The sequence below is a fragment of the Lissotriton vulgaris genome, chromosome 4_1 (assembly GCF_964263255.1).
Source record: "Lissotriton vulgaris chromosome 4_1, aLisVul1.2, whole genome shotgun sequence".
In the NCBI taxonomy this organism is placed as follows: domain Eukaryota; kingdom Metazoa; phylum Chordata; class Amphibia; order Caudata; family Salamandridae; genus Lissotriton; species Lissotriton vulgaris.
This window is the reverse complement of record NC_141691.1, coordinates 283015275-283087363: the sequence shown is the minus strand read 5'-3', so window position 1 is coordinate 283087363 and position 72089 is coordinate 283015275.

The window sequence follows — 72089 nt, the reverse complement described above, 5'->3', positions numbered from 1 at the left end:
CTGCCGAAATACACCCGGACAATGGAACTTGGACTCTTTCAGGGTGGTTCTGATCGATGCTCACCACTTGGGGTTGGAAACTGCTAACGATTCTGTGTATCATTGTTGGAATATTGTTTTATGTATGTTTATGTATACAATGCGGCCCAGCCTTATGTTCCATGTGCTTATCAGCTTGCATACCATCAAGACGAGCTCTTGCTCAGAATAACATGATGCTTCACAAAGAAGTAGCTCAAATAATGCTAATTGATATCGAAGATGAACACCCTGATTATGTTCACTATGAGGTAGCTTCAGCTAAACGCTAAAAGGGTCGTCTGTCGTAATTTGACAATGGCCGGGTTAGCGCTTAGCTGTGCTACACGTTTTCCCGCTTAACTTGGCTATACTTGGAAACGCCATTTTGTGTGTTACGGCGGCCATCTTAGATCATGAGCGGCCTCGTGGCCCGCGTGCCCTTTAGTCCGTTGTTCGTGCCACTGACCACTCGAGTTTGCCCAGCAACAGGCTATTTTTAGTAACGGTCAAGCCTGTACATGCGCAGTTCCAACTGACCAGTCGTCCCTCAGGAATGTGCCGCCAAACTGACCAGCGGGGTTGTAACCCCTCCAATGAGCTGGCTGTGTTCCAAAAATGACCATATATGTACATAACGCTCTGTAACTTTGTACCGCCTATCTTTTTATTACCTGCAAATTGTATAAAAGAACGGGTCACACCGATGTTCGGTGTGATACTTCTTGCATTACCGAAGGGTGCTGTAGGAATGTACCACCACCCCATGGGGTCTTAATAAACTTGTTCTTTGAATTTTTCATCTTCCGGGCCAACAGTTCTTTCAATGTAAGTGGGTTATCTTTGGAGCATGTAGGCCTTGGGAACCCGATACAACACCTTGCCCGGGGCCAGACCCGCCGAGTGGCAGCTGGACTGCGAGACTGGATGTCCCATTGGGGATTGCAGGATGTTTGGAGGATCCACCATGGGAACTCATGACAATATTCCTTTTATTCCCCAATACACCAACTCCACACACGGTTGGACGCTTTTTGGTGTTCCCCGTCCCATGGTGACTCTATCGAACAAACAGAGTACCTTGGACGGACTCTGTCTGACCATATCCCGCTGCTGCTGACTTATCGGCTACATGGAGCAAGACCCCCAATACCTACGTGGCACCTTGACCCGATGTCCCTTGAAGACGAACCATTTGCAGACGGCCTGCATTCCCTTGTCAGCGATTATTTTGCTGTTAATGACCGCTCTGCATCCTCTGTTCTGATTGAGTGGGAAGCATTTAAGGTGATGGTGCAGGGGAATTGTATCGGGCGTAGTGTAGGGGTGCGTAGGGGTCTCCATCATGAGCTGCTGGCTACAGAGGGAGTAATACGAGTGCTGGATATTCTTCGCGGACTAGACACGCAGGCTCATCTAAGCCTTCTGGAAAAATGCACACAACACATTGACATCTTAGGGCGATTTAAGTCCTTTGACTATAGGACATACATGGACAGGGTTCTGGGGGAGTTGGGACAGGCTGGTCATCTCCTAGCCTGGTTGATTCATCCGGAAACGCATGGAGCTCTGATCATGCACGTACAGACGACTGCCGGATTAACTCTGCAATGGCTGGCAAATGGCTGGAGGGGGCGCACACTGATGGGACCTTCTTAAGGAGAAGTGTGGCTCACTGGTTAGAGGAGGCATACCCTGAAGCAGAGGTCAGACCCGGGACCAGGGTTCGATTCCCGACGCAGCAGGATCCGGAGCCCAATTGTCCACGGACTCGATAATTCTCGCTTCGGTGCCCACTCTAAGCACGAGTTCACACTATGCAGCTCTGGGTAACAAGCTTGCTTAATCTCCACAACGGCCCCCCGCGACGGGTTGCCTGGCTTTCACCTTGGGGATGCCCAGTACGGGTTATCTCACAGGGAAAAGCCAGGACGGGTTCCCAATGCAAGCGCCGAGATGCCTAAGGGTAAGTCGAGCGCTATATAAGAAAACACATACATACATACATACATTAATGGAACTGGATCAGAGCCCCTATTTGTTGCTGGCAAAGATCCTGGTACACGCAACCAAGGTTCCTTACACCTCAGTAATGCAGACCACATAATTGCAGTGTTGGTGGAATAGAATCAAGAAAATACCTGATACTCCCAAATACTCACTAGAGTTACCACTGGTGGCACTGCCCCATGGCAACCAACAACAGCTCTTCACTGCGGAACAATTGGCTCCTTAGATGGCAGTGGGCCTTGAAAACGTGAGGGACTGCTACCATGGGATACAATTGCTTCCCTTCTCAGAATTGGCAGGGAGCTGTAAGTTGCCCCCGGGCCAGATCCTAATCTTTGAGACATTGCGGAGTTCGTTTGCGCAGCTCTGGTGCCAGAATAGAGCGGAGCCGGAGACACATGGTGTGTTACACTAGCTAATAACCCTGGGCACAGCAAGACTCCAAATTAAATGGTTTTATTTATGCCGACGCGAGGCCACCCTTACTCCTCTGCTACAATTGTGCAAGAAATGGGACAGAAACTTGGGACAGGCTCTCACGGATGCATAGTGCGGCAGAATCTTGAAATCCCCTAAGAAAGTATCACAAGTCTGATGCTGAACTGCGGACCTTGCTACCCTTTACCACTGACAGGATATTTACGAACATCATGTCGCCCTCTATGCAGGCAGGTCTGGAGCCCTTTAAGGGGAAACACCAGGAAGAATACTTGGGGGCGTGGCCCATGACGGCGCCAGAAGCTGGCCTATTGGAGGAGCAGGTGAGTGAGACAAGAGGTCTGGGTCTCTGGATGAAGAAGGAAGCTGGAATCCCCAGAGGAGGAGAGTTTGTGGCGTGGACCGTGAACGAAGACGGAAGCGGGATACCTGACGAGACCGGAGGAGCTGCCGTAGAGGAAGGCGCAGAGTCGAGAGGCGTTGCTGCAGATGAGAATATCAAGGAGGAGGGTGGTTTGCCAAGGTGCGGGCGAGAGTCCAAGGGTTCACGGGGCACGGGAGAGGGAGGGCTGCAGTATAGAGGGAGGTCATGATGGGATCCACTAGGTGTTGGCTTAGCAGTGACTACTTCCCTCACTCCTTTTCCATGAGTCAGGAAGCATAGACTTCCTAATCACTGATTCCACTATTGTTTCTTTTCTTCCCATATCTGGAGCATTCCCCAAACTATAAAGATTCCTGGGAAGAAGACGGAACCAAGACCGAACCCCCACGCCTGAGAAAAAAACCTGGTGAAGACAGAATCAACCCAACCAGGTAATCTGTTGTGTGAACAGTGTGAGATAGGCATAGAGTAAATAAAAGTTTGGAACCCTATCACTCTTCATTTTGTTTATTTCCTCTGCCTTCCAAACCGGTACTGATCCCAATGCCCGACACACGGAGCAAGCAATTGAAATACATTCAATTCAACTATGTGCACATGGTTTACTTGACGCCCCATAGGGTCTTTGTCACCTTTGGGGGAGAGCTGAGGCGATGCCTGAGATGCAACCTAGAAGATGTAGATTTCTTGCATATGACTTGGAAGTTTAGGGTTACACAAATATTTTGGCAGGAAGTCCTCTCCAAACTTAATAATACACTGGGCAAACGCTTAACCACGTCACAGACGTCTACTTACTTAGAACTGGCGCTTGTGCTGGCTAGGAGGCATGTAGCAATCACATGGAAGGCACCCTGGGACCGCAAGCGCATACCTGGCAGAGGGAGGTGACTACCTGGACTGGCGCAGGAGAAAGAGCGCTGCGTAGAGAGGAGTTGACTATGCCAACGCCCTGTGACGAAACAATAGAGGGACATTCTACACGCTTGGGAATACCCGCCATCTTCAAGTAGCATGGATGGAGAAAACAAACACCCATCACCCTAACATGGTGTACTGAAGTGCCCACGCACCAGACCACTTGACCATACGACCAAGACTTTTGGAACCCCCCCCCCCCCCTCCCTATTTTACAGGACGGGAATCTGAAGATCGACTGGCAAAGGGATCTATTGCTGAGACAAGGCTATGCACTAACGGAGCCCTGTAATGATCTGATATGAAGAGTTGCCGTTTTCTTTTTTTACATATTTTTCCTGCCCTCCTCTGCTCCCATTGGTCCACTTACCCTCTTTGGCCCTTTTCTGGGTGCTCCAAGACACACACAACAGCCTAGCCATAGAAAGAGCTTCACCAAGCCGAGACAGGCAGTTTGTTACCCTGTGCTATTACCCTGTTGGACAGCATTTCTGTAAATAAGATCTTGATGTGGCATAGACACCACTACCCAGATATAGCTAACCTAAGTGGCAGACATGTCAAGATATTCCCTGAGGTCGCACGGAAGTGGGAGATATTACCATGAAAATACAATATTGTAATGGTCGATCTGTGTACTGTTAATTAGTGTGGAATTCGACTGTTGTGCCTCACCCTGAAGACCCACTTAGGACATTGAGCTCTTAGTAATTGTACTAAACTCTGTAATAGGCCAATTGAAAGAGACTGTAAAAGATTCATGTCGGAACATAAATGTGTATTGCTAACTATATAACGAAATGGCAATAAAAAAAATTTGAAAAAAAAAATCTTATATGTGGAGGTGTAATGTTGGATTATTGGGTTTGTGAAGTGTAATGTTTTAGATGCTGTGCTAAGAACCTAGAGCAGCTGCCACCTTGATAGCTGTGTCTAAGGTGGAATTTGGAACGTGTGGATGAAATGTCAGTTCCTGGCTGTTTGCGTGCCCTGTCGGTCGCATCTAACTTACTCTCCAATAAATACCTCTGTTTCTTGAACAAACCTGCCTACGAGAACATTTCAATAAGTCTATTAAATATAAGTTTCCCACAATGTACAATGAAGATTTCCTACCTAGTATTCCATTCTCTCTATTAGGTTGTGATATAACTCTGCCATTTGCTTCACATTTTAGTTGTCTCTCTTCTTCTCTTTCCCTACAAAGTGGTTGCATTTGTAGTTCATCTGCAGTCACCTGCCTACCATGATCAGCAGTCACTCCTGATAGCAGGCCAGGCCAGATCTGCACGTGCCTTGCAGTAGAACATCTTTGATGTTGATCTTGATCATATTAAGAACATTCATGTTCAGGGACAGTTACTTTCTTAGTTCTCCTTAATAATTTGGCAAATTTCAACCCCCTACCCCGATCATTAGACTAATGGTTTATGGTGCAAGAGGCCAGAGTTGAGCTGGCTAAATTATACACTTGTTATAAAGAATACTGTGGCCCACCCTCTCTTTTGTTTCACATTCCATGATCTGCACTGTGAAGTCCCACAGGGCTCATCACCAAACCCTACTCACTTAACGATTTTCATAAATATTTTCACCAACATGGTGCCATAACATAATGGTGTATGCCAGTGACTTGAAAATCAGAAAAGAAAAAATGGATGGGTGTTTCTCGTCTTTGGTGATGCATCTTCCCCCTCTTTTCTTTCCTGGTGGCCTAGATACAAGGAAGTCCTCCCAACTTTGATAAATCAAGTCACAAAGCTTGGTATAATTTTTCTTTTTTTTTACACAATGTGTAAAACCGGAGATATTGAATTTTAGTATTAAATCATTTTTATTAGAGCATAGCAAACAAATGAGCATACATGAATCGTACCCAATTGTGCTTACAATGACATAGTAAAGGCAATGAACAAGAGTCAAAGCCCGATCCAGATATTGAATTTTAAAGAAATTTGTGAAAATGATACCAAAGAGCACAAAGCGCAAACAAGCTGTGCTGGACCGGACAAAGTTAAACGTTTAATCTGACTGTAGGGGTGAGTAAAGGCCAGCTACAGGGACCAGATTTGACCTGCTGACCATGCGGGCAGAGAGAAGACAATTCACCAGTGTTGCTCCAGGCGGCGGTAGTGATGTGCCAGTCCTGGTTGTTCAGCAGCTCCAATTGGCAGTTTGCTGTGATGCAGAGTTTCGGCGCCATAGTCTAGGATCCCATCAATGGTGATACAAGAACTTTACTCTAGTAGAGCACCAAGCTGAGGTGTTTCTAAAGGCAGAATTTCACAAAAGCAGCGCTGTGCCGGTTCTTGTCCACGCAACAGGGGCAATGCGTTAGTGCTGACCCATACAGTGATGATGGAGCGCTGGTTTTCTTCTCCATAGTGGTGGTGCTACATTGGTTCTGCTGAGCAAGCGCCTTAGGCCTACTTCCAAGGGTCCAGGACTGGGGTGGCACCACTTGGCAGGGTAGACTCACAGATGGCAGAGTCCATGTGCAGAAGCAGGAGACTTGGAAGTCTTTTATGTCCCTGAGACATCAGATCAGGAGGCCAGCCAACTACCTCTTAGAGTCACTATGGGTTAGCACAGCAAGAACTCATCTCTTCAAGAGTAGCAGTCCAGGACATTGGCAGTCCTTTCACACAGCAGTCCTACTTCCTGGTAGACTATTCATGAGGACAGAAATGTACTGAAGTAGTATAAGGTCTGGTTCTTATACCCAGTGGAGCCTTTGAAGTGGGGAAACCTCAAAGAAGAGTCTTTGAAGTGCACAGAGGTCCTCCCTCCCTGACCTGCTCCAGACTTGACTTACGATAGGGGATATGGATAAAGCCTATTCAGGTAGAAGTGTGAAGCTGTTCCCATCCTCCCTCCCATCCTCCCAGGATGGGCCATCAAGTCCCGCCTAAACCCCCATTGTGTGCGGCTGCCTAGGGGAATACATAAAGCCAGTTGTCACACTCCCAGATGTGAATCAAAGACAGGCTGCAGACAGACAAGGCTAAAAGCAGGAACATCACAGCTTTCTAAAAGTGGCATTTTCAAAACTAATAATAAATCTAAATTTGCCATTAAAGAGTATTTGCCAATACAAGTACATAGGTACCAGACTCCCTCTCAATCAGGAATTATAGCTTACTAAAAGCTATAAGGAATCTCTAATGTTATTCGATGAGAGGAGTAGGCCTCACAGTAGTGAAAAACAACTTTGAGTGTTTTTCACTACCATGATATGCAAAACATAAAACTACATGTCCAACATTTTACTAAAACAGCACCCTGCCCTTTGGGCTACAAAGGGCCTACCTTAGGGGTGACTGATATGTAATAAAAGGGAAGTTAAAGGCTTGGAAAGGAGTTTTAAATGCCAGGTCAACATGACAGTGTGACATTGCGTTCAGGCTGCAATGGCAGGTCTGGGACACGTTTTAGAGAGCTCCTTAGGTGGGTGGCACAACATGCGCTGCAGGTCCACTAGTAGCATTCAATTTACAGGCCCTGGGTATATGGTATATCACTCAACATGGGACGTACTGGTAAATTAAGCATGTCAATTAGGTATATGCCAGAAACCATTGTTGTAACGTATCTAGGGCCCTAGTGTAATTTTCCAGATTCATATCCTTATATAGGCATAAGAATTATAACCATATTAGGCACAGCCAATGCAGTCCAAATACTGCATGGCTACTTCCACTAAGCTCCTAGAGTACAACGAGTTCTTGAAGACAATCAGTCTTCAGCAGTACTGGAATTCCCCATGCTTCAGTATTGATTTGTCCCAGAACTCCTGGAGTGTGTAAAGAACTTCGAGTTCTTAGTGACATTATTATGTCCACCCTTACGTCAAACTCGGCACCTTCCAGGTATAAATATGCCCACAAACACACAGTGGTTTTGGAGCAGATCGACTAACTGGTTACTGGGAGATCGAGTCCTGAGAGAGAGATACAAGACCTCCTTCATTCTATAACCAAGGTACGGAGCTGATTAGACCCTTCGAGAATTCTTGGATAGATTCTTGGCAGAAACTATTTAACTCAAGCTACACCTCACTTACTTCTTCCCTTGTACTAGACTTAGGTTTGGTACACTGGGGTAGGCGTATTTTAGATGCACCAGTTGAGTACTTTTAGTAATTATTTATCATTGTATGTATTTTATCTATTTTATGTATCTTATGGCTTAGAAACCATATAAATGCTTTTACAGTATTATTTCATAATACTCCTGTTACTGTACGCACTTTACTTCATAGCAAGTATTACCATTGTAGCAATTCACTTCTCTTGCATGAAAAAGACTGCTCAATAAATAACCTTTTTTATTGAAAAAGCCCGTCTCTCTATTTCTCTGCACTTCTGGTGAAACGAAGCATGCACGATTGACTGAGTGAAATAGACATCTATTGTTTCCGCGACTCTGGAGATATATTCCTTATTCTTGGGGAACAAAGTTGTCATGTTATATGGTTGTCAGAAACTAATCCCTTTGTGTATTTGAGAAAGTTTCTAGTGACCTCTGAGCTAGCTGGAATTCACAATTAAGTCTAACATATTCAATAGAGACCTAGTCGACTTCAGTCCTACGTCTAAACTATTGTTTATGGTATTCCAATGCGCATAGCCTATTGGGAATAAAGGAACTACACTACACCATGTTTAGTGGAGTGAGCACAAACACTTTAGCAATTGTGAGGCAAGCAGGCAAAAGGACTGGGGGAAGACTACCTTAAACCTGAAAAATCTAATAGCCCTGTACTTTAAAAAAAATATTTATTGAGTATTGTTAGAAATTGGATTTCTGGATGGCTAGGGCCTGCCCCTCAGCCAGGAATAAACCATCACTCTAGTCAGGGCACGGGAGTTACACGCTGAAGATAACCCCTGCTCAACCCCTTGGTAGCTTGACACGAGCAGTCAGGCTTATCCCAAAGGCAATGTATAAAGTGGTTGTGCAACACACACACAAACAGCAGCAACACACTAGGCACACCACAAAAGGAACTCCACACAAGGTTATATATAAAAATAGCATTTGTATTATCCACAACACATTATAATAGTAATCACACAATATACACTGTGCCAACTGGCAGTAGGCAAAATTTACAGGGGATTATACACACCCGGCAGGGCCAATTGGGCCACTCTCAGAACCATCACAAAGGAACAATAGTAAATGTAGAACCAAACCAGTAACTACTGGCAAAATAGTGTATTCAGCATTATATCCTGCAACATAAATCAGTCAGTCAATCATAAAAACTTTTATTCGGTTACAAGTAGACATAACCATAAAAAGTACATACACTGATTAAAAGACTACTTTCTGAATACAGCTTAATTAATAAAAACACAATTCATTATAAACATTTGTTTTTAAAAAGATTTAAAAAGAAGTTCGTTTAACAGATAGGTACATTTGAGACAGTAAACTATGCCATGAGTTATACTACACCATATTTTTGGGCATAATTCTGTTGTATCCAATACAACATAAATCATATTATGCAATCAGTATCACATCAGGCGTAAAATACATTATGCGCCAACTTCATAAGCCTAAACATATTAGACAATAACCTCACAAGCATAAATCACATTAGAGGCATACATCACAGAATGCAATAACCTCATAATCATAAATCACATTAGGCAATAACCTCATAAGCCTAAACCTCAGATTAGGGAATAACCTCCTAAACATAAACACAGTATGCAATAATCTCATAATCAAAAATCACATTAGAGGCATAAATCAGGGTGCATAAATCGCATTTCCACGGCACCACATAAATCACATTGTATTTGTATGTGGATTTATTAAGCGCGATTGATGCCCGGGGCCGTCCAAGCGCTGAGGGACCGATAGATGTATAGGCAGAGGTGGGGGTAATTACCAGAATTATTGTGGAGAGTTGAAAAGGAGAGTCTTGAGCTGTTTCCGGAATGAGGTAAGATTGGAATTGGCTCTCAGCTGAAGGGGAAGGGCGTTCCATAGCTTGGAAGCGTTATGAGTGAAGGTCCTACCGCCTGCTCTGGCTCTTTTTATTCTGGGTTCGGTGGCCAAAAAAGTCTGGTTTGACCGCAGGTTTCTGCTTGGATGGTAGTGAGAGATTAGGTCGCGGGTGATGATTGGGCCTTTGTCCCAGAAAGCCAAGTGGGCAATACACAAGGCTTTGAAGTGGATTCTTTGGCGGACTGGCAGCCAGTGTAGACTGGTCAGACTAGCTCTGACGGATTGTCGGCGTGGGAGCTGGAGCAGTGTCCGAGCTGCACAGTTCTGAACTGTTTGAAGTCTCCGCAATGTGTAGTCTGGTGCAGCGAGGTATAGGACGTTATTGAAGTCCAGGCGGGACTGATTCAGACCCTGGATGGCCACTTGTTTTGCCTCCATAGGTAAAAGATGAAGAATTTTTTTGAGCATTTTAAGAAGGCCAAAACAGGTGGCAGACAGTTTGGTGGCTTGTGTGTCGAATGACAGGGATTTATCGAGCCACACCCCAAGACTCTTGATGTTGTCCTTGGGTGTTGGGGGGGTGCCCAGACAGGGTGGCCACAGGGAATTGAAGGAGCTAGGATTCGCGGGACCTAGAAGCATCAGCTCCGTCTTGTCCCCGTTTAGCTTGAGTGATGAGGAAGACATCCAGCTTTTTACTTCCTCAAGGCATTTACAGAGTCCCCCGCTCATGGGGATGATGGCCTCATGCGCCAGTGAGACCACCAGCTGGGTGTCGTCCGCATAGGAGATGATCTTAACTCCATACGGACGAACAACCTCAGCCAGTGGCCTCATATAAATGTTAAATAGCGCCGGGCTTAAAGCGGAGCCTTGTGGGACTCCGCACCTTAAAGGTCTGCTGGTAGATACTGATTCACCGTCGAAAACCTGAAAGAATCTGTCTTTCAGGAAGGACTCGAACCATAGCCAAGCCTGGTGCTTGACGCCTACATTAGACAGACGGTTAAGCAGGATGTCGTGGCTGACCGTGTCAAAGGCCGCGCTGAGGTCAAGGAGGATCACTGCCACTGATCCTCCTTGGTCCAAGATTTTTCTGGATTTTTCGGTGACCTTGAGGAGGGCGGTCTCGGTTCCGTGCTTGTGTCGGAAGCCTGTCTGGGTGGGGTCTAGCAGTTGGTTGGTTTCTAGGAAGGTGACCAGAAGGCTGTTGATGTATTTCTCCAACACCTTGCTCAACCAGGGAAGCAGGGAGATTGGCCGATAGTTGCTGAAGTCTGATGGGTCCAGACTGGGTTTCTTCAGCAGTGCTTTAACCATGGCCCTTTCCATCCAGGCGGGACCGTGCCGGAGGAGATAGAGGCATTCAGGAGGTCCATTATGATGGGCAGGGTGGCCTGAGATGCCGACATTATAATGTCTGGTGGGGCTGAGTCATTGGGGGAGCCAGATTTGACTTTCCGGGCTACAGTTTCCAGAGATGCCAGATCTAGAAGGGGGAAGTGAGCTAGAGTAGTGGGGGTCTGTGGGGTAGGGTTTGCCAAGGCTGAGTTAGTCGAGGCTGGGGCGGAGGTTGCCAGGGGGGAAAGGAGGCGTAGATTTTGTCAATTTTTTGATGGAAAAATGCTGCCACATTGTTGCAGTGCTCTGTGGATGTGGTAACAGGTAAGCTGGATGGTAGCTTGGTGAGATTTTTTACTATTAGGAAAATCTCCCTAGGTTTTGATTTGGCTGACATGATTTTGTTAGAAAAATATGCCGCTTGAGTGGCTTTGATGTCTTCTTTGTACTCTTTAAGTATCGTTCGATATTGGGTTTTTTCTATTGGAGAGAAGTCCATTCGCCATTTCCTTTCAGCTTTCCTGCATAGGCGTTTCTTTGCCCTAAGGGCCTCTGAGTACCATGGTGCCGATTTATGGGAACGTTTTAGAGTGGTTTTTCTTTTGGGGAGAGTGTTGTCAAGGGATTGGGTGATCCAGTCTTCATAGGTCTGGTTAGCTAGGCATGGATCCTTGTTATGGAGAGGAGGGTTGCTAGCGAGTCTGCTCATCCATTTGTCGACTGGAAGGCGTGACCAGGCTCTGGCTATACGTACTGTGGGTTTAGTGGTTGGGGGTTTGAGTGTGGTCCAGGTGAAGGGGACTAGTAAATGGTCAGTCCATGGAAGGGGGATTGGTGGGCTAGATGTAAGATCTGCACAATTGATGAACACAGTGGGGGACCTAACGATTTGAGTTAGCTGCAGCGCTGCTAGGTCATTTATCATCATGGTAGCTATGTGATCGGTTGTGGAGTCAAAGTGGCAGTTAAGATCCCCTAACAGGGTGAAGTTCGAGGAAGTGCTGACACGTTCCGCCACAATCGAGGCGAGAAGGTTGTGGAATTGTTTGGGAGGGCCTGGAGGGCGGTAAATTGGGGCCTAGCGCCCTATCAACCTAACCCTGTCCCCCTGGCCAACTGGCCTTCTCAGAGGGCTCAAATGCCCTATGTCCATAATGTCAGGGCATGCTGGCAATGCAGCAGAATCCAAAAGTGCGCTATTGCGCTGGCCTAATCGTTGCAGCTGCCATTAATTGCTGTGCAGCTGGGAAGATACTGGGGGGACTGGCACTCACTGTGCCCTCTGGGTTCTCTATACAAATGTGCCCAATCATTGCAGCTGCCTGCGCTGGTGTGGTGCAGCTGGGAAAAAGAGATCTAAGAGAAGGCACGGGCACCACTGTACCCATTGGACCCCCACCTGGGTCCTGAAAATGATGTGCCCATCGTTGGAGCAGCCCGCTCTCCGGTCGGTCCGCTCAGGCACCGACAATGTGCCTCGAGCCTGGTGGCATAAAATAGAGCCCCAACTCACCGGGCTTTGCAGGATCCTCTGGTGGTGCTTAGGGATTCTCCTCCTTGCGTGCTAAAGGCGGGCAGGCACACATCTCGGACAGGCCCCTATCCCGTGACCTCTTCTGGCACCTGCAGAGCACTCTCCAACTTACGGGAGCCCTTCTCACTTCGCCCGGTCCTCTTTCCTGGGACCGGGACTTCAGCCTGGAGCCCGCAAGGCTCCGGATGTGCGTAAGGGGTGTAGGCCCGCCCCCAACCAGGCAAGGCTGCCTGGCTTCCGAGTCATGTTTAGCAGCGGCCCAGCAAGGATTTCTTTTGGAAGCTCCTTTATCGGCCGCAATGCGGGGTGGGCACCCACCTTAAAAAAATACTCACATAAGTGGGGTGTATGTTATGTTATTTAATGTTATTTAATCTCTTCTATAGCGCACGGCTACTCCAAAGAGCATCCCGGCGCTTTAGCGAAGAGTGCTAAGGACAGAGTGAAAACACAACAACTAAAAACAAAAGGAACCAGAAGAACTCTATTGAGTAAAGAGCCAGGTTTTCAGCTCTTTCCTAAAGACAAGCAGACTGTTGGCTTTTCTTAAGGAGAGAGGCAGCTCATTCCAACCCCGAGAAGCCAGGTATCGAAACGAACGGCCTCCTGTTGTAGTACGCTTGATAGAGGGGACAACGGCTTTGGCCAGGGAAGCTGACCGAAGAGTCCTGCTGGGTAGATAGAAAGACAGACATTTCCTAATGTACTTAGGACCCACGCGATGAAGGGCTTTAAAAGCTAGGGTCAAAATTTTAAATAAAATCCTCTTGGAGATAGGCAGCCAATGCAGCACTTTGAGCAACTCTGAGGCAGAATTCTGCACAACTTGCAGACGGGCCAGAAGATATTTGGGCAGACCCATATAGAGGGCGTTCGCGTAATCCAAACGCGAACCTATCAGGGGCTGCACGATCGTTTTTTTGTGATGTAGTGACAGCAAAGGCAGAAACTTCCTAAGCATCCTCAGGATGCCAAAACATTTCCCTGATAACCCTATAATCTGGGGTCTGAATGATAGATCACAATCAATCAAAACTCCAAGGTTTTTCGCCTTGAAAGAGACGTCGTCCGGGGGAAACATATCCTGCGGCCACCAAGCCTTCCAGCTGGGATCTGGCATACAACCAAAAAAAAGCAACTCCGATTTATCGGAGTTGCATTTTAGACCGTGCCGCTGAAACCATTCGAAGACTGCACCCAGGCAATCCCTGATCCGCATGCCGTCGAACGCCCCACCCCTGCCACAAGTGAACAGAAGCTGGGTATCGTCAGCATAGGATATGATCTGGGCACCAAAGGATTCAGCCACCGCCGCCAGAGGGGCCATATAGATGTTAAAAAGGGTGGGGCTGAGGATAGAACCCTGAGGAACCCCAACCTCTAGCGGCAAACTCTAGCAGTACACCCACCAACAATGCCAAACGCGGGGGGAGCACCCACGAAAAGCTGCAAACTGGGGGTTGGGCACCCACTCCTTCCCACAGCAATGTGGGGTAATTCCTGTGTCGGGATTCCCTCTCCAGACCTCTTTTTCGGGGTCATTATAGAATAGCGCTCATGCGGCATTAGAAACAAAAGTCCAAGGCAAAGTTCTAGGACATGGGGCAAAGCTGGGCCCAGGGAGGCCAGCACACAGGGTCCTCCAGCAGGGAGGCAAGCCCTCATTGCGGTTCCTTCTTGACCCCCAGAAGCAGCAAGCCCCCAGAAAGTCCAGGAACAGCACACCTTTCATGGAGTCACAGCCACTACATTTATAGGTCGCATTCCTTTGCCTGCAGTACAGGGCTTGGGGGAACCAGCAAAACCTGGTTCAGGGGGGAATTGGAGCACTTTGTTTACAAGGCTCCTCTTCCCCTTTGTCAGGTGGGGGCTCGATGATCAGTCACTCCAGAGGGAGTGGAGCCTGCATTGTACAGGCTAGGCACAGACCAATTCAGGGTATTACTCCTCCCACTACTCCCAATGCAAATGTCCCATTCAGCCTAGTACTGACTCACTCTGCCCCTCCTGGAGTCCCACACACCTCCCAGCCCCTGTCACTCAACAGCCATACATGCAATTCACATCAGGCAGGCAGACTCATAGTGTGGAAAGTAAAACGATAAACATGAACATTGCCTGCGCCATCTTGCCTAGCGAGAGCTTCTGCATGCGCATAAGCTGCAACCATTTTAGACATCGCGCCAATTTTGTGCTCTGCTGGTAACCAATGTGTCACCCCGACCTCGCTATCATCCCCCAGCGCTCTGACTAAGCCTGAACAAATGTACTGGGGTTGTAAAACCTTGTCATCATGACAAAGCCCCGGAGTCACTTCTCGCGCCAAACCCGTTTGTCCTTTCATCCTCCACGCACGGGCAAGCCCTTTTGATAACCTCCTTCACTGCACCTGGCTACTCAATCCGGTCCCAGGCACTAACCGACCCCTGTGGACATAGTTTATTACCCACACACAGCAGGGCGTGTTTTACTGACAAAGGGGCCTTGTTTAATCAATGACACAAACCCTTAGATCTGACCGATCCCACGTGTTTTTACATCCTGTTGGAATGTCCGGCTGCGAGATAACAGCCATCTGTTAGACCTGGGTGGGGGGATGATTGTTGCTGGGTTTGTGTGAGAACCTGCCTGAGGCGGGGATTCCAAGGATGTTTTACCATGCTAATAAACTGGTGCAGTGTGTATAAAAGACCGAACCACGGAGATGCAGTTAGAGCACCTCCTGACGACATCCCGGTGTCTGAAGTGATGTGTTCTCCTCTGGAGTAATAAACCTGTTTCTTGCCTTCCAGTTTCCAGCGCTTGCCTCGTTATTTTGATAGATAATCGTAAGTTAAATTTAAGGTGTTTTGCGCCGGGCAGCATTGATGGTCTTAGGAGATTCGCTGCTTTTTATCAATTGGCGCCCAACATTGGGTCATCAGTGACACGTGGGTCTGGTGAAAGAGGTCCTAACGACAGAGTGAACATCTAACAATTGGAGTTAACCTGCCCAGAAAAGACCCTCGTCTGGCTGCCGATCAACTAAACTTCACTGGTTCAGAGCGGACCTCTCTCGCGTGACCTGCAGTCCTGACTGGGACCTTAGAGGAGTGCCTCATTGAGATTGGAGTGAGAAGACAAACAGGCGCTCGAAGGGGAAGATGAAGAACTGTACATATGGTCCGGGTAAGGTCGCGAAAAGCGACAAACTGATTGATTGATTGATTGATTGATTGATTGAATAGTTTGATTGAATATTAGTATTCCCCTTTTTTGAAGTTATTTGAGACATTCCCTGCTTGCAAACAACAGATAATAGGAATATTCTCTCTCTTTGCAGACAGCGAAGGACAGGTAGTGCAGGCTTTTTGCCTAAATTGTTTGATTGAGATATTCATATTGACCGTTAATACGTCATGCCTGTCTTCTCTAGATTGTTTTGTAGTTGTTTTGGACCGGACCGTTTTGTTAGAGGTCAGTCATCTGGCACTGCCGGAAGGCATCCCTAATAAAGACATGTACGTTAAAAATGAATTAGCCTCGTGAATATTGATTGATTGATTGTTTGAACAGAAGTTAATATTTGCAAATAGTAAAGGGCAGGTAATGCAGACTTCTCGTCTGAATTTAGGATTAATTGAGAGATTTAATTTTACCGATATCCATCATGCCTGTCTTTTTAAAGTTGTTGGAAAATGGTTGTTTAAGCTCGAATCGTTTGTTATATATAACGTACTTTATTTGTCCGTTTCTGTATGGATCATTGTGGAACAAATACGCAAAGAAGAAACTCAATTTTCAATGGCCAATAGAAGGAGTAATGCAATTCTAAAAAAAATAATTAAAAAGATGCTGTATGCAGAAACAACGCTAAAAGAATAATCAAGATATGTTTTATTCTACAACATAAGCACTTTCTAAGATCCTGCCGTTTAGATATGTCAATGAAGAGGATCGTAAATTCAGCCTCTTTTACTTCGCAGCTCATTCGACGGAGCAAAAGCACACATTTTTTTCGTTGAACATTTTTGTACTACTATCATATGGTTCCCAAAGGGAGTACTTTAGCCAGATATTGGTTGACTGTGAGCCCCAGGTGCATTCTGGTTCTTGGGGTCCTAGACAACATAATTTTTATTTTGCACACCATGTGTTTCACCTACCTTCCCACCTACGTTCCACTCTAATAATCTTGCTGACTTGCAGTGGGGTTTTTCAAACGCTCCTGAGCCTTACCAGGGGTATGCCATCCAGTCAAACATTAGACAGAAGTAAGATGTAAATCTATTAAATGAAAAGAGAGAAAATATCTTCCCTAATTGCTTGCAATGCCAAAACCAGGGCTTGGAGAATAATCACAAGAAAAGATTACTTTAAGTGTTAGCATTTGAAGTCCATGCACAAGTGACATGACCTGAATGAGCATTTAAGGAAAGTCTTGCTCTGTTTTAACAACCCACACCTCCTAAAAAAAAAAGGTTATCTGTTTAGAAGTATTTAAGGCATGTCCTAGTCAAGTGGTTGCGGACCCCATGGGTAAGTCAGCCAGCCCTGGCAGTTACAAATCTGTAGTTTCCTAGCACGGCTGTGCCCACACGTTTTTATGAACTGAAGCTGCACTGTTTTCCCCATCCGCCCGCAAACTGACCTCCATGCAAACATTAAATGAGTTTGTTAGTGGTCTTGCCACTGTAACAAAGACTTGTTTTTCCCTTAAAAACAAGGATACACCCGATGAAACTTGCCACCTCCTATAGTTTCCCTATTTTGTGAATGGGGACAGCCCCAGACCACTGTAGATTGTTTTTTTTCTTTTTTTAAATGAAAGCATTAATACATCCCCCCCTACTCTATACAGAATACATCTGGCATCAGACCTTTTCTTACACAAGGTCTGTAATGCTGCACTTGAACAATCCATGTAGTGAACGTTCTGCCATTAGTTAACCTTGCCGCTCTGAATCTTTCTGGGCTTCAATACCAAGGTGCCAAAGACTGCATCTCAGAGATGAGTCTGATTCATGGTGTGTTAAAAATCTTCGTCATCACGCGTATTGATGTGCTTTAGATGCTGCCCCCTCACCCCTTTTTCTTTAGGTTATAGCAGTGTTTCAACTGAAGGTTGGAAAAGCTGTCCTTTATGCGAAAATAGGCTAATGTTATGAAATTGTGCTTTGTATGAAGGAACTATCTCTGAGTACGAGAAATGTTTGTATAGTATTCATGTGTATGTGTCATGTGCGTATGGGTCCAGATGAGAACGCTTTTGTCTGGTTGGGTTGCTAACAAGGTCACCAACGAGATGCGAAAAACAGACCCGAACCTGGTGCCCACATGTGAAAGACAAATAGCATTTTTTTTTAAATGTGACACATTTCTTGCTAAAAATGTGTCTCCTGGAAGCCAGTGAATGGGAGGGCAGTTTACATCAGGAGCCTGAAGGTTTATTGCAGTACAAAGAGCCTGGTTCCAGCAGGTATCACAAGTGTACAACGTTTCACTTTTATTCTATTTAGACCAACGTGACGCACATTAGTGAGAATGATGAATTTGATTTATGAACTGACCAAATGAAGAAGTGAAGGGCCCCCTGGGCTTGGGTTCATGCTATCTCCCTTCAACTAGAAGTTAAATACATTGTCATGTTTGAGATGTACCTCTTCTTCTTCCATCCACGTAGAAACATAAGAGCTGTGCCATTGCACATCTGACTTGCATCCCTACTTTGCGCATATACATCAACTCGGATTATCGCTGCTAGATATTGGGGGACCCCACTGTAGGTATAAGTGCAACTGTACTTGTGTCTAGCCATCAGAAAAAAAGTAAGTAGTCATCTGCTTAGATCTTCTACTGTCAAAAGGGGAAGGAAGGAGCCTGGCCCCTGGGTAAATTTAAATGAACTATGAGATGCGCGACGTGCATGAAAAAGTCCTTTTGTGTAACTAACACTGCGTTTTTCTTTGTGCTCGGTACATGTATTGTCACGTCCTATTCTGTATTGTGTATATACAAAGACTGTGCATTTTGTGATTTTCTTTGGTTTATGTGCTTAGTATGCGAATTGTCCTGTACTGTTCTACGTGGTAAGTGCACTGGATAACTTGTTGTAGTGCACTCTCTCTCTCTCTCTCTCTCTCTCTCTCTCTCTCTCTCTCTCTCTCTCTCTCTTTCTCTCTCTCTCTCTCTCTCTTTGAGCCTACCTACGCTGTCCAGGAATGACCATGTTGGGATCAATTCCATATGACAACTCGGTGGACTCACTCTTAGCCTTTCACTTCACAGAATGCTGTGAATTCGCTTTTAAATAAACGATGAGACTGTGCCTCACAAGTACACGTCTAAATGGCTTTAACACAACAGTGTTTGAACAAATTGACAGAAACAAAATACCATATTGTGCCATGTTACTACCCCTCCTTTCTGTAAAATGATGGAATTTAATTGGCTGGAAATGAAAGGACGGGTAAGACGACTGATGTCCCCTAATCTGACCCTTAAATGGGAGCTATATGTCGGTGGCTTTAGTTTTTAATGCTTTAGTGGCACCACCATCATCGTTCATGTTACCACACACATTGTATATAAGTAGTGTGTCCAGACGTCCCCGTTTTGCCAGGACGGTCCCAGTTTTTAACCAGCTGTCCTAGCAAATTTCAAGAAATGTAGCTTATGTCCTGGTTTTTAAAGAGAGTCGACTAAAAATGGAGGGAGTTGTTTTTCTAGAAAACAATTGAATTAACAGGCAAGCTACTGGGTTTAAAAATTGCAATTTATTAATGTTCTTACTGACTGTTCTGTAATTCTCAGCTGAGGAGCGCGATCATCGCTTGAAGTAAAATCGTAGTCCTTCTTCTGTTTTTGTGAATTGACCTGGTTTTTGGCTTTACAATTCTGGTCACCCTACATATAAGTTGTAGGGACATCGCAAGTCCTTCATTAACTAATGAAGTAGCCAGGTCGTAAAGGATGCTGTAGAAATAAGAATAATGTTTTTTTTTTTTTATTATTTAAACTAAAGTGAAAGGAATGGTGTAGTAGGCCCTGCTGAATGGGTACTGAGGTCAAGATGTTTAGTTAAAAGTAAGAAACATTGACAGGATGGGACAACGCTCAGCCTTTGTACTATTCTGATGCACAATACTAGGAAGGGTAGCTGTAGGCCCATGATAATAACGCATCACACTTTTTATTGTGGTTAGCAGATCTTGAAGAAAATTTAGCCCTGCAGGAATTTGTTTTGTAACAACAGGTTTTTGCTGGAAACGTCAGTTTGAATTTGACAGGATATATGATTAATAATTTTAGATTTCCTACCACAGCCATAATTGTGAAAGGAATGGGCACAAAAGTTAATATGTATTCTGGAAATTCCTATAGGTGTTTGTAGAACTGCACAACAGTGAAAGTTCATGAATGAATGATATACACAGAAGTAAAGATTCAGAGTATCCACATTATCTTCCTTTTTAGTAAACAATACATTTTTCCTCAGCTGTTTGGGGTTGGGAGAGAAAACTAAATTGTGTAACGTCTTCCCCTGCAAGGCGTGGAACACCTATGACGACGACCAAGGTAGAGCCGCAGAGCAAAGATATGCTGGACGAGGCACTAACACCGATAAGAAGAATGAAAGAAAGAAGGTCTGTCCAGAAGCCCTGAGCCTGTTGGTCTACTTGTGCCTGAAGTCTCAGCCCATTGGCCCTAATTGGTGGGCTCACTTGTGCGGAGTCTCTGTCCCCCTTGGTAAATCTCTAGTTTGACCCCACTCCACCCTCTCTTCCTTTGGCTCCCCCATACTCCCCCCTTTTCAGATGGGGTTTTTTATCAGCTTGATGAAGGAACAATGATCAGACATAGGATAGGGTTAGTAGGGATGGACTTCACGGATAAATAATAAGGTGCGGGTACCCTGTCTAAGGTACCAGCGATAGATTAGTTAGTAAACAGGGAAAAGAGATTGTGATCCCAGAGAAAGAACAACCTCACCCTGCAACTTTGGAATCTGGATCCGAGCTGGACGCATAGCTCCATCGCCGGTGCTCAACAGTGCCAAAAGCTAAAATGAACAATGGGAGCCTACCAGTGATGGCTCACTGTAAAAGGACACTCCAAAGAAGAGCTCTAACAACACTAATGCCCTGACCATCTATTATATTAGGTTAAATTTCTCTCCCAATCACCTTGGATTCATTATGCCCCAAATGGCCAAGAAAAAGTTTTTTCTGTGAAATTCTACTTCAATTGCATTCACAGTGTCATTGTATTAATAATGGTCCCTTACAAGCAAAAGAATAAAATTAAATAAATATAGACAGTTGTTTCTATATTGGTGTGACATTTCCAGCCAGACAGAGGTCAAATATTTAGTTTAGAGTAGTAGTGACACATTCATCAACAATTTACAAAGTGGGGCACAAGCCTGTACCCTACTAAAACAAACACAAAAAGTGAAACTGAGAATTTCAGATACCTTTACATGTTAAATGACACATGGTACATGTAAAGGGGTCTGAAATTCTCTGTTCTACTATTGAAATTGTGATATTTACAGAACCGTAAGCTTTTGCCTAAAAGCCCTGTGTGTTTCACTTTTTGTGTTTGTTTTAGTAGGGTACAGGCGTGTGCCCCACTGTTCCTATTTTCCCAATAGGCTCTGCGCATTGGAATAACATAAACAATAGTTTAGACGTAGGACTGAGGTCGACTAGGTCTCTATTGAATATGTTAGACTTAATTTAGGTTTGCCAGCTAGCTCAGAGGTCACTAGAAACTTTCTCAAATGAACAGGGAGGAGTGAACTTCCCTGTTTAGACAAGAAGGGATTTAGCTTCTGACAACCGCATAAACATGACAACTTTGCTTCCCCAGAATAAGGAGTATATCTCCAGAGTCGTGTGAAAACAATAGATAGCTATTTCACTCAGTCAATTGTGCATATAAAGTTTCACCAGAGTGCAGAGAAATAGAGAGACGGGCGTTTTCAATAAAAGGTGTTATTTATTGAGCAGTCTTCTTCCTCATGCAAGAGAAATGAATTGCCACAATTGCAATACTTGTTATAAAGTAAAGGGCGTACAGTAAACGGAGTATTATGAAATAATGCTGTAAAAGCATTGATATGGTTTCTGAGCCATATGATACTTAAAAGGTATAAAATATATACAGTTACATACAATGATAATAGTTTGACTAAACGTACTCAATTGGTGCTTCTAAATACGCCTACCCCGGTGTACCTAACCTAAGCCTAGTATGTGGGAGGGAGTAAATGAGCTGCAGTTTAAGTTAAGTTAGTTTTAGCCAAAAATCTGACTCAAGAATTCTCTAAGGGTCTAATCAGCTCCGTACCTTGGTTTTAGAATGGAGGAGGTCTTGTATCTCGCTCTCAGGACTCGATCTCCCAGTAACCCGCAAGGGTGACTGGAAACACTGGAGCTGGATTTTCTCGGCAGGAGAAAAAGACTGCATCTTTCTCGGTGCGTCACATGGGAGGGGTGGCTTCCTTCGGCAGTCGCATCAGCTGGGCTTCGGATAAGTAGATAGCCGCTCTGCTCCACACCACCGTGTGATGCTTAAGGCAAACGCTGGTATATTTATACCTGGAAGGTGCTGTGTTTGACGTAAGGTTCGACATAAGACGTCAATAAAAGATGTCACTAAGAACTGGCCATTCTTTCAGTGCTCACAGGAGTTTTAGGACAAATCAAAACAAAAGCATGGGGAATTCCCAGGTTGCTGGAGGTTTGGTTTGTTGAAAGAACTTGTTGTGCTCTCTAGGAGTCTAAGGAAGTAGCCTTGCCGTATTTGGTTTGCATTGGCTATTACTAAATATGGATTTGATTCTTATGCCTTTATAAGGGTATGATTTGTTATAACCACATAAGGACATAAATCGGGAATATTTAATTAGGGTCCTAGATAAGATCACAACACCACTTTGTGAATTGTTGATGAATTTGTCGCTACTACTCTAAACTAAATATTTGACCTCTGTCCGGCTGGACATTTCACACCAATATAGAAACGACTGTGTCTATATTTATTTAATTTTATTCTTTTGCTTGTAAGGGACCACTGTTGTTTAAAAAGAGTCTACTCCCAAGGTCCCTTGCTGACTTGTTTGGTTGCCCTTGTTGCTTTCAAATATATTTAGTGCAATCGCAGAATTGCAAGGGCTTTACGCCTTCCACTTTTACAAGTGGGTCAACCCTTTTACCACTCTTACATTCACCTTTCCTATCCCTCCACTAACACAGACACTTTGGTATTTCAGATCAGACACCACTATACTCGGATGAGTACATCAAGAAGATTTGTGAGGGCCCTTCACTATTCACAGGCTCAGAAGACACGCCACTAGTCAGTAGCACTAATCTCTCAGAAGATTTAGAAAAACAGAAGAAAAAATGTGCACGTCTTGAATTAATGCTACTCATGCTAACAGAGTATCTTAAATCCAAACCATAGCTTTGGGTCTACAAGTGAGAAACATACCTGGGGTTTTCACAGATAACCCTAAATATATCTCTAGTTTCAGCTATATAGGGACAACATGCTCCAGGCACTGGCTAGTCCTAGGAATTGAAACATCTACAGAAGAACTTAAGAAACTGGGGGAGATCATTAAGGATATGGAGAAACAAATCCATGATACAAATAGCGTACCTGAGGCCAAAAAAACTAGAAAAAGTTGAAAAAACTGTACAAGAATTTCACTGCATTGAACAGAACAAAAAATCAAAGAAAGTCAAGAAAGACATCAAGTAATTTACCCAGGAGAGGGCATACCCATACCTCCACAAAGACTTTTACACTAATCGTAACTACAATAACAATCCACAGAATCCGAAACCTTGGGGCCGTTGTAACAGACGGAACACACTTGTGGGCTTTTCAGATACATCAGCGGAGTCATCTGATAACTCTGACGCTGGTGAAGGCTCTAGCCCACCTACACGCTGGACATGTCACACCAATATAGAAACGACTGTGTCTATATTTATTTAATTTTATTCTTCTGCTTGTAAGGGACCACTGTTGTTTAAAAAGAGTCTACTCCCAAGGTCCCTTGCTGACTTGATTGGGTGCCCCTGTTGCTTTCAAATATATTGTATTAATAATAGCATAGGGATGTCATACCATATGGAAGAAAGAGTAAACTGTGTATCACAAGGATTATATAACGCCAGTTGCCATCATGAATATACTTATTAGTTTTGCCCCCTCCCCCCCCCCCACAGTCCAGTTTTCAAAAGTGCACGTAATGGTCCCTATCCTACAAAACAATTAGTATGATAAACTAGTTTTTGTGTTACAAAGAATTTATTGCCTCATCTAGGAATTGTGCTCATCACCAAGTTTAAACTGTGGTACAGCAAATACCTTTTTGTATACACCATCTCCCAGTTTGTTACACTCACTGCATAAGTTATTGACAATGCTGTTTGTACTGATAGTGATCTTCTTCTCCTACTGTCTGTGTATCTGCATGTACAACCTGTATGCCACCAAAGACTACAATGATCAGCCCAACTACACGTTTAGCTATGAGGCATCTTGAAGGACTGGGGTTGGAAAATATCAATGTTTCTCTTGGTCCCAGTACTGACAATATATGGTTGTTGTTTGGCTGTACACTGTATGCCACCTTAGTGTTCCCTTTACATAAGTACCTTGGGGCCTAAGACTATGGACACTCAGCTAACGAAAATGAGAGTGGTGTATGAACAAGAGATACAGGACATTATGGACATTGAAATAGACTAGCAAGCTGGCTAAGTTATGTTCAAAGGGAGGACTGTGGAAAGTAAAACGACAAACATGTACATTGCCTGCGCCATCTTGCCTAACGAGAGCCTCTGCGTGCGCGTAAGCTGCAACCATTTTAGACAACGCGGCCATTTCGTGCTCTGCTGGTCACCTATGTGTCACCCCGACCTCGCTATCATCCCCCAGCACTCTGACTAAGCCTGAACAAATGTACTGGGGTTGTGAAACCTTGTCATCATAACAAATCAGTTTGTCCTTTCATCCTCCACGCACGGGCAAGCCCTTTTGATAACCTCCGTCACTGCACCTGGTCACTCAATCCGGTCCCAGGCACTAACCGACCCCTGTGGACATGGTTTATTACCCACACACGGCAGGGCTTGTTTCACTGACAAAGGGGCCTGATTTAATCAATGACACAAACCCTTAGATCTGACTGATCCCACGTGTTTTTAGATCCTGTTGGAATGTCCAGCTGCGAGATAACAGCCATCTGTTGGACCTGGGTGAGGGGATGATTGCTGCTGGGTTTGTGTGAGAACCTGCCTGAGGCGGGGATTCCAAGGATGTTTTACCATGCTAATACACTGGTGCAATGTGTATAAAAGACCGAACCAGAGAGATGCAATTAGAGCATCTCCTGACGACATCCCGGTGTCTGAAGTGATGTGTTCTCCTCTGGAGTAATAAACCTGTTTCTTGCCTTCTAGTGCCAGCGCCTGCCTCGTTATTTTGATAGATAATCGTAAGGTGAAATAAAGGTGTTTTGCGCCGGCAGCATTGATGGTCTTAGGAGATTCGCTGCTTTTAATCAATAGCACACAGAAATGCTAACTTCTAAAAGTGATATTTCTAAAATAGTTATAATAAACCTGCGCACACCATTGTGCAGCATATATTATTACAATTCCAAATATACTAAACTTGACCACGATGCTTCTCTCATATCAGGAATTACCACTGAAACAATTATCAGGGAAGCCCCAATGCATTCCTAAGGGATGGCAGCCCCACAGTAGGGAGACACCAAAATGGCTGTTTGGCACTACCAGGACATGTTCCACACTTAAGGTACATGTCCTATCTTTTACCTACAATGCACACTGCTCATAGGCCCCACTTAGGAGTGACTGACATGTAGTAAAAGGGTGGTCACAGACATGGCTCGCACTTAGGTGCCGCGTCACAGCAGCACTAATGCTGAGCGCACAGGCCCTGCAATGGCAGAGGCCTGAGATAGGTTTGAAAGGCTACTTTGTTGTGTGGCACAATCAACTGTTATTGCAAAGGTGCTCTATCAGTGCTTCCTTCATGCAGTTCAGCATCAGTACTCTCCTGCTTGCAGCTGTCCCTAAGATCCACTATGATTAAACTGGAGATGGGCCTTACACATATGACATGGCTGAACAATCGAACTAACTTCCTTCCTTTTGCCTTCCATAAAACCTGGCACCTCACATCTATTTTTCACTTCTACATTCTCATTTGCACTACCATTCAAATCCAGGATTATTATAATTTCTTTTGACATCGCTGTTTGCTGAATAGGTCCGTTTCATTCTTTCATTCCATTTCATTCAATTTGGGGTGGAGCAGAAAAAAGTTTTTGTTCAGATACGATTTTCTGTCTCTGTATGCAGTAAAACACACGTTACATTTCCATGCGCTATGTAGTTAAACATTTGAGTTGTCTTGTGAAGCTGTGACAGTTGCAGTTTCCGGGAGTAGTTCTGACGTTCTTTGCGAATTCCAGAAAAACGGTACTTGTGTTCAATACACCGATGTAAGCTAAAGTCCACGCGCGACTCTTCCAAGGTGAAGTTTGTCTGTCGAATCTTTTAAGATTTTTTTTAAGGATTTGTCCAGCGGAACTGAGCAGATTGTAGAGAACGAATATGCACAGCCACACATGTATGCAAATCGCGCAAAAAGTGTTGATGTCTGATTAATAACGAAGAAATGTATACTGTAGTAGATCAAGCAGGACATGATGGCGGTGCACTGAAGGGGACAGATGCTTGCGGCCCTTTGCACATTAATTGGTCAGGCTGTTTCCTGCTTGAGGCAGCAGGATTGTATCGATTGGTGCCCTAGCACTGCAGCCAGTTGACTGGCCTTAGGAGGCTCGCATTCAACCTTCGCGCTTTGGGGGGAAATGCAATATTCGTGTTATGAAAAAATGAACAAATAGTAACAATTAGCCGCACTTGCACTGAACATGCGCCTGGCCCGTCTCCGGGCTGCAGTCAGCGTTTCCTCGTCTTGACAGCAACATAAGACAGGCGCACGTGCACAGGGCCCACGGTTCTGACGTCTCATGCATCAACTAGATTGCATTTTGTAGATGTGCTGAATGCGTGCACATTGCACCCAGGAGACACACTGAAAGCAATAGAGCTTTCCTTTAATAAACAACTATAGACAACTTAATAAATCCCATGCAATGTGAAAGCTAACATAATAATAATTCATGAGCCGGTCTGAATATGGAATATAATTTAATTGTGGAAAGGTAAAGGGACGGGGAGTATTTGACTACTTTCAAAGAATCTGTTGATACAGAGATATAATGAAATGTAATGTTCTAGGTGATGGCAAACCGCCTTAGCACAGATGACCCCTTATTACCTGACTTGGCATACCATATTAGACTATAAGAAAAAAACACCTTACATCCATATATGGATTTCATCTATTTATTCTATTAGGTCAACTGCCTTATAAAGTAGGTCCACTGGAACTGCAAACTCTGGTACAGAGTTATTCTACTAAATATCATTTACTTGTTACGGATGAATACAAAATATGTTTGTATTCAACATTTTTAATTGTTTTAAATCACGAAAATGTTTTCTACTCAATTAAACACTTTAAAAAAGTAAGGGGCTTATTTACAAGGCACTTGCGCCACTTTTGCGTCATTTTTAACATGGGAAAAATGACGCAAAAGTGGCGCAAGGGCCTTGTAAATCTGCCCCTAAGTATCTTGCCTCAATTTCAACACGATAATCCAAATTCTATTCATTTTAATGAAAAATGTTCCCTGTTGAAAAGGTTTTATTGAATATCTCAATGGCATATAGAAATTAAATGAGCATCAGACTTTCATCTTACTCGGTTTGCGATAATTTGCCTTCACCTTCAAAGCCCCAGAGCTACGGGACGGCTTTGATGTCTCTTCTAACCATAACTCAAGCCCATATCACATTGAGTGAGAGCAGCTACAGGCTGGGTTCAATATTTCTTTTAAGAAGTGATAGCCAATAATAATTATAGTAACATTTAATGTAGGTTTGAAAATCAAAAACGGAATACAAAGTGAGATTCATTAAAATGTCAATTTTAGTCTGGAGGTTAAATATATAACCATCATTGACATTACACATTGAGGCATAAAATAATGATTGAGGAGCTGAAGGGCAAACGTACACAAATAGTTTAAGATATTGCTAGCCACGCTAATCAAACTTTAACTAAATCTTTGTGAATCACTAGTTTTGTTTCACTGACAGCATCCAATGAGCTGAGGGTCTAGTTTACTAAGATGTAAAAGACAAACCTAAGCCAGGAAACATGGGTCCAAGGTACAAAGTTTACTATTCGATTAAGTTAAACTTAACACTGTCTTAACCAATCAATCAGTTAATCAATCAGGATTTAAACATTACGGCTAATCACTCGATAAGGTATCTAGGTGTTTGCAGGCCCTGGAAGTGTATTCAAACAGCCAAGCCTTGAGGGCGATTCGGAATTCCAAAAGTGAGGTGATGGTCTGTAAGTGCATTTGGAGGTTGTTCTAGGTCTTTGCTACGATGTGGGAGAAGGAGCATCCTCCTTTTCTGCTTTGGTAGATGCAGGAAGTATGGGCAAGTGAAAGGGCGCAGAGTGTAGTCTTTTCAATGGTAGGTGGGGGAAACAGTTGGAACACCGCAGTCTTATTCACAGTAGCAGGGTTGGAGGTGTTGAGGGCGTTGGCCCAATTTGTTTTTGAGATTTTGTTCCTCTGCCGGTAGGGACGTTAGTCACCTTGGTAGAGGGGGCTGGAAATGCTAAAGTGGACGATGGAGTGATCAGGCCATGGGAGTTTTGTGACATTGTTGTATTTGACCCAGTTGCTGAAGGTAAAAATTGGGTCTAGCTTGTGGCCTGAGCTGTGTGCAGGGTCGTGGATGATCTAGGACAATATGAGGCTGCTTATACTGTTGAGGAGGTGTGCAGTGTTGTTGTCACTGAGTTCGTCGATGTGGACATTTTGGAAGATCTACTCCTTGGAGTCTAAGGCTAGGGGTACATGAAGCCTGTGATGTTGTTGATGAAGCTGTCATTGATCACTTTGTAGATCGATTTTTTTAGCTCTATGCTCCAGGGAAAGAAATAGCAGTGGATGAGTCCCTGGTCTTGTTCAAGGGCGCTTGGTTTTTAGGCAATACATTCCTAGTAAGAGGGCATGCTGTGGGATTAGGCTGTATATGCTGTGTGACAGTCGGACTGGATATGTCTCTAATTTCAGGGTGTACACTGGTACGGAATCCAGGATTCACACCCCTGGTTCTCCATCCACTTTTGGAGTGACTGAGAAAATATGTGGGTACTTGGTAGAAGACTTTTTTAACAAAGGTCATCACTAATATGTAGATAACTTCTACACTGGTGTGCAGTAGTTCAGGGAATTGTCCAAAGTGGACACTGTTGCTTGTGGCACAATCTGCTCTAACCATAAAGGTTTCCCAAAATAAATTGTTGGTCAAAAGCTTGTGCGAGGACAGTGCAGTGCATTGCATTGCGAGGAACTTCTACCTGTGAAGTTTTCAGTCAGGACAGATGTCTACATTCTGACTACCAACCATGATGAAAGCACTTCACCTGTGACTGTTTGGGGTCAGGTTGGCACTTGGCTGGCGGTGTGCGTGGACTGTTGCTTGGCTGGTGGTGTGCGTGGACTGGCGCTTGGCTGGCAGTGTGCATGGACTGGCACTCGGCTGGTGGTGGGAATGGACTGGCGCTTGGCTGGTGGTGTGTGAGTAGTGACTTGCTGCTGGTTACTACACACACTGCTAGCCAAACGCCACTCCTCGCAATCCATGAGCTGGTGTGGTTGCAGTGTCAGGAATGTGTGCATGTTAAAGTGATGGGCCCTTGAATGGGGCTGTCTGATGGTGTGAGTGTTGTAATGTGCTGGGCCCACGGCTGGCGGTGTGAATGGATTTGTATGTGTCATTTGTATGAAAGGCGTATAAAGTGGTTGGTGCCTTGTCGTGGCTTTACAGCTCACAAGCTGTGAGTCAATGGTACAGTTTCTCATCCTTTCAATTATTAACAGTGCATTTCATTTTTGTGAAATCTCTGGTTAATACAACTGTATACTGTAAAGTAGAGGGGGGGGACCCCTTAACTACTTCAAAGACAATGGGGTACTCAAGGTAAGTAAAACAGAGGTTTTTCCTTGGATTCAACTAAGACTAAAAACAAATTATTCACACATCATATGTTATCCAGCAAATCACAAAAGTAAAGAAAGAGAGAGCAGAAAAAGTAGAAGCCCAAACATTGAACTAAATAAGAACATCAAATAAATGAATCAGTACAAAGTGTATTAAAAATATTTAATAATGAAATAAGGTTTTTCTTTATACATAAAAGCATTTGCATCCTTGCACCAAATACCTTATCAATATTTCAAAAACAAGAGTTCATGGAAACACACTGGAAACCTCAATATACTGCCACTATATTACACTCCCTGAGAGAAAACATTAGACACTCCAATTTGTCATGAATTAAAACACATTTGTATATGAAATAATATTGTCTGGAACTTGATACTTGTTCCTCCATCCGTATCTATAGGACCAGTTAAACATCGAATTGTGTTACAAGTTGCGTTGACGCGTTTCGATGGCAATAACAGAATTAGACCATCTTTTTCAAGACTTTGATAGCTCTCTCGATGTCAGTTATCAGTTAGGGAAACATAGAAAGAACAAATCAATTCTTCTAATTCTTCTATACATACCCATGTTTTTTTATCAACAATTTTATAATTAACAGTTTCCTAATAGTAATTGCACTATTTCCCTATTTTTTAACATCCTTACTGATTTTTGAAATCCATCCTATCTTAAGAAAATAGGCCTTTAGAGCTTATTGTATGCTCATAATAGTATAAACACAAAAGATTTAGAAAAAAGGAGAAAAGACAGTCTAATAGAAAGTCAAAAAACAGAGGGATAATACATAGAGAGTTAAAGGTACAATACAAGGACACACCAAAGTACTGAAAGACCCTGTCATGAGGCGACCTTCAATTCACCTATTTTCCTTGGAGTACTGCCACTCACTCTCTCTCTATGTATGTATCTAACAATGTTGGTGATCTCACAGTGCACTATAAATCACATCTAGAATAAAGTATAAAACACTTTTTTATTTTGGAAATAAAAAGCCTCCCAATGGGTTACAATCTAAAACAATTTCATTTCTGTAATCATATAAAAACATTAATTCTTAAAAAACAGTCGACGCAGCATTTCCGTGTACAGTTTGTCTTTTTCCACCTTCATCAGGACAAAAACATTTTAAAATCTAGACCAAAACAAATGTAAACATTTTTAGATACCTAATGCAATCTGTGGATCCTATTTACAATCTATACAACATTTCAACACTGATAGATCTCACTTTGTCTTATCTACCCACTTAATGAAACCTATTATAACGCACCTGCATTGATCATAAACAGTTTTTTGTCATCTTAATATCAATTAATTACATTTTTAGAAAAATAAGTTGACCCCACAAAGTTCTTTAGATATCTCCCTTAAGGGTAGAATTATTTTCACTCATGTGGCTTTAATAAAAAAAAAAAAATTATATCAGGGCATTATTACCTGATTAGATATATTACGGAGTCTGATTCTTTAATTTAAAAATTCCATCAGTATTGGATATATCCTCTGGCTAATTTAATAATAACTTTGAAAGTAAATAGGCTTTTAATAAATATTAAACCAATCAGAAAGGCTGCGCTAGTTTTATACATGCCTTTTGTAAGAATATAATTACCTTATTATTCGATTCTCTGTGTGGTGTAATTAATTACCACTGTACGCTTGGAGCCACACTCTTGTGTGTTAAGTTACAGATGGAGGCGGACTATTCAGTGTATTATGGGTCTGTTGGAAGAAGAATAGACCATTCTAGAAAAAAGCTACGTTATTAAAATTTATAAGCAAAAAACACATTACATGTTTTTTTACACTTACCCCAAGATCCTAATGTTGCTCATACAATATATATGATTCTCAATTTGCCGTATAATGTTGTATGGGAGTCTCCTTCAATAAGAGATGGCTTTGTCGGATCTAGGATTAAAATGCGGATGGTTGTCAAACTTCTAAACCGTTTGCCTGCACAATTAAATCTTTACACGAGTCTTTGAATATTGGTATATTATTGTGCTCGTTTTGCACTTTGGCAAGTAACAATCTCGTTAGAGATAGCTGGCTTGCTGAATGTTATAAGTGTTATGGGTCGTGTATTCAACATTCAGATGTTTTACCATTCATTATTTGACTATTCTGCATAATCCGCAACAATATTTTGTTATTCAGATACTGCTTGCGTATTATATAAGGCATATGGATTAAAGTAAACCATAATACACGCAGTAGTTATTATGCTGTTCTAATATTGCTCGTTGTTACATCTTATACATATCATATAGTGCGGCTGCGGAAAGTTAGTTTGTTTCAATAGGCGGACATCTATCAGGCTTAATCTGTTCGCCTATTACGTTAGTTCAGAAGCCTTAAAGGCGCTTTTTATATATCAATTTACCGCATTCCTAAGATCGTACCTGTGGGTTACGATATGGCCTCCCTGCTCCAAGCGTCCAATTCCGGAAGTGACTCGGAAAGGAATACTTCCGGGACAGTTCCTTATTTATCCTCACGTGAAGTATGGCGACCCGGAACTTAAATATTGGATCTACTTTCTCGTGTGGACTTAATTTCTTCACGATTATTTTTAATACCAAATATTAATTTGTTAATTTTACCGTACTGTATTTAACACGGTCTGCAGGGCAATAGATATTCAGAACATTCCCTATTACTGATATTGGGACACAATCGTGTTCTGTGGCGGCCATCTTAAGGTGTATTCGATGTGCCTAATCTCTAGTATATGTTCCCATTCGGTCGTCATTTGTTTTTATGACCAAATGTATTGCCCTCCCGTCATTACAATATTGATTTTCTCCTTGATAGAATAACACGGCATCTCTCTTTAAAAATGTAACAATTTGCATAATAGATGCGTATTTCTTGTATTAACATAAAAGTTATCAGATGCATCATTTTTAAAAAAAAGAATTTTTTTAGAGGAACTGAATGTATTAAATGTGGTTTTCTACTGAACAATCACATTGCATAATCATAATATCATATCTTTACAATATTATACGGACAAATACAGAACTCATTATCTTATGGTATATTGATCAACATTCTGGGTACATCTTTACTCAATTCCCCTATTGTCGATGTTCACCTAGAAATGCATATAAGTCATCTTTATGCATGTTTTAACTCTGTTTTCATGTACATACATCCACTAACTCCAACAGTTATCCTGTGCAAGGTTTTACCTACTTCTACGTGGTACATCACATATTAAATAATTAATCTTTCCCACTCTTCTTTGTTATTCAAACCAGTTCTGTATGTGTTAAAGTGAGACATATAGAATTGTTCTCGTTTATTCCTTTTCACGAGATCATTGCCATGTCTTATAATATTTATTAACAATACAAGGACACACATTTCTACCAGCAAACAGTCCCTAGATTCTTATTCATTGTATCACAGTGGGGAAATAACCCTATCTCTTGGCCATATGTATGAAACATATCATGTCCCTGGATCCTTTACACTAATTTTCCAGCCCTATAGTTGTATCTATATATCTAATAGGGTCGTAGGGTAAAGGAAAATTACCTATTTAGTTTTATTGGACCAACATGTATAAATTCTGTAGTCCTTGGAATTATTTATGGATTCCAAACTATCCACTCCCGCCAGGAGGGGTTTTTGGCTCCACCACCTAAGAAAGAGCACCCATTTTTACAGCATTCCACACTGCTTTTGAAGTTAATAGAATAGAGAGACTCAAGAGAAAAAATTATACCTTTTTATTTCTATCCTTGTTAAATGTATCGATCCCTCATAAGAAGGAATACTTCCCACGTTACTTCAAATAATAATATTATGGCGTCCTGTAATCATATATCTAAAAAATTGACAAGTTAAATTTTACCACGGATTCTAACAAACCTTATTATACAGCCTCTTCTATATTCAATCAACGAAGAGGCCCTATTTTCTTATACCTACCAGGGAGTTGATGACAGATGTTAAATTCAAATAAAATCCACGAAAGGGACAAGACCTTCCATCTACATTCTCACTTTACAAGCGTATCCTCTTGCATGCTGCTGAAGACATACGTTATAGCCCTTCATCAATTTCGCCCACATAACGTGAAAGGGAACACAGACAAAGTATCAAGAAGTTTTTTAACCTCACCAGTTCCTTGGTGCATAATAGCCTCCACACAACCTATCGCCCTTTCTCCCATGCTTACCTCTTGACTAGTTTTGAAAGCGTGACCAATCATTCAGCGCATAGCCGTTATCAAATGCGGGTACTAACCCCTTGTTGGGAGGAAATTTGTGGATCCACGCAGATTCCAGAACTTTCCCACGCAAAAATTTGAGAAAAAAGTGAATTTTTCAGATACATTTGAGGTTTGGAGGGGATTCTTGGTAGGAGAATGTTGGGGGACCCACGTAAGCCATACCTTGCTGGACTCCCCAAGGGTGTCTAGTTTCCGGAAATGTGTGGGTTTGGTGTGTTTCCCTAGATGGCCGTCGAGCCTGGGGCCAAAAACTCATGGGACACCCCTTGCAAAACCAGGTTGCTTTGTGATAGTGAATTTTGATGTCGCTTCAATAGGTTTCGGGCCCTTGCCTCTCATGGGTCCTTGACCAACCCATGCGAGTGAGGTACCATTTTTATTGAGAGACCAAGAGGAAGGCTGGATGGTAGCAAATTTGTGGATCCACGCAGATTCCAGAACTTTCCCACGCAGACATTTGAGAAAAAAGTGATTTATTCAGCTAAATCTGATGTTTGCAGGGGATTCTGGGTACTAGAATGTTGGGGTACCCATGCTAGCCATACCTCACTGAACATCCCCGGGTGTCTAGTTTTCAGAAATGTGTGGGTTTGATAGATTTCCCTAGATGTCCTCTGAACCCCGGGCCAAAAACAAGCAAGACTCCCCCTTGCAAAACCAGGTTGGTTTGCGATAGGTAATTTTGATGTCGCCTCAATATGTTTTGGGCCCTTGCCTGTCCCGGGTACTTGACCCACCCACGCAAGTAAGGTATCATTTTTCTGAAAAAACGTTGGGGAATATGGGGTGGGTTGACTTTTGTTAATCCACGCAGATTCCAGAACTTTCCACCACAGAAATGTGAGGTAAATTTGATTTTTTTGACAATTTAGTAGGTTTGCAAGGAATTCTGGGTAACAGAAACAGGTGTGAGCCAGCCCAGACACCCCATTCTAGATTGCCCTGAGTGTCTAGTATTTAAAAATGTATAGGTTTGCTAGGTTTCTGTTGTATTCCCATACTTTATTTCTGCTTGCATTTCTCTTTAATAGACAACATTCTTTCTTTGCTGATGTCATGATGCTACTTGTTGTCCTTGCATTCTCTTACTGCCAGTTGCTCCTGTGCCTTGACTGGGAACACCAGTATCTGCATTAAATCCTTCTATCAATTTATACTGCCTCCTGGATCATCAATCTTTGAGTATATGAGTTTGCTTATGTGCTGATAGAGCTAGGGTTAAAAAACAACAGCTAGTCTCTTTGCAAAAAAAGGGTAATTTTTCACTGTGAAAATGTGGTGTGTCCACGTTGCATTTTGGGTCATTTCCTGTCATGGGCCCTAGGCCTACCCACACAAGTGAGGTACCACTTTTCTCGGAAGACGTTGGGAAATGCGAGGTAGGTGGAATTTGGTGGATCCATGCAGATTCCAGAACTTTCCACCACAGAAAAGTGAGGAAAATGTGTTTTTTTTACATATTTTGAGGTTTGCAAGGAATTCTGGGTAAAAGAACATGATGAGAGCCAGTCTAGTCACCCCATTCTGGATTCCCCTGGGTGTCTAGTTTTCTAAAATGTATAGGTTTGCTATGTTTCCCTAGGTTCTGGCAAAGCTAGGGTTAAAAAACTACAGCTAGTCACTTTGCAAAAAAAGGGTTATTTTTTACTGTGAAAATGTGGTGTGTCCACGTTACGTTTTGGGTCGTTTCCTGTCACGGGCACTAGGCTTAACCACAACAGTGAGTTACCATTTTTCTTGGAAGCCCTTGGGGAACGTGGGGTGGGTAGATTTTTTTGGATCCACGCAGATTCCAGAACTTTCCACCACAGATATGTGAGGAAAATGTGTTTTTTTTACATATTTCGAGGTTTGCAAGGAATTGTGGGTAACAGTACTTGGTGAGCACCAGTCCTGTCACCCATCCTGGATTCCCCTGGGTGTCTAGTTTTCTAAAATGTGTAGGTTTGCTAGGTTTCCCTAGGTGCTGGCAGAGCTAGGGTTAAAAAAACTACACCTAGGCACTTTGCAAAAAAAGGGTCATTTTTCACTGTGAAAATGTGATGTCTCCACGTCTTCTTTTTGGGCATTTTCCTGTCGCGGGCACTAGGCTTACCTATACAAGTGAGGTACCAATCATATTGGGGCACTTGGGGAAACACAGAATTGTAGACCAACTGTTATTACCTATTGACTTTCGATGTATTTCTGCCTTCTAAATTAACGACAATGTGTAAAAAAGTAGTCATTTTGAAAAATTACCTATAATTCTCATGCTAGTATGGGTACTCCCAATTTCCGAAATGTGCAAATATCTACTGTTTCTAAACTCTATATATTGTTCCCATTTCAGAAACTTCCGGGGATCCTGGGTTCAAGACAAGCAGTTGAAATCTTACTTCTTTAGACAGCAAGGAAGTTGTTCTTCCAAATCTTCCACAGGTCTAGGAGTGTTCTGATGAGAGGTACTGAGGATGTCAATTGTATACACATCCCAACAGATTAGGTCCATTTACAGTCATGTGACCCTGGACACTGGCAGAAAGACACATTTATAAAAAGTGCCATTTTCAGAATAGTAACTTAAAATCAAAACTTGCCATTACAGTGCATTTTAAATTGTAATTCAAATGAGTGGATGAAGTATTTCTCAATGTGGTCCTAAACTGAAGTTAGCACATATTAAGTGTACTAAAGTAAACCCTGTGTTTCTCAGTGGGAGAGGAAGCCCTGATACAGTAAAAAATGACTTAGAGTGTTTTTCACTGCTGGGACATGTAAAACATAAGTGCACATGTCCTACATTTTTAAATACCGTGCATACCATCCTCTGAGTCTGTAGGGCCTACACTAGGTGTGACATAGATATTTAAAAAAATAACATTTTGCCTGGAAAAAGGTTTATTTTGCCAGGTTGAAATGAGAATTAAATCTGCACTGCAGACAACAGACTGCAGTGGCAGATCTAAGACATGCTTTACAGTTTCACTTTAATGAGTGGTATAATAAGTGCTATAGTCCCATTAGTAGCCTTTCATTTACAAACCCTGGGTATAGTGCAGGATGAGATTCCTGGCCACTTAGGGAGCTCCCATCATGTTCCGCCGCTAGACATCTCCCGGATCCTGAGGCATCCAAGATGGCAGTCATCAGTGCCTAACTGATCGGCATATGACTGTTCCCGGCAGGATAAGTCAATCAGCGCAACATTACCGCCCAATTATGGCTGGAATTTTGAGACTACTTTTCCGCTCTATTGGTTTTCTTAAAATTATATTGGGACTGGCAGATATGTGCAGCTACAATGTGGCTTCCTCCACCTGCTCTTTCCTTGCAGCCCCAATGGTCACATTGATGGAATCTTCCAGGAAAGACTGTGAATCCCGAATGAGCGTGTGTATGTTACCATGCTATAGATAAGACACCACAACACCTGGTGAGTCCGTATATGCTTGCACAGTATACTAAGAAGCTAAATAGGTGGGGTTAGAAAGGTGTTTGTATGCTGGTTTTAGCAAACACTGCAGAGAGGGGGAGTGAGAGAGGCTCTTTTCTGAACTATTAAACATTATAGCACAGTACTTAGAGGCACCCTTCCAAGAGAAAGAATTCGGCTATCCTAGGGTTGAAAGATTACTTGCTCACTACGGAGGTGGTCTGTGTAATCACAGGTGCGACTTGTGGCTTCCCAGGTGAAAACCAGGTGCGAGCAGTGCAAGTCACATTATGATGACGTACATTGCTTGGGATTCTCAGCTTAAAGATCGTATCACCACTTCATCCAGAGCTTCTGTGAAGTCAGGGTATAGTGTCAAGCACCATTATAATTTCTGCCAAAAGAAACAAGGTTTTCCTACCTTAAAACCGCAGCAAATATGGCAACATGGTCTCAAGTGTCTTTATCTCTGCCTGAATTTTTAAAATGCTCACTAACTAATGTTCAACTATTAAATTCTGTTGGAAGCGCTCTGCCATAAATGACATGGCTAAAGGTAACCCTTCAAAATTAACGTGTGGGTTGTATGCTGGAATCATACTCACTACAGATTCAAAACTTTGATGAAGAAACCTCTATGGACTATTTAAAAACAACGGACATCAAAATTAAAGGTGGGTTGAGATATAAAAGGCTTTTGTGAGGTGATACCTAAAAATATATAGGTAATACTAGACTAAAGCCTTCTTATTTGGTTGTTTATAGATAACATATCAGCCTGTACCATTCATCAGACTGGTGTGAAACCCTGCTGCAGTGTTGTAGATGAGGTGCAGCATCTTTTGGCTCCAAAAGCTCTCTCCATCCCAACCCTCTGTACTCTCCTGTAAATTATTTTCTGACATGTCCACATCTTCATCATAAAAAAGGAAAGAATTTCATCAGTAACTTTCAGCAAGCGGGCGCCCTTGCTGGTATCATACAACAATCAAAATTAATAGTACATTTTAAAGGTCTCTCTCAAATTTTTCATTCAGTAGAACAAGCACAAGACCCTTTAAATCAATCCAGCAGTCTGCACTGAAATTAGGGTAGGACAGGAATGGTAGTGCTTGAAGTAGTCCTGAGTGCACAGTGGATATAAAAGCAGGATGTGAATGTGCAAATGTATGTTGAAAGTAAATGTAAATTTTAGACACTTTGAGCCCGATGTAGGTAAGTTCATTTTACCACTTCTTAAATACCGAATCATACCGATTCGGTAATTAAGAAGTGGTAAAATAGAGGGGGGGGTGTAGGTATTTCAGATTCGGTAAATACCGAATCGTTAAGGATCGGTATTTACCGATTCTGTAAATACCGAATCGGTAAACCCCTTTGATTCCTATGGGCATTGAAGCCCATAGGAATCAATGGTCATTACCGAATCGGTAATTACTGATTCGGTAATTACCGATTTTTGCAAGGGTGCAGGGGGTGTCACTTTGACACCCTCTACCACCCCAATTCCGGACTTGTGTGCCATGTGGCACACAGACATGCCCTAAGGGCATGTCTGTGTGTCACATTGCACAGGTGTGCATGCACAGATGTGCATGCACACCTGTATTCGGTATTTTACCACCCAATTGGATTGGGTGGGAAAATACCGAATCTTAACGCCCTGTGGCACTCTAACATGTGCCAGCTACATCTGCATTTACAGAATCGGTATTTTACAGAGTCTGTATTTACCGATTCGGTAATTTTACCGAATCGGTAAATACAGAATCGGTAAAAGACCGATTCTGTAAATGCATGCCCTACATCTAAAAACCCTAATACTGGTATTAGGGCACCTACATCGGGCCATGAGTTTTTTTTATAGAATTAGACTTTTTCTCTTTTAATGTATTTTTGCTTTTTATTACAATGTTTCTTTTTAGCGGGTTTCGACTTTCTTATGTTTTCTTATTTGTTTTACTTTGGGTGTGACGCTTTCTAGGACTTCAGATGATCTCTGGGAGCCATGTCAAATCACCAATCTAAGTGCTAGGGTGGTTGGGGGAAGTGCACTTGGTTGGAGCAAGGGAGGTGGGGTGGTAGAAGGGAGCCTATGATGGGTTGGGTTATAGGGGATGTTGGGGTAGGTAAGGTTAGGGGAAAGGGAGGAGCACAGGTGAGGTGTGCAAAAGGAGGTAAAAATTGAAAATATGCAACATATAATTGTGAACTGAAATATAGAATGCAAATTCTCGCAATACGTTTAAAATTGTTTCATTTGAAATGAATGGCTTAAATATTAGACTAAAATGTCAAAGCATAATTGCTTGGTTAAGATCTTTCAATTTATATGTTATACTACTACAGAAGATGCATTTGAAAGATGGTCAACTCGCATCCTCTCGTATATTCAGCATGCACATTTTATTTCATCCCAGGCTTCACATAGGGGGTGGCAGTGCTGATTACACACTCCATCCAATCCGAAATTCTCAGAGTAGTGCGAAACCTGGGAGCTAGAGGGATCCAAGTTAAATACAAATTGATAAGGTGGTGTATAATTTCATAAGCTATTATGCTTCTATTGAGGACTCACCCTCCGCTCTACAAGATCTTCACTCTTCAACAAAAGGGGGGTGGTAATTCAATTCAGGATCTGTTTCTTGGTACGTAATGTTTACACAAATATTAAAGCAAAACTAAATCAATATGGACCCTTCAAAATTTAGTTCATGACTTTGCCATCATATATCACTAGAGGGCACAGAATAGAGCATGAATGAATGAATGAATCAATCAATCATGGACATTTGTATAGCGCACTACTCACCCGGTAGGGTCTCAAGGCGCTGGGGGTGAGGGACCGCTACTGCTTGAAGAACCAGGTCTTGAGGCGCTTCCTGAATGAAAGGTGATCCTGGGTCAGTCGAAGGTGGATGGGGATGGAATTCCATGTCTTGGCCGCCAGGTAGGAGAAGGATCTTTCCCCGGCGGAGGCTTTGCGGATGCGTGGTACGGCGGTGAGGGCGAGGCTGGTCGATCGTAGCTGGCGGGTGCGTGCGTAGAAGGTCAGGCGGTTGTTGAGGTACTTGGGGCCCAGGTCGTGGAGGGCCTTGTGTGCGTGGGTGAGGAGCCTGAACGTGATCCTCTTGCTGATGGGTAGCCAGTGCAGGTCTCTCAGGTGGCCGGAGATGTGGCTGTGTTGGGGGACGTCCAGGACGAGTCGTAAGGAGGCATTCTGGATGCGCTGGATTCTTTTCTGAGGCTTGGCTGTGGTTCCGGCATAGAGGGTGTTTCCGTAGTCCAGTTGGCTGGTGACGAGAGCCTGGGTAACCGTCTTCCTGGTTTCGGTGGGGATCCATCGGAAGATCTTACGGAGCATGCGCAGGGTGTTGAAGCATGATGGTGATACAGCGTTGACTTGTCTGGTAATAAAGAGGGAGGAGTCCAAGATGAAGCCCAGGTTGCGTGCGTGGTCCGTTGGCTTGGGAGTGGTGCCCAGGGCAGGGGGCCACCAGGAGTCATCCCAGGCGGAGGGCAATGATCCCAGGATGAGGACTTCCATCTTGTCTGAGTTCAGTTTCAGGCGGCTGTTCTTCATCCACTCAGCGACCTCTTTCATACCTTTGTGTAGGCTGGTTCTGGCGGTGGTGGGATCGTTGGTGAGGGATAGGATCAGCTGGGTGTCGTCGGCGTAGGAAATGATGTTGAGGTTGTGTTTCCGTGCGATGGCTGCGAGAGGGCTCATGTAGACGTTGAAGAGGGTTGGGCTGAGAGATGATCCTTGTGGTATGCCGCAGATGACTTTGGTGGCCTTGGATCTGAATGGTGGGAGGCGGGCTCTCTGGGTTTTTCCGGCGAGGAACTATTGTATTTTTATCTAGGAACATTAAATAGATATTTCTATTTTATACCCTTGTACGGTTATAATCAATAATATCCCTATAATGGTGTAGGAATCATATCCATATTTAGTTGTAGCCCATGCAGTCACATTAAGCATGGCTACTTCCCCGGACTCCTAGAAAGCACAACGAGTTCTCTAAACAAACCAAACCTCCAGCAACCTGGGAAATCCCCATTTGCTTTTGTCTTGATTTCGTCCTAGAACTCATGTGAGGCACTGTAAGAACGGCCAGTTCTTAGTGACATCTTTATTGACGTCTTCTGTCCAACCTTACGTCAAACCCGGCACCTTTCAGGTATAAATATACCAACGTTGCCTTTAGCAAACACACGGTGGTGGTTTTGGAGCCGAGCAGCTATCTACTTGTCCGAGAGCCCAGCTCTTGCGAGAGCCCACGGACGCTGCCCCTCCTTTTTGACGCACTGAGAGAGACGCTGTCTTTTCTCCTGCCGAGAAATCCAGCTCCCGTGTTCTCAGCCGCCTTTGCGGGCTGCTGGGATATCGAGTCCTGAAAGAGAGATACCAGACCTCCTGCATTCTATTACCCAGGTACGGCACTGACTAAACCCTTAAAGAGAATTCTTGAGTCAGATTCTTGGCAAAACCAACTTAACTTAAACTGCTACTTACTTACTCCTTCCCACGTATTAGGCTTACGTCAGGTACACCGGGGTTAGGCGTATTTTAGAAGCACCAGTTGAGTACGTTAGTCAATGTAAATATGTATGTATATATTTTACCCATTTTAAAGTATCTTATGGCTAAGAAACCATATCAATGCTTCTACAGTATTATTTCATAATACTCCTTTTAATGTACGCACTTTACTTTACATTAAGTATTGCAATTATGGCAATTCATTTCTCTTGCATGAGAAAGAAGACTGCTCAACAAATTACACCTTTTACACCTTTTATTGAAAACGCCCGTCTCTCTTTTCTCTGCACTCTGGTGAAACTAAGTACGCAGATCAGTTGTACTACCGCCCCTTGCTGGTAAAAAGGAGAACCGAGTTGTATCCATCGACCTGGTAAAACCACAATCGTGTGGCCAATAATAAGTAGTAGGCCCAGTGGACTCCCAAGAAATAGCAGGACACCAAAATTTGCTACAATCCAAGAGGTTAAAACTGAGAGACTAATCACATTTGATAATCCTGCAGTGAATAAAAAAGGACTATGCAACAATGCCATGGAACTTGTGCCTCTTGAAACCCAAATTGCCACAGTTCATCAAGAAACACCTGTCTACAACGATGTAGCCTCAGACTACACTAATGAAAGAAAAACTGAAAAAGCAAAGGAAAATTCGGAAGCAATTCCAACAATTGACAGAACTGCATCTGGCTACTTCATCAATTTCGATAACGTTTCTGAAGATCCAAGCAAACCTGAAGAAACGCCAACAACAAAAACTTTCAAGACAAATTAACTAAACTCTTTCATCAACTCAAAGAAACCTATTTGATTTCTCCATGGATTGCATTTTGGATTGTGTTAGGTGTACTTTTCCTCCTGCTTTGGCTCATCATGGTACTTTGTTTGGGAAAATTCATTGAGGGAAAATGCAGTACAATGGACACAGCAAGTGAGAACATCAACTTGGTCCTAAAGCCACACAAGTCATCTCACATCGAGAAAAGAGAACTATCATCAGTGAATGTCACAGCCATTCCAATACCCGGTGGGGTAGGTTGGGACAAAACGGATTCCGAAATCTATGGCCCGGTTGAACTCTTGAAATATCCACATCAGTTCAAGGTTTCATTAAGTGACTTTGTAAAACCAAGTATATTCTCTGATGATTGGGACTTTGAAAGCATAAATAATATTATGTCAGATTTAGTAATGTCAGCAAAATTTACAGAACATGATTACTTACAGGGTTCGTCAAATTATGAACAAATGTACTGTTACAATCACTTTGCACAGCACTATTTACATAAATCTGATCAACCTAGAAATGTTTTTAAGTATAATCAATGGGAACATTGAGCAACTCCACCTAAAAGCAGTTCGAAAACATTTTATGAGAAATTCCCATACTTCTCAGGCTTTAACACAAGTGATGCAGAAACGTTTTATTTTAAACTGTTAAATAAGACAGGGATAAAAACAATGTTGACAAATACTAAATTGATTTATTCTGAAACATTTTATGAAAAAATGATTACATTTGGTTTTGAATTCTGGAAAAACAACATTGAAACGAAAACCATCTGGGGTACAAAAAATTGGCAGGTCCAAGGTTTAGAAGCAATTTATAGAGCCTGCATGATCCCAGAACAAATAATATTCTTGAAAGACACCATTCAACAGACTACTTGTCTTGGCCTAGTTAAGATTAAAGACTTAAACAAACCGTCTATTCCAAAGCCAATACCTGATAGTAATGCCACTACAGATGTTGAGATAGACGTATCCAATATTTTACACCAAAACAGAACACATCCTGATTGGAAAAAGTGGTCGATCTGGCCAACAGACACAAATAACTGTCAAGATAGATTCCAGAACAAAATACAGGGGTTCAAAATGACCAGACCAGACCCTAGATACTCCCAGAGACAACATCCAGGGATAGTAACAACATACAGTGTAGGGAAACTATGCCTTGATTGGCTACAGAAATCCACACTGGCTGAAATTAAGCAACACTTGACTTTACTTAAAGACGGTGCTGACTTGCGTGATTTCATAATGGGACCACGCAAACAGCGTCAAAAACGTTTCATAGCGGCCGGTATATACGCTGCATACAACGAAGCTTGGAAAGTAACTCAAATTGAGACAGCAGGAAAAAAAAAGAGAAATTGATCGTATTAATTTGGAAAAATCACTTTCTGTTGTGGACAATGGGTTAATGACTCTGTCCTCCAGACTATATTCACTGGACAGTATTGTATCATCTGCTTTCGATATAATAGATCAGGACTTACTAATTTTACAACACGGTCAGTCCCAATTACATTCTATTGTACAGCTCGGCTGGACGTTGCAAAATCTGCGTTCAGGCTACGTGCCATGGCGTTTGATAAACACAACGTCATTATTCTCTACCTTTAACCTTACTGACAAACAAATCAGTTTGGCACAAAAAGGAGCAGACTATACGATTCTGAGCATTGAAAAACTTGAGAGATTACCATTGACAATGTCAGAAAGACCTGTCATTGAATGGATAATACACGGAATAATTACAATTCCGATAACAACTTTCCAATTTAAATACTGCCAAGAGTATATACCAGCGGGCCAGTATGAAAGGTTGGGTAAAGGGTACATTAAGTCATCATGAAAATTGCCTTACACACACACATGCTATAGTGAAAAGAAACAGAATGTATTTCTTAGTGGTAACAATTGTAAACAATCACTAAGCGGTATACTTCTGTGCAAAGGTATTAATTTGCATGGGGCCTGTGAGGGGACTTCAAATAACCTTTCATGTCACCAGCACGGCACACCTGCAACACAAATAGAGCCATTCTTTAGATGGCTTTCTACCGGGAGCTATATTCATATAGTGGACCACAGCTGTTGTGGCATGGTGCCAGGGAAAGCCTATCTTATAAGCGTTAGTTCCATGGTCACTTGCTGTATGCAAGTATTGTATCCAAACAGCACTCCAGATACAGAGGCGATGATTTGGCCTTCTTTGAATATCTCTTCTATTCGAATTGATCCTTTAAGCAGAATGAAGTCTGTTCTTTTACAGACAACCGTGCCTTTAATGTCATCAAAAGAATCATATGATCTTCTGGTTGCAAGGACAACGGCAGAGATACATACCCTTTTATCAACAAATTGCCCCGTGCATTTCGTTAGAAATGCTAAGCCAAATCCTAAATATGTCTGAAACCAGTGGTATCCCACATATATTTAAGACAATTTTTTCGCGACTGTTAACAACCTTCAAACAGTTCAGGGCATTTTTCCCAATTTTGTCCTTCTGTCTTTGGCGGCCTACCACTACTTTTGGGACTCGTAGCAGGAATTTTATTTTTGATCCTTCTGCTCTTATATGGGAAGCCAAGTTGCAGACAAGACCCCAGCAACGATGGAAGAAACAATCCTAGCTATACGCTATCGGGACCGCATAACTAAAGTCCTTGGATTAGCCCGGCTAAGAGATCTGAATATGACCTGGTTTATTTCATTCAGACCAATCTGGCAAAATTGCATCCTACCTGTGCTTCGATGTATGCTATGCGGAGAAGAATGCGTGTTGGACGTCTGTCTTACACTACCATCAGCAGTACCATTGGATACAGATACTTTGCTAAGTCCTGTAACGGCTCATGCATCGTGTTGTCCCCAGCGGCTACCCATTAGGATGACGGCATTCATTGAGACTTCACCACTACAATTAGGTGGCAGTGAAGTACGAGATGAGAGCAGCATCACCCAGGCATGACCTTCTGTGAGCATTGCTGATCCTGACATCGCTGATAGCAATCATTCTCACGAATGCACTGTTGCGGCATTTTCAAACTTGGTCGAACTTTCACCTGATGTCGTAGACCAAATTTTTGCGAGTCTGTCTGAAATGATGTTCTCCCCTGAACAGAAAGAATAACTTTTTAAGCAACGAGCACACAGAGTTCCCCTGAACTCTGAATTCGGCCTTCAGCTTTGATAAACAAAAGCTACTGAAAACATTTGGAACTATTTTCTCCCCTGAAAGCAAAATTATTTTTTTTTCAAACTTCCAAAATATTTACCTTTTTCTGGCACAAGTACTCTGCTTAAAGTAGAACTATTCTTAGAGAACAGAGCTTCTATTTTTAGGAACTCTAGGGACAATATATTACCTCAGCCTCTAGCACATTTACAGCAACTGTATTCATATGTGATAGAATGGTCTCGACCTTCTTTTCTGTATTAAGAGCCATTTCATGTGTAATTTTCGCAAATCGTTCAGCTAATATATATAAGCATGTTTAACTGAATGATTACACTGCTTGAAAAGTGTACAGTACCAATAATCATTTTCGTGTATTTCGCATACACCATTTCGAATGCAAAAAAATTATGTTCGGGTGGATTGGAATACACATGCACCTTTAAATGTTTACTATTGCTTAGTTTTAGTAATGATGGACATTAGATCGTGGAGAGGGTATTGTGTTTTTATCTAGGAACCTAAATCGATATTTCTATTTTATGCCCTTGTACGGTTATAATCAATAATATCCCTATAATGGCATAGGAATCATATCCATATTTAGTTGTAGCCCATGCAGTCACATTAAGCAAGGCTACTTCCCCGGACTCCTAGAAAGCACAACGAGTTCTCTAAACAAACCAAACCTCCAGCAACCTGGGAAATCACCATTTGCTTTTGTTTTGATTTCGTCCTAGAACTCCTGTGAGGCACTGTAAGAACGACAAGTTCTTAGTGACATCTTTATTGACGTCTTATGTCCAACCTTACATCAAACCCGGCACCTTTCAGGTATAAATATACCAACGTTGCCTTAAGCAAACACACAATGGTGGTTTTGGAGCCGAGCAGCTATCTACTTGCCTGAGAGCCCAGCTGATGCGAGAGCCCACGGATGCTGCCCCTCCTTTTTGACGCACTGAGAGAGACGCTGTCTTTTCTCCTGCTCCGGTGTTCTCAGCCGCCTTCGCGGTCTGCTGGGATATCGAGTCCTGAAAGAGAGATACCAGACCTCCTGCATTCTATTACCCAGGTACGGAGCTGACTAAACCCTTAAAGAGAATTCTTGAGTCAGATTCTTGGCAAAATCAACTTAACTTAAACTGCTACTTACTTACTCCTTCCCACGTATTAGGCTTAGGTCAGGTACACCGGGGTAGGCGTATTTTAGAAGCACCAGTTGAGTACGTTAGTCAATGTATATATGTATGTATATATTCTATCCATTTTAAAGTATCTTATGGCTAAGAAACCATATCAATGCTTCTACAGTATTATTTCATAATACTCCTTTTACTGTACGCACTTTACTTTACATTAAGTATTGCAATTATGGCAATTCATTTCTCTTGCATGAGAAAGAAGACTGCTCAATAAATTACACCTTTTATTGAAAACGCCCATCTCTCTTTTCTCTGCACTCTGGTGAAACTAAGTACGCACAATTGACTGAGTGAAATAGCTGTCTATTGTTTTCACACGACTCTAGAGATACACTCTTATTCTGAGGGAGCAAAGTTGTCATGTTATATGGTTGTCAGAAGCTAATCCCTTCTGGTCTATCCAGGGAGGTTAAACTCCTCCTCGTTTATTCGAGAAAGTTTCTAGTGACCTCTGAGCTAGCTGGCAAACCTTAAGTCTAAAAGAGTCAGTAGAGACCTAGTCGACCTCATTCCTACGTCTACACTGCTGAATATATTATTCCAATGCGCAGAGCCTATTGGGAATATAGGAACTACACTACAGAACTAGATGATCCACTCTAGTGCTTTCTCTTGGACTCCGATGTTGCTGAGGCGCTGCACTAGGGTGCGGTGGCAGACAGTGTCAAACGCTGCAGAGAGGTCCAGGAGGATGAGGGCCGCTGTTTCCCCATTGTCGAGCAGGAATCTGATGTCGTCAGTGGCTGCGATGAGGGCGGTCTCGGTGCTGTGGCTCGCTCGAAAGCCGGACTGCGACGGGTCGAGGGATCTGTTCCTCTCGAGGAAGGCGTCAAGCTGTCTATTGACGGTCATCTCGATTACTTTGGCAGGAAAAGGGAAGAGGGAGATGGGGCGGTAGTTCTTGAGGTCGATGGGGTCTGCAGTTGGTTTCTTCAGGAGGGCGCTGAGATCGGCGTGTTTCCAGGTCTCCGGGAAGGTGGCGGTGTTGAAGGAGGTGTTTATGACGTCCCGGAGTTGGGGTACGATGATGGAGTCGGCCTTGTTGAAGACGTGGTGGGGGCAGGGGTCGGTTGGTGATCCGGAGTGGATGGTGTTCATCGTGCGGGTGGTATCTTCGGTGCTGATCAGGGACCAGGCGCAGAGGGTGGTGGTGGGGGGCACTGGTTCGGTGGTTGGGTGCGTGGTAGATGCGCTGATCTTGAGGTGGAAGAACGAGGCGAGTGAGTTGCAGAGGTCTTGCGAGGGGGTGACGTTGTTGTTTCCGGCCCTGGGGTTGGAGAACTCTTTGACGATGCTGAAGAGTTCCTTGCTGTTGTGGGCGTTGTTGTCCAGTCGTTCTGTGAATGCTGTCTTCTTGGTGTTGTGTGGCTCACTGGTTAGAGGCGGCAGACCCTTAAGCAGAGAACGGCCCGGGACTAGGGTTCAATTACTGACGCGGCAGGGTCGTGGACCAGGATCAGAGGACTCGATAATTCGCGCCTCGGTGCCTACTCTAACCAGGGATCACATTCGGCAACTCTGGGCATTACCTTGCCTCATCTCTACAATGGCCCCCCACATTCGCCAGGGATGCCTGGTTTCACCTTGGAGATACCCAGTAGTGACCATCTCACAGGGATAGCCAGGACGGGTTCCCCAGCGGTCTACAGCACCACGACGCCTCAGGGCAGCAGTGCGCTTTACAAGACACATACATTTACATTTGGTGGTGCGGATCAGCTGGTGGTGTTTGCGGGTGGCATGCTTGAGGGCAGTCATGTTGTCTGTGGTGCCAGGCTTTCTGAAGGGTGCGGCAGTACTTCTTGGAGTTTCTTGCTGCCGGGTCTGCTGGGAGAGTTCTTCAGTGGTGCGAGGTCATTTGCGCAGTTGGTGAGCCACTGTGTGAGGTTGCTGGCTGCTTCGTTGGGGTCCGTTGTGCTGGCGGGAGGGTTCTGGTGGAGTGAAGTGGTGAGCTGCTCGGTGGTGATCTTGCTCCAGTTTTTGCGAGGAATCTGTTGCGGGTGGTGGTGGGTCGTTGTTCTTCTGAAGCTGAAGTGGACGCAGCTGTGGTCAGTCCAGTGGAGTCTGGTGGAGTGGCTGAAGAAGATGTGCTTGCTGGAGGAGAAGACAGGGTCAAGCTTGTGGCCGGCGTAGTGGGTGGGGGTGTTCACCAGTTGCTTGAGTCCGAGGTTGGCGAGGTTGTCCAGTAGGGTGGTGGTGTTGCTGTCCTTGTTGTTCTCCAGGTGGAAGTTGAGGTCCCCTAGGAGGATGTAGTCGGCGGAGGGGAGAGCGTACGGGCGGATGAAGTCTGCGATGTCTTCGCTAAATCGGGTGCATGGTCCCGGGGGTCTGTAGATGAGGGTGCCTCTGAGGGTGGTCTTGGGATCGGTGTGTATCTGGAAGTGGAGGTGTTCGGTGGCGGTGAAGGTGTCGTCGGGGTTATTCATGATGTGGATGGTGTTCTTGTGTACAATGGTGATGCCTCCTCCAGTCTGGTTGATGCGATCCTTCCGGGTGATCTTGTATCCGTCCGGGATGGCGATGGCGATGTCAGGCACTGAGGAGGGGTTCATCCAGGTTTCTGTAAGGAAGGCGACGTCAGGTGATGTTGTGTCGAGCAGGTTCCAGAGGGGGACGGCGTGTCTGTGAACGGAGCGGGTGTTGAGCAAGATGCACTTGAGGTGGTTGCTGCTGGTGCTCGGCTTGTCGGGTGCGGTGCAGGTCCGGATGCAGGTGAACTTGCAGGCTTTGCAGGTGAAGGGTCCGTGGGTGCGTTTCGCGGTTGCTCAGCAGCAGGCGGGGTTCTGGTCAGGTTTGAGTGCGTTGAGGGTGGTGGCGTCTTAGGTCCGTCACGTGGGCTGGCATCCTCGGGGGCCAGCGGTCCAGGCACGGACGGGCGCAGACGGGCTGCGCGGTCACTCTGAGGGCATCATAAGTAAGGAGCCAGGAGGGAGGAGCAGCTGGGTGGTGGGAGCGGGGCGGCGAATGGTCTGGTGGGGGCGGGGCCGCAGGGAGGCAGCGGCGGGAAGAGTCTCGAGGTGGGCGGCTCAGCGGCGGCTGGGTCACCCGAATCAGCAGGCAGGAAGCGGCAACAGTGGGAGGCTATGCGGCAGGCAGGCAGCAGTGTGTGGGGGCAACTTAGCCTTGTGACAGGCTCAGCGGTCGCTCCCTACTCCTGGGTCTCGGTCCCATTAAGTAAGGAGCCGGGAGGGAGGAGCAGCTGGATGGTGGGAGCGGGGCGGCGAATGGGCTGGCGGGGGCGGGGCCGCAGGGAGGCAGTGGCGGGAAGAGTCTCGAGGTGGGCGGCTCAGCAGCGGCTAGGTCGTCCAAATCAGCAGGCAGGAAGCGGCAACAGCAGGAGGCTATGCGGCAGGCAGCAGTGTGTGGGGGCAACCTAGCCTTGTGACAGGCTCAGCGGTCGCTCACCTGAAGAACTTCTAGTAGAGGAATCCTGGTTTTTGCATTTTATTAGATTCTGCTTCGGACTTTCCTGTATGGGATGTGTCAAGTCAAGTCAAGACAACTTTATTCAGTTTCAAACGAAAACCATAAAAGTTCATAAAAACGTTCACAACAAATTATTAGTTCAGTAGTCTATACAGCAAAATGAACAATTCATACCAATCTCATCAATCAAGTTAAAACTTATTTGATGTTGAACAGGACCATACAAATCCATAAAATCGTCATAATGGATTATTACTTCAAACAACCATATACAAAGCAGCCAAATAAACAGTTAATACATGCCAACTCATTATATAAAAGGCAGGAGAAATATAGACCATAAAACATTCCTCTAATAAAATTTACAGTCTATTTTACAGGGCACTCATCATCATTTGATTATTCGGCTCCCTCCACAAAGGTACAATTTCTGCCAAAAGAAACAAGGTTTTCCTACCTTAAAAACCGCAGCAAATATGGCAACATGGTCTCAAGTGTCTTTATCTCTGCCTGAATTTTTAAAATGCTCACTAATAGCCAAAGCTACTTTGATAAAGTTGGAAAGCCTAAAACATATATCGTAAGTGGCCAAAGAGGATATATAATAAAACCATTCTATATAAGCGCACAGTAGATTGTCGAGGTGGAAGTTGAGGTCTCCCAGCAGGGTGCAGTTGGGGGATGCGATGTCCTACGAGGAGATGATGTCCGTGATGGATTCAGCAAAAGGTCTGCAGTGTCCTGGGGGTCGGTAGATGAGAGTTCCTTGAAGGGAAGTGGTGGGGCTGGCCAGTATCTTGAAGTGAAGGTGTTCCATCCAGTCTGTGGACTCGTCAGGGAGTGTGCTTAGGAGGAGGGTGGACTTGTGGACAATGGCGATTCCTCCTCCCGAGTGGTTGGGGGGGTCCTTCCTGGAGATCTTGTATCCTTGGTGGATGGCGATGGCGATGTCCGGTCCCAAGGAGGTGTTGGTCCATGTTTTCAGTGAGGACCACTACGTCCTGGGTGGTGCTGTCGAGGAGGTCCCAGATTTCGGTGGCGTGTTTGTGGAGTGATCCGACATTAAGGAGGATGCATTGCAGGGTCTTCGATTCGGGTGTGTTCTTGTGGTCGGGTTGTGCTGGGTCTGTGCTTCTGGCGGTGCTGTAGGTGTGAAGGCAGAGGTGACAGCTGAAAGGTCCGTGGGTGATGGCCGGCAAAGCTAGCTTGCAGTTGTTGTTGCCGCCTGCATTGAGTGCGTGGAATGCTGCTGGTTCATAGTGTTGGCGAGGCGGAGATCCAGGGTTCCTGGCGCTGGTCGCGGTCGGGTCGCGGACAGGCACAGATGGGCTTGACTTTGGCGCACCTTCGGCATATCTCTGCCGTCCTATCCACAATATCTGAGGCTTTAATGTCCTAAAACACTACCTGTAGGCCACCACATGCACTCCCCAGGATTTCAGGTGTATCTACTGGCAGTCAATCTGGCGAAAGTCTGTTTGTGCCAGCAGTTACCTACATTTTGAGTGAATGTAAGTTCAAAAACCCCCCTGTATTATTTGGGCTTATATTCTATGACAGTGCTACCGTATCTCCGACCCACTGCTGCTGATTAGTGCCCTTAAGTACGTGAATACAGCCCCGCCCGTGCTCAGTAACGGGTGGGATCACACCTAACTCATTTGAAGTGCTGCTGCCCGCGAACACGTGTTGCAGCTGCTCCGTAATACGAACCTTCTAAACAGTGATTGTAAGCTGTTTACTAAAATCATGGCAAATAGGGATGCAACTGTGCAATGTCTATTATCCACAGGGATCAAAACTCCCTGGGAGATTTATTTCTTCTAACACAAATTTGTAAGACTATAGATTTCTTTTCTAACCAAAATATTAAAAGCCACTGTTGTAATGGTTGAAGTAGAAAAATAATTACTTTTAGTTGAATGGGAAGTAAAATTTGCAATTCTTCATAAATTTGCATTCCGTATCAAAGGTTTCTGCACCTGCTGAAGACATTGTATTCTGGGGCAAAAGCCACTATAATTATGAACAGTATATCAGCGAGGGGCATAATCATTATATATGGCAAGTAACACCTCTCATCAGCCCGGCTAGCTTGACTCCAGTGGTGTGGAGTGCCTGGGACCCACGTCTGAGCATCCCCAGCGCACTTATGGCGGTATTGCAAACAAAACAGGTGATGGACCGAATGTGGATCAATGTCACACATTCACCCCAGTCCAAAGATCTGGGCAATACCGCCATAGGTGCGCTGGGGATGCTCAGACGTGGGTCCCAGGCACTCCACACCACTGGAGTCAAGCTAGCCGGGCTGATGAGAGGTGTTACCTCGAAACCGGTCCGGTCCTCGGATGCTTGATTCCGTTCTGGGAAGGACATGGCTTTTGTAGTTCGGACTGGACTGTTCCCATGGGGCACAGGGTCAGAGCTGATTTGCATATCGCCATTGTCTAACCCAGGGTGGTGTGGAGTGCAAAAAAACGATGGATTTGGGCCCAGATCTTTTGACTGGGTTGAATGTGTGACATTGATCCACATTCGGTCCATCACCTGTTTTGTTTGCAATACCGCCATAAGTGCGCTGGGGATGCTCAGACGTGGGTCCCAGGCACTCCACACCACTGGAGTCAAGCTAGCCGGGCTGATGAGAGGTGTTACCTCGAAACCGGTCCGGTCCTCGGATGCTTGATTCCGTTCTGGGAAGGACATGGCTTTTGTAGTTCGGACTGGACTGTTCCCATGGGGCACAGGGTCAGAGCTGATTTGCATATCGCCATTGTCTAACCCAGGGTGGTGTGGAGTGCAAAAAAACGATGGATTTGGGCCCAGATCTTTTGACTGGGTTGAATGTGTGACATTGATCCACATTCGGTCCATCACCTGTTTTGTTTGCAATACCGCCATAAGTGCGCTGGGGATGCTCAGACGTGGGTCCCAGGCACTCCACACCACTGGAGTCAAGCTAGCTGGGCTGATGAGAGGTGTTACCTCGAAACCGGTCCGGTCCTCGGATGCTTGATTCCGTTCTGGGAAGGACATGGCTTTTGTAGTTCGGACTGGACTGTTCCCATGGGGCACAGGGTCAGAGCTGATTTGCATATCGCCATTGTCTAACCCAGGGTGGTGTGGAGTGCAAAAAAACGATGGATTTGGGCCCAGATCTTTTGACTGGGTTGAATGTGTGACATTGATCCACATTCGGTGCATCACCTGTTTTGTTTGCAATACCGCCATAAGTGCGCTGGGGATGCTCAGACGTGGGTCCCAGGCACTCCACACCACTGGAGTCAAGCTAGCCGGGCTGATGAGAGGTGTTACCTCGAAACCGGTCCGGTCCTCGTATGCTTGATTCCGTTCTGGGAAGGACATGGCTTTTGTAGTTCGGACTGGACTGTTCCCATGGGGCACAGGGTCAGAGCTGATTTGCATATCGCCATTGTCTAACCCAGGGTGGTGTGGAGTGCAAAAAAACAATGGATTTGGGCCCAGATATTTTGACTGGGTTGAATGTGTGACATTGATCCACATTCGGTCCATCACCTGTTTTGTTTGCAATACCGCCATAAGTGCGCTGGGGATGCTCAGACGTGGGTCCCAGGCACTCCACACCACTGGAGTCAAGCTAGCCGGGCTGATGACAGGTGTTACCTCGAAACCGGTCCGGTCCTCGGATGCTTGATTCCGTTCTGGGAAGGACATGGCTTTTGTAGTTCGGACTGGACTGTTCCCATGGGGCACAGGGTCAGAGCTGATTTGCATATCGCCATTGTCTAACCCAGGGTGGTGTGGAGTGCAAAAGAACAATGGATTTGGGCCCAGATCTTTTGACTGGGTTGAATGTGTGACATTGATCCACATTCGGTCCATCACCTGTTTTGTTTGCAATACCGCCATAAGTGCGCTGGGGATGCTCAGACGTGGGTCCCAGGCACTCCACACCACTGGAGTCAAGCTAGCCGGGCTGATGAGAGGTGTTACCTTGAAACCGGTCCGGTCCTCGGATGCTTGATTCCGTTCTGGGAAGGACATGGCTTTTGTAGTTCGGACAGGACTGTTCCCATGGGGCACAGGGTCAGAGCTGATTTGTATATCGCCATTGTCTAACCCAGGGTGGTGTGGAGTGCAAAAAAACGATGGATTTGGGCCCAGATCTTTTGACTGGGTTGAATGTGTGACATTGATCCACACTCGGTCCATCACCTGTTTTGTTTACTATAAATCAATGGCATATCAAGCTCTATTAAATACAAAATCATGAGGAGCTAAGAGAGTAGGGTCCCGTAAGTGATTTAATAATATTTGCTAGAATTGGGAAGGAGTCCCAATAGTAAGATCTATTGTCTTGTGTGTCTTCTCCAGTTAGAAATATGAGTTAAGAGAAAGACAATTGTAACCAATTTTAATCCGTTTTTATATGTAGGTGGATTGTTTTTTTTCTTTTCCTTTTTTCTCTTTTTGTCGTTTTTTTGATTATTTATAAGACTTGCCATTCACAATTACTGTTAAACTAATAATCCTTTTTTTCTACAAGTATTATAATCGATTTCTTTTGATAAATTGCCAAATTTGTATTTGGAAATACTATTATGAAATGTGAGACATTGCTGTGTAGTTCCTCCAAATCTATTTAGGATCTGCATGTTTAGAAAACATAAACTGAGGGATTGGTGCTCAGACTGATTCCAGACACCCCAAAAGATATATTAGTTTTGTAGACCAGCTATCTCACAGTGCCACTATAAGCCCCACAACCTTACCAAGGACCGAATAGTTTCTGGCAACCATCAAACATGGCAACCCTGACCCCTCAGGGATCGTGGAAATGGTACACTACTTTTTGCTTAGTCATTCGTGCTTACTTTTGGTCTAAACTTAGACCAAAATTCTAACTTTAGTACTAATAAAGTTAGACTTTAGGTCTGAGTTAGACTTTTGGTCTAAACTTAGATTAAAAGTCTAACTTTAGTAGTAATAAAGTTAGACTTTAGGTCTAAACCTCAGACTTCAGGTCTAAACTTAGACTAAATGTACCTTTGTGAATCAGGGCCACAGTTTCTCCTTTTAGCAGTCCATAACAAGCTCAGGTGGCCAATCTTGTTCAGTCAAAAGGATATTGTATCCAAAGGTCAGATCTCCCAAAAGAGATGTTTCACTTTCCTTGGTATGTCCCCCTCCTTTTGGAGTGTTATTTCATGTAACTGATGTGAGATGCTTGCCCTTGTGTCAGGTGTTTCCACTGTGATATGTTCATTCAATGCTGCTGTCACTGTAAATTCCATCAGGATCTAATGAGCTATTGTTACTTCTGTTGCGCTGTCTAGCATCTTCAGAACCCGTCCCCTGTTCAGAAGTTGAGTTCTCAGTAGCCTGGGCCTTTCCTATTTTATGGCCAACTACTTTCTTTTTTTAGATTGAGGTTTACTTTTAGGTTTATCTTCTTGTTTGATCATGTAGTCTGAAGTGCTGTGTGTTTCTTGGCATGGCTCACTCTTCTGATCTGCATTCTGAGTGTATTTCCATCTCCAAGTTTTTTGATGAACCCTGAAAGGAACGAGAGGAACGTGTTTCTAAGGTGATATTTCCTGTCAGAGGGTTCCTGTTCAGGGGACCCACCTGTGATTGTGATGCATTATCCTTGTTTTTGATTGCTTATTATCCCATTTCTTTTATAAGAATCTGGTGCTTGCTTTGAGTTGACCTTTTCAGGATTACCCATTAATTGTGGTTTCACAGGTCTAGTTCCAAATTATCTCTATTCAGTGAAGCATAGGTATCTACAACAATTTTAGGTAAATCCTGCTCCTGTTGTGCAGGAGTGCATTCCCTCAGGCGTTGGGGTATATCCACCACTGCTGTCTCTCCATTTATGTTTGCTAACATAATTATGGATACCTGGGGAAAACTGTCTATTATTTTCATCCCTAAGTCCAAGGCAGGTTCTGCTCCATACACATTCTGCATTTGTTTCAAAACTTCTGGTATGACTGCTATTGAGGAGGTACCATGAGTTCTGGTATAAATTGCAGCGAAGACTGTACCCCAAGTGGTAAAATCCTCCATCGGGGGAGCTATCCCCATTGCCAAGCAGATTATTAGCTTCTGTGTTTTTCATACGGCCCTATGTGTAGAAACACTGCCTCAATCTGTGCTATTTTCTGTGCTATCCAGAATAGCATTTAGTGGGCATTCTTTTCATAATCGAGTTCAGTGTTTGTGGGGTGATTTTTTGTTGTGGTACCTTGTAGTTGACCTGCTTCAGTGGCCCTTGTAGGTTAACGTGTAAGTGTTTGCATAAAGTTTTATTATTTCTTTGTGAAGTGGAAATAAGTCTGCTGCTGGTAATGTATAAATCTCTGGATGCGGAATGTAAGCAGCTAGAACTGGCCAAGTTGCTCTATCTCAGCTAAGCGGGCCGAGTCTCCCTTTTTTCTGTGGTATGAGGGAGTGCGCCTTTAAACAAATTTATATGCTCTTGGTAAGTTAACGGGACTTCTATGTTCTCGTATGATGAATATTCTTCTGTTGATTTATCTGAAGTATAGGTATGAAACATATGTGTGCGTGCATCTTCAGGTGGTAACTGAACCAAAAAATAGAACACATCTATTATGAATGGTTTGTGTGCCTCAATCACAAAGGTAACAGTTTCACCTAATGCTGGGACTACATAACCTGCTAATTTTAAAGTAAGAGCATTTCTGTAATTTTCTGAAATGTTCAGAGCACCGTCCTGTTTGGCTTCCTCTGTACTAGTAGCACTCATGCCAGCACATGCAGTCTCAGACATTGTAGGAGGAGTCGTAAGCAAATGAGATAGGGTTTTTGCACAATGAGGGGAACTATAATCCTTCAAGCTTGACTAAACCTACAGCCAAAACATAGGGTATACCTACTCAGCTGTGGTGGATTTCCCTCCCACTCCAGATGTCTCTGGGTAAATGTAGGGGTCTCTGAGAAAGCACAAATTAACTACTCAGATTTGACCATTAAATACGATCCCAACCAAAGGTGGGGGCCATGTCATGTAGTTCCTACAAATCTATATAGGATCTGACTGTTTAGACTACTTAAACTGAGGGATTGGTATTCAGACTGACTTCAGACACCCACAGAGGATATGTTAGTCTGCAGACCAGCTAGCTCACAGTGCCACTATGAGTCCCCCAACCTTACCAAAGAATGACTAGTTTCTGGCAAACCTCAAGCATGACAACACTGACCCCTCAGGGATCGTATAAACAGTACAGCACTTTTCACTCAGTCACTTGTGCTCAGTTTGTCTCAGAGAGATACACAGAATAAATGGTGGAGACATTTTCAATAAGTATTTATTGAACCAACACAATTCTAGTATAAAAAACGTGTGCTGCAACAACAATTAGACAGAAACCGATAAGTTATGTTAAGAGAATTTGTAAAGCGCGCATACACCAAACGGTTTCATGGCGCTAGAGTCAAGGGGGAGGCTTCAATAGAGGGGGCATTGATTAGTTATACGCAAGGGAGAACAGCCAGGTCTTGGCTGTTTCCTAAACTGTGCATAAGAAGTTAGAGACCTCAGCTCCGCAGGGAGAGAGTTCCAAAATTGTGGGGCCAAGACCGCAAATCTTAGTCCCCCATGTTTCTTTTGTTTGAAAGAAGGGGTGACCAGCAGATTTAGATGGGAAGACAGTAAGTCCAGAGAGGGAATCTAACGCTGGATCCTAGAAGAAATAAATGCTAGACTATTACCAGAAAGAGCTTTGAAAATGGTACATCCCAGCTTGAAGGTGCAGCAATTTCCCACGGGAAGCCAGTGTAGGCTTTTCTTTAAAGATCTGACATGATGCCATTTAAGCAGGTGAAAGATCAACCTAATCGCTTGGTTCTGCACCAACTGTAGTTGACATAATTGATAGGCTGGGATGCCATCATACAATGAGTTGGCATAATCAATGTGGAAGATAACCAGTGCCAGGATAACTAGGGTCAGGGCTTCAGTGGTGAGGAATCTACTGATCTTCATAAGTCTACATAATTGAAAGAAGCAGGAGGAGACCACAGAGCCAATTTGTGCCCTCATTGCCAATCATTGCTTATCACTATGTCCAGACTTTTGATAGAGCATGCTGGAAGTGGGGGGGGTTCCCAAGAGTGGAGGCCAGAAATTGGAATTCCACGGGTTGGCTGGCCCGCCCGTAAGATCAGCTTGGTTTTATCAGGGTTCAGCTTAAGTTGCTTGTGATTCATCCATTCGCTGACAAACTTCCTGGTGGATTGGAAGTTGGACACAGAAGATGCAGATTGATTGATATCAAATGCAAGTTGGAGATCGTCAGCATAATTAAAGGTTCCAACCTTCCTTTCTCTCAAGGAGCAGATATGGGGTAATAAGTACAAATTAAAAAAGGAGCGGGGAGAGGGAAGAGCCCTGGGAAACCCCACAAGTCAATTTCATTTTCTTGGAGGAGAAGGTAGCAAGGTGAACCGCTTGAGACCGGTTGCTGAGAAAGGAAGGGAGCCACTTCAGCGCAAGACCCTGGATTCCGGCATTGCTGACACAGTCAATCAGAAGATTGTGATCGACTGTGTCAAATGCTGCTGACACATCAAGAAGTACCAGGGCCTGGGTGATGTTCTTGTCAGCCCCCCTCTAAGCTTGTCCATGACCGTGAGAATGACCGACTCCGTTGAATGTGCGGGTCTGAAGCCAGCTTGTTGACAGTCGAGGACCTGGGAGCATTCAATGATGGAGTTAAGGCAGCTTACCACATGAGCCTATAGAATTTTGCAGGAGTAAGGCAACAGAGAAATGGGAAGATAGTTGCTGAGTACCAGAGGGTCAGAGCCAGGTTTCTTTGAGATATAGATGATTTCTGCATCTTTAAATATGTTTGTGACTATACCCGGGTTGAGAGGGTTGTTCAAAAGCGAGAGAGAGGTGTCCGAGCAAGTGAGAAAGGCTTCCCGTTATATGTACGGCGGGCAGCAGTCAGTAAGGAAACTTGAGCAGGCCAAGGAAGGCATCCCTTGAGATCAAAGGAATTTGATTAAGTAAAAGAGGCTTTTTACATATAGGAAGAGAGAATGTGGGAGAGATACAAGTAGGAATGCTAGATGTATTAGTGGCAATTTTCTCAATCAAATAAGAATTGAGAGAGTCACATAAGGATTGTGAAGAGGCAGGTTTCAACGTGACCCTGTCCTGTTTGGAGAGCTCATCTACGATGGAGAAAATATCCTTGGGCTTATTTTCTGAATTTAGAATTTTCTTAGATAAGTAATCAACCCTAGTTTGTAAAATAGCCTTTTTGTACTCTTTAAGTTGTGTTAAAAATATGTCCTTCTTGTCTGGGGAGTAGTGACATCTTCAGCTACGTTCTGCTTGACGCAGAGCACGTTTCATTGATTTTAGGTCATTGTAAAACCAGCGTCGGGCGTCATGAGGTCTCATGATCTTGGTTTTCTTCATGGGGGCAACATTATCACTTTCATATTCGAGCCATATCTTTATGCTTTCTGCCTGATTGTAGGGTGACTCCTGTTCTGATGGGGTGACTTAGTCAATAGCAAGCAAAAATTGTTTATGTTTGCGCCTCTCCAGTTTCTAGCCATATGGTTCTCTATTCGTTGGGGCTTGATGGAATGAACACTTGAGAGGGAGAATGTAATAAAATAGTGGTCTGACCCAGTGCAAGGGGAGATCAAAAAATTAGAAATCTTCAAGTTAGATGTCCAAACTTGGTCGAGAATGTGCCCTTTTATGTGAGTGGCTGCGTTGACATGCTGACTACAATTACAAGCACCAACAGAGTAAATAAATGATAGAATTCTACTATGGTGCCAAAACAGTGAATATGTGCAGCCATATAGATACGTGGCAGTATTAATGCATATACCTAAGATGATAACTGTAGCTAAGTGTACCTAAGTGTACTTAACATGTATGTATGTAAAAAGCCAAGAATCCCCCAAGGAAAGAGCCAACCCCATTACCTGATGGGAGTGAACAAAGGACCCCATCTTGGTCTCGAGTTGGACACCCTGCAAGGGATGTCAGACTACTGTGTGCTGGAGTGTCTGTGTGCAAGGACTTGAGCATCTTGTGTCAGCAGGGAAGTTTCTCCTCTGGATTGCACAGCTAAGATATGGTACTTATGTACCCAAATGTAACCTTAGGGGATCTGCCTAGATGTGTCATGGGACTGTGGGCCTGTCAGCCATGGATGACGATAGTGGTGACTTTTGTACAGAGTTATTATATAGAAGATTATAATCCTGCTATGATACTAAGAAACCTCATGCATAAAAAATGAGGCTAGCTTTCGAAGAAAACCACACAAACTTTATTCAGCACAGAACTAGGTTAAAAATTCAATACCGGCGCCGTGATGTGGAGCAAGGCAGGACAAATGTAGGAAAAAGGTCTATATTGGGGTACATTGGGGCTCATAACAACCTCCTATGTTTTGCAATTCTGATAAATAAAAATACAAAATAAAGTAGTGCTGCAGCCTACTTGTAGCATTAAATTTAGAGGGTTAGGGTACCTGTGGTATTATTTACTAGGGGCCTATAAGTAAATTAAATGAGCCAATTAGGTATATGTCAAGTATACCATGTTAAAGGGAAGGAGCCCAAGAACTTTACCCCCGTGGAGCAGGGGTAAGGTGCACAGGGTCCTAATGCCAATTGGATTCTGCAAAAACAGGGTAGTCAAGGTCTAGGTAAATACCACACAAAGGATGTCAGGTATAAGATGTGTCCCCCGGCAGAAAGCACAGAAAACGACCCACCTTCATGGGAGTTCTCATCACTAAACCGGGAAAGACCATAAGCATTGGCTTGGTCAGTCCAGGGCTTTATTCCAACATAAGGTCCATTTCACAAGCTAGTCCCAATAAAGTATAGGTTCAACTTCTTCAGAACTCAGAACATTAAAAATGCCTCCCTTTCAATTGTACTCCACCTCTTATTCCTGGGAAGTAACCTCTGGCTAATGAATGCTACTGGCTGCTCTATATCCTCATTGTTCAGATGGGAGGAACTGCCCTAATGCTATACTGTGTTACAACCATCCACACTATTAATTCTTTGGAGAAGTCAGGCGCCTTGAGTGTCGGTTCTCTGCACATGTCCTCCTTTAGGGTATATAATGCTTTCTGGCACTTGTCTGTGTCAATCGCATTTTTGGGCGGCTTCTTAGTAGAAGTCAGCTCTGTTAAGAGGGAAACATTGGTGCTATATTCCTTAATGAATCTCCTGTAATATCCATTGAGACCAAAGTAGGCCTTCCCCTCAGTCTGGGTCTTAGGGGGATTCCAAGCTCACTGAGCTGATGGCATAAGTACACCACTAACCCTGCCTTAGTTGGCACTTACTGGCCTTGATAGTCAGACCATCCCACTGCAGTGACCAAAGCTCTTTCCAGGGATGGCAGAGTTGGGCATTCTATCTAGGGCTCAAGAAAGGAAGGTTTTACTAAATTCCTCCAACCCAGTTAGGACCCAGTTGAACAACCTCCAAAAGGTATCAGGGGCATTCTGCACTCTAAACTGCATCACTCGTAACTGAAAGTGGCCCTCTGAGGCGGAGACTGCTGACCTTTCCTTGGTCCCTTCAGTTAAGTCAATCTGCCATTACACTGACGTCTCATCAAAGGTGCACAGGAATTTTGCACCTCCAAATTGATCAATGGGCTTATCAGCTTACGGAATGGGGTGAGTGAGAAGTTGGCCTGGCATATGCTGTCCACTATTCTAGTGAACACTTTTCACCAGTCCAATTGACCCTTATTGATGGTAGGCTAAAGACAACCTTTATAGAAAGCTATCCTAGTGGTAGCTGTGGAGAGCAGCCTTCAGGCTAAGTCTTGGAGGAATGGAAAGCAGCTTGTTTTACCAGTCTATAATCTTGTGAATGATCAAATGAAAGGAGAACCACACCAGGTATATATATATAAAATATATGTATTTATTCTAAACAAATCCCACTAGTCTCTTTATGAGGCTAGAGGCAAAAGTACATTAGATAAATGTAATAGAACACAGTAAATTAGCACAATTTACGTTGAGCCTTAGGGGCGTGCCAAACCATATATCAATAAAGTGCTATAAGAACCACGACTTGCATAGATATAAGGCCTAGAGCCTTCACATCTGGTAGGACCACCAGGAACCACCCAAGGTAGTGACACAGGGGACCCACTGGGGACACCTGTAGTGTCTAAACACAGCCACGGATCAACATTAACTTTTTTATATTTTTAATTCTTTTTATTGAGTTTTCTGATAAAACATATTGGGTCAACAGAATCATTACATTCAGTCATTGGTACATAGTGGGCACATTTGCACTCTTGTATCATCTAGTTACAGCAGGGTTATATCCAATATATCAGTGCGCATCAGTTGTTCCTTCTGCGCATCAGAGGTAGAATGCCTTTTCTCCATACAGTAACCGGTTCCCAGGTTCAATGTACATATATAACCTATCAAGAATATGAATCCCCTCACAGTTCCAGTGGCATATCTTCTATTGTCAATTAATACACACATTTCCTATTCATTGACCCTTACTTTCTCAGGTAGAATCACCAATAACTTCTAAGGGGAAAGTCGCGGTAGGAATTTTAGGGGTAAAGGACACATAGAAGAGGACTTGGAGCAAACCCCTTTAGAACTGGGAGGTTATAGAGTCAACACCCATGTGAGCACCGGAGTACTTGAGTTACCTCACCCAGGGAAGCCGGGTGGATAGGTGTCTTTTGATTTCGGGTTTCATCGTTGATTTCAATGGCGATCTGCTGCGAAAGTGCTACTGGCGTCCAAGTGGAAAGTGTCCAGAGTGATCCAAGCCTGGATCAAGGATGAGAAGAACCTGAAAGCAGAGGGGACAGAGTCTGGGTCACTAGCCAGTGACCTGGGGCACGATAGTTGAATTCCCACGGATGTCAGGTGCTTGGAGGTGAAGAAGGTGAAGCTTGACTCTTCCGCCACGAGGACCAGGAGGCGTCGACAACAACCATGCACTGCATTCGAGCTGTCCTTCAAAGGATGTCGAGTGCTGCAGTGTCAGTGCCCGGTTTGGACCAAACAAGCCTTGGCAACAGCAACCCATGCAGAAAGCAGAGATTGGCTTCGGTGCAGACCAGCAAGATCTGAGGGACTCACCCTTTGGTGGGGAGTTAGGGCACGTCTGAATCAACCACAAAAGTCCATGGAAAAGTAGAGTTACCTATGAGGGGACCCACCAGTCAACGGACCAGGGATCGCGAAGGATGCTCAAGCGGAAGTGCAAGAAGCAGGCTAACAGAACACTAGTGGAGTGTAGGCCCACAATCTTCGGTGTAGATAGTGCTCGGGCTTGGGCTACAAGTATCCCAATGCACAACTTCAGAAAAGCTTGGCAAGTTGATGCACTAGCAAATGTGCACGATGAACAGGAGTTCCTGTCCCACGTCACACGTGAGGACTGCGGGTCTCAGCTTTGCTGCGATCTCGTGTCAGCCTCTAAGAAGTCTGTAAGTCCCTGTCCTGAGTCAGAAATACTTTGGAGTCCGGCAGGAGCTTCAGAAATGCAGACCAGCAAGATACTTTGTTGGTGTCTGTTTGAACAGGGAAGTCACTCCTTGACCCCAAGGGAGATTCTTCTGTCCCCTAGTTTTGAGTAGAGCTTTGAAGTTCCAGAATTCAGTATCAGACTTTTGTCCAGGTGTAATCTAAAGTCCTGTTGCCAGGGTTCCCTTACTTATACTAAGAAAAGGGGTTGGACATACTCTGGGGACCCACCTATGGGTGGGTTTGGAAGGAGGGTGGCTACACCCATTTCCTTTGTCCAGTTTCATGCCAGAGCAGGGGCTGGTAACCCTTGTAACTGGTTTGGACTGGACTATGCACAGGGACACCAAATGTGCCCCCAGTGCAGACATCAAAGCACTCTTAGAGTGCACCCACCCAGCCCCAATATGCTAAAGCTAGTCTGGGAGGTGGTTACACCTTCCTGTGACAGGAAAGCTATTGTCCAGGCCTCCTCTGCCAGAGTTTCGGTCAGCAGCAGGAGGCCAGACTCGTGTCTGTGGCGGCAGCATCCAGTTTGTGATGCTGGGGCTCGTTTAAACTATTACCAGGCAGACAAGTGTGTACATGTCTTCTCCCTCTAGAAGTGTGGAATTCTACCCCCGCCGGGAGGGGTGGGTAGGATTCCACAGTGTTTGACGACATGTTTCCATGCAGCCATTTCAAAGTTTGCATTTACCACCAGGTTATAATGCACTTAAATGTAAAATGTAAAATGTAAATCTAGTACTTGTATAGCGCACGAATCACCCCGAAGGGGTATCTCGGCGCTGGGGGCCGTTGGGAAGATTAAGCGAGCTATTGTCCAGAGTCGCATGGTGCTGGGCAGACCGCTGCCGCCGGAGCCAGGGATCGAACCGTGATCCCCAGAGTCTAGAATCAGTCGCCCTGGCCGCTGCGCCACACCTCTCTCCAGTTAAAACTATATGGTCTGGCTGCATCACAGAAAAGCATCAGAGAATGGATTCTGAAAGCTGCAGAGGGGTCCTGCTCATGCATGGGCACCCACTCACACAAAACCAAGCACTCTGCCTTCAGGAGTGCTAAGGCCTGCCAGAGGAGTGACTGATATTTTAGTAAGGGATGCATGCACCACCTTACCCAGGCTGCAGTAGCAGTCCTGTGGTGCCATTTTGGAAGGCTTCCCAGGGGTTGCATAATACATGCTTCATCCCCTGGTAGGCCTCTGGGGTACCTATGCCCTAGGTACCTAAGGTACCATATACTAGGGACTCACAAGGGTAACCCAGTAGCCAATCTGGAGTGTACCTAATGTACATGCAATCAATTTAGAGAGTAAGCAGCTAGGCTGGGGCCCTGAATAGCAGGATCCCAGCCAAACTAAGTCAAAAACCTTCAAAACACCAGGGGAAAAGTGGGGGAAACCATGTAGTCAGGTTCCACCTTCCTACAAGGACAACCACCTTGGAATTTAAGGAAGGACTGGATCCACATGGTGTTCCTGGCAGTCATAAGAAGCATGCAAGGAGCACAGCTCACATAGCTATCCAGATCATGAGATGTCTGTATGAATTTAGTCTGTGCAGGAGATCATATCATTTTGTGGCCTCACAAATATACAAGAAAAGACTTCTAGAGGACACACAATTATTCTTGGGTAGATGAGTGCACCAGAAATTATGAAAACAGAATCTAATCATTTTCTCTCTGCTAATCCCTTAATCAACTGTGAGGCATCCCATAATTGCAGTATTCAGAGCCACTTACCACAATTACACCCAATGGCCTTCTGTTCACTACAGGGCCATAGGTTAACTTGAGTACTCTTATAAGTTCATAGGAGACCAACTATATAGCTAATGTGTGTTGAACATTTTAGGCAATTGCATTTGCTGCAGGTCATTTAATCCGATTATGCAACATTGCATGTTTTTAATCTGGTCATTCTTCACTGCTAGCATCTCCAGTTAGTCAACCTGTTAATACCGTTCATTACATATTGCCTGTAGTCTTATCTTGCTCAAAAAAACATTGCGAGAGAATTGGTCATTCCTCAAAACTGTTCACAAAAAGTTACCATCTGCACAGCCCATATAGGAACCCTCTTCAGCTATCATTTCTGGCCCCATTCTTGTGATGTACATTTCATAGATTTCTTCAAGGTAGAGGACGTTTCCTTATGGCCAGACTTGACTCAGAAAATAGAAATGCATACTCTTGAGCCAGCCACTACTACTACCACCCTAGAAAGGTCTATGAGGATATTGCAAAGGCTTTGGGCATGATTGTCTGGCTATTAGTTGAATGAACCCCTAAAATATAGATTTATTATAGAGGCACCCATTTCTAACAGAAACCTAATCCTAAATCTCATTAAGTAGCTAATTTAGTATCTAATCATGACAAGATTATCGACTTTGGGATGTATGACATTTGATTTCAACAAGCTTTTTTAATTTTAGGATACAAAGAAAATAATTTCCTAATTCTCTGATGGCAGCCCTTGGGGGGGGGGGGGTGAAGGGGGAGTCCTATTGACCCCGCCAGACATCCTCGCAAATCTCTCTTTAAAAAGCAAACAGGGTTCTGCCTGCACAGAGAAATACAGAGAAGCTTGTAAACAGCTGCTCCAAATTTCTCTTAAATGCGCTGCCCCCAGGGCTGCGCGATATCGTGGTTGCACTGAGGCCAGCACATTCTACATGATAGGTCACACTTTTCCTATTTGCACCTGAGGCCATATTGCCAAAGTGCCCCAGGGGTGCAACTGGCATTTGCACCCACTTTACACTGCTCCAGGGCACTTTGGTGTTACAGAGGGGGCGTGGACATTTGTGCATCCCTTTCTGTGATAACCATAGCGCTAGTGCAAATAAAGAGCCAGCGCTATAATCAGAGGGCGTTCCTTCATTTGCATGGGAGCACAGCCTTAGGTAAATTGGGGAATCTGTAGCATCTATGCCTGCATCATATTACAGAGAGAGGCAAAGAAGCTGGCAGGAGGCGTACTGGCATTGCCCATCTAAAAGGTGGCACACTCTCAGTAAGCCCCTTGATGACAGCCCTCTGGAGGGGAGTGAATGGGGTCCCATGGACCCCCCAGACATCCCCCTGAAGGCAGTTGCAGTCACTCACTGCACCCGCCTGCAAAGGATCTCTAATCCTACTTAAAATCGCAGGGTTGCCGCCTGCACTGTGAAACATGGAGCGGCTACTTTTTTCACAGAATGCTGTGCGAGTTCCTGGTTGCCCTGGGGGCTGCACATTCCATGTAATAGAGCGCACTTCCCCTGTTTGTGCTCGGCATACCTGCACTCTCTCAGGAAAAGTGTGATCTTTACATAATAGGGCCCCTGGCACACCTGCGCTATATCTATAAGTAGGTCCCTGAAGGTCAATATGAATTGTATTTGCACTGAAATATGTTTGCACTTAATAATACCGCCAACCACTTATAGACACCAAAATGAGCAAAAGTCTTGCAGACAATGATGCTTTTAAGACATCCCTGAAGCTTCTAAATAATTATGTCAAGACATTAGTCATTTCTGTGCAATACAAGGGGTTTGATGTTAACTGAATAATACAAAACGTTTCCAAAAAGGGAAGATTCTAAGAAAAGGATCATAAATTCTGAGCAGGGTAGAGGCCTGGGGCATAACGTTTTACAATCTACACACCATAACAAGAGGGACATTGATCAGAGTAGGGTGTTAATTTGTGGAAGGGAAACTGAACTTTTTCTTGAGAAGTAGAAGTTGGTGAAACTTGAAAATAGCACAGTTAGTGGTAAGGGCAAAATATGTTTTAATCACATTTCAGTCTTTATAGCTTTGATGGGGACATCTGGTATCCAGCCTCGACCTTGCTGCCCCATTATCAAAAGAACCTTTTTGTCAAAATTGAGTGCAAGTAATGGTTTGCTTATTAGCTATTGCGTTTCTAATTACTTTTATTGTGCATACATTATCTGGAAGCTACTCTAAGGATTTAAAAATGTGCAGATTAGTACTTTGTCTTTTTTCATTTTGTTATTTTCCTTCCCGTTCCCTGCAAACAAGGGAAGGATGCCCTAACCTCAAGTACTGTGATCATATGTGTCAGAGTTTTGGGATGGGTAGGAGAATGACAAACTTTAAAAAGAACAAAGTGATGATGTTGTGCAATTTTGCAAACCTATGTTTTCCGATAAAGTTCAGTATTAAAGTATATATTTATGGTTAAGTCCTATTGGTGTGTCAAATAGAGCAGTGTGTACACTTGAAGCTTCCCTGACATTATAACATGAAGGCGGTGGGATTTCTAGTCACTGCCCTCGCGGCTCAGACATTTTTTGAGCTGGTGCAGCGGGCAGCGTTGCTCATTCATCTGGATTGGGAACATTGGTTGACTTTACGCTGACACCGTATTATCTCAGACGGTTGCGAGAGACATCTTAATAATATTGCTTGAAATGTCACATAATATCTTTATATATATATATATACTATCCCTCCCGACAATGGATACAATAAAGATTTTAACCTTATAATATGAACCATCAGGTCAGGGTACAGTACATCGGAGTGGAGCCCGCAAGTCCTTAATAAGAGCGTGACAGCCGCCACCATTGTTTTTAAAATTCCAATTTAAAAGGATGTGACCTGGTTTTTAAAGAGAAGGCGCTTTCACAGGCGGGATTGCTTCTGATTAGAATTCCAACTCTTAAATGCTAAGGAGCTGACATTTGCTGAAACGTGTTTGTTTCATTTTATGGTAAAGGCCACTTGAAAATGCCTGGCCTTTAAACGGATTCTTGTTTACAGTCCACAATATAATAAAAAGCTCCCAGCTCATAAAGGAGTGTTCATTATGGAGGCCGCGATCGAACCGTGTCAAGGTGAAGCCTTTTCAATTCAAAGCTGCAAGCAAATATTCTGCAATCAGAAATTCCGAAAAGGGGTGAAGAAAAACATAAAAGATGTGCTGATTCACTAGTAAACAATTCTTCTGAGGGCATCAGTGACATTATAAAAAAACATCTAGCAAAGATCTCGGCAGGCTTGGCAAAATGTCATGCGATAAAACCTCAAGCTGAAAATATTTGCGAGTAACTCTCCTTAGTACATACTTTGTATTGCTAAAGAGAACTTATCATTTCACAAAGATTCATGGGTAAATTGAAATAGGCAAATGGTTAACATTTCTTCCACTATTTTCTGAGAGATGTCATTCTTTTCACTTGATATACTTGTTTGCATATCATGTATGAATCGTTGATAGTTGTATTCTCATGAGTATACAAATAAATATGCATATTCATTCTGCGCGATTATATAAAAGAAAAGAAAATCATTAGGATATGTCCATTCACAAAGTAGTCATGAATCTCCAAATTTGTAGGCATACATGTAAACTTCCCTACAAGCATGAAAATGAATGAACGATTGTCATATTTATATAGGTCATTGCCACAGTAGGGAGTAAATGCATGCTGTAAAGATTTTTTGTAATCCTGCTTTTGTGGAGATTCCGCATTTAGATATGGCTACAAGCATATGGTAAGGAACATGTGGACACCCTGAAAAATATTTGGCTCAGCACACAAAAAAGTTGCAACTGTACACGAATTGCAATGCATGCGTGTAAATGTACAATATCAGGAAAGTCATGTGCGTTCCCAGAAGTAAATCTGAAAGTTAGACCACTTACATCTTTTTAGGCATGTTTTGAGAATATGCCCTGCTATGTAAGGCACTTTGGAGGTATTCTGTTTCTATTCACACCCCATAGAACCTGTAGGGATATCAAAACCCTCCATTCAGTATTTTAGGTTTCATCAATCTCTTTTTTCATGTTTCGTTTTTGTTGGCCACGTTTTCTATCTTTTCTGAAGACTTACTCCATTCACAGCTGACATTTTATGTATTTGCTATTCATTGTTGTTGATGAAATAAGTATAGGATTGGAATAAACTTACCTGAAGGGACATGTAGAACTTTTTCATTATTGAAGACTGTTGAGGTTAATGGGCCCATTTGTGTTTTATATTTTGATTCAATTTGTCATGAATTCCTGACCCTGTATCCTCCTCTATCTGGGTTCTTCATCTCACCTTCGGCAAAAAATCTCATGATCCCAATTCTGAGGGGTATATTCACAAGAACGAGTGATAACTACCGCAAGAGTAGCGTAACGCAACTTTCAACATCACAGCCTGTCGCGGGAAAATAACCCTATGTCAACGTGGAATTCACAACAAGGCGGTAGCATGCGATAGACACCAGATAACGCAGCAAATGTCACCGTGAAAATCAATGCAACGTCGCAAAAATGCGGTACGAGAACGCAAAAACCAGCTACAGGCCTGCTAATCCCACGAGTCTGGCGGGACAATGTACCACAAAAAACATAGAAAAAATACACCAGAATCAAGCCAAAGCACGTAGAAACATGGAGGAACCTTGACCCAGCGCAGAGGCCAACTGAAACTCGACAACCCCCTCAGACCACTAGAAGACGGGGTGCAGACCGCAGAAAAATAATACCAGGGTCACGGAGGAGACAAAACATCACCAGCAACAGACCCACTAGCAGAGGAATCCAGCACCCCCAAACAGTCACAATGTACACCGCCATACCGTCTGCATGCAAACTAGCACAATGCGCCAGCATATATGCCAACACAAAGGCAACACGCACCTCCCGTTCACATCACAGAGGGGCACACAACACCTGCAGCAGAGCACATAATACAACACATCAGTGATGCCGAAGAGGACCACCACACCTTCAACACGATACCCTACAACAGCCCATGGATATCCCCTGCAACCCCCCACCAGGATCCAGACAGCCAAGATACTCAGAGGAGAACCACACAGCAGGAAGCACCAGCAGGCACAGCTGGCTCACGACACCTCACCCACCCACACAAGGCACCCCAATGGAATGTGTCAGCATGCCAAAAGGAAGTGGCCCAACAGGTGTGGGAGGGCGCCGAACCCATGGAATGTGAAGCAGGACACATACGTTGGGGTCTATCACCCTACAGGGCCCACCCACACCCCACTAAGGAGACCCACACTGCCATAGAGTCACATGCAGATGCACATGCACATGCACAGTGGAGAAGTGTGGCTCAGTGGTTAGAGGCGGCAGACCCGGAAGCTGAGATCGGCCCGGGAGCAGGGTTCAATTCCCAACGCGGCAGGGTCTTGGGTCAATGTCCCCCGACTAGATAATTCTCACCTCGGCACCTACTCTAACCTTGGGCTCCACTCTGTAACTCTGGGCAATAGCTTGCTTAATCTTCACAATGGCCCCCTTCAACACCGGGGATGCCTGGTCTCACCTTGGAGGTGCCCAGGAGGGACCATCTCACAGGGAAAACCAGGACGGGTTCCCCAGCGGTATACAGCACCGGAACGCCCCGGTGATGGGCAGCTGTACACTTTAAAAGTATACCACATTTACATTTACATGCACAGCAAAGAACCATGCCCAGGGACGCGCAATTAGCAGTCACTCACCCATGTGCCTGTGCGTACGATGGCCCTTGCCACTCCCCTCACGAATGGAGTGGGTGACGACAAAGCTACATGTCCAACGCCCAACCTGCTGCCTCCAGTGACATATCTGCATCCGTGGTACACCACACAATGTAAAGTTGTAGGTCCCAGGGACCACATGCATACTACAAGACCACTGGGACACATGCAGAGATCATGTTGAACTGGCTAGGGACATGCGCCCAGTCCCTTTATTGGCAGGGCCACATGAACAGTGATGCCTGGGCTGGGTGTGTGTGGGGTGAGTTGAAGCCATTCCGCACGGAATGTCTGGTGTTGGCAACCACTTGGACATTGAACACCAGTGCAACGAAAACAGAAAACACACGCAATACCGAGTCAACTGATGAGCAACATGGGGTGATCCGTATAAAGTCCAGAGGACAGCAAACATGCAAACAGAAGT